Here is a 72,089-nt window from a genome sequence, read left to right as displayed (position 1 = left end):
GGAGTTTATGTTCTAGAGGGGTTGATACACTCAAGAATTAAGAGCTATTAAGAAAATAATATGAGGAAATGTGACAGAGAATGACTAAGGTTGGGAAGGCAAGGAAGGATTTTCTGAAGATGTGACTTTGGTCTAATCAAATAGCAAGATGTAGTCAGCAGTGGGAATATACAGGAGCTGAGCACTTGAGGCAGAGGGAACAGCAAGAAGAAAGGTCCTTAGGTGTAGGCAAGCGTGGCACTTCTAGGAAACAGCTTGTGTGCCAGTTTGTATTGGGATGACAGTGTTAGAAAATGAGGTTAGAATGATAGAAGGGGCTCAATAACAGAAGGTCTTGTGGGCCATGGTAAGGACTTTGGGTTTATTCTTATTATGATGGAGCCACCGGCTGCTTTTTAAAAGGAAAGGATAATATTATTAAAACCTACTTTATTAAAGCTTACTCTAAATGTTCTTTAGAGAAAAGACTGAAATAGAGCAACTGTATGATCAAGGAGACAAGTTTAGGAGAATACTGCAGACAGAGTGAGAGGTTACAGTCTTGTAGACCAGAGTCTTAGCAATGGAAGGGATGAGAAGGGGTTTGAAATGAGATATATCTTAGAAGTACATGTTATCTGTGAAGCCTCTGAAAAATCTGGTGGGGGTGGCATGTGGTTGGATGTATAAGTCAGGAGATCCTGAGAATATTCTTGCATGTGTGCGTACTCCATCACTCAGTTATGTCCGACTCTTTGTGACTTCATGGCCTGGAGCCCACCAGGCTCCTCTGTCCATGGGATCTCCCAGGTAAGAAAAGTGGAGTGGCTTGCCATTTCCTTCTTCACTGGGTCTTCCCAACACAGGGATCGAACTTGCATCTCCTGTGTCTCCTGCATTGGCAGGTGGATTCTTTACCACTGAGCCACCTGGGAAGCCCCTGAGAATATTCTTGGCAATGGCAAAAAACAAAATAAGCAAGCACACACAAAACCCAACTGCACAGCTTCACAGTCTAATTCAATCAGGAAACACATGTCGATTCCGTATATGAGCATGACACAACTCTAGATTCAGGAAGGGATACAAAAACATTAAAAACCAACATCACCATGGCTGATTCATGTTGCTATATGGCAGAAACCAACACAATATTGTAAAACAATTATCCTCCAATTAAAAAGAAATAAATTTAAAACAACCAACTTCACTGAGCTATAATTTATGTTTAGCATAATACATCCATTTGTTTTTGGTTGTGCTGCATGGCTAACAAGATCTTAGCTCCCTAGCCAGGGATTAAACCTAGGCTCCTGGCAGTGAGATCACCAAGTCCTAACCACTTGGCCACTAGGGAATTCCCAAATGCATCCACTTTAGGTGTATAATTCAATAAATTTAGATATGTGCATTCACATATATAACCACTGCAATCAACATATAGAACATTGATATGAAGGTTTTTGAGAGCTCTATCACTTTCTTCATGAAGCTCATCATGTTTTTAGAGAGAAGGAAATGCATACATGTAAGTTAGAGAAAGGTATAAAGAGGAAAAGGATAAATTTCAATTATTGAAACAGTTCTTAAAGGTTGTGGCTTTGGAGAGAATATCCACTGGGACATGTTTGGTTCTAATGCAAATATATTTGGGGCAAGAGGCTTACCATCAACACAGAAGGTCAAGGGAGAAGTCAGGCTAAGGTACCACATGACTTTCTTGTCCCAAAATAACTTGCCAAACTGAAATACCCATAATTATTCACTACTTTGGCTTAAAATATTTAGAATTATCTTTGGATTATGAGCAGTAAAATGCACATAAATTTCCCAAGAGAGATGTGTTTAGGATATGTAGAAAGCCAACACTCCACTAACATATGCACGTGAAGTCATTTATAGGATTTGCTGGCTACCACCTTATTAGAGGATAGTGATCTCTAGGACAAATAAGGAACTGCAAAACAAGTACAATAGTCTCTCATCTTCTCTAATTATATTTTTTTATCTTTCAAGAGAGAGCTTTCCTGCTTTTAGGATATCTTAAGTCACTTTGTGGTGGCAAGCCCCATTAGGAAGCATATGACACTTGTTTTTAATCCAGAGACAATGAAAATTTTGAGGGGGAGCATGAGTTAGTTCATCTAGGGATTGGAGGAAGCCCTAGAAACAGGTGTGTGTGGGGGGCATATACACAAAGTCCAAGGGCTAATTAAAGTCTAATAACTATGTTTATCCGTATTGATGAGAACACGTCCAAAGTGGCCATGGTGGGAACGATGGAGGCTATGCCCGGGCTTAACAGCCTGGGCCCTAACTTACCTAAGTAGATATAGCTTTGCTGTTGTTTGATGTCCAACCTTTCAATAATAGAAACTAACATTGAGGGTGTGGAGAAAAGGGAACCCTCTTACACTGTTGGTGGGAATGCAAACTAGTACAGCCGCTATGGAGAACAGTGTGGAGATTTCTTGAAAAACTGGAAATAGAACTGCCATATGACCTAGCAATCCCATTCCTGGGCATACACACTGAGGAAACCAGATCTGAAAGAGACAGGTGCACCCCAATGTTCATCGCAGCACTGTTTATCATAGCCAGGACATGGAAGCAACCTAGATGCCCATCAGCAGACGAATGGATAAGGAAGCTGTGGTACATATACACAATGGAATATTACTCAGCCATTAAAAAGAATTCATTTGAATCAGTTCTAATGAGATGGATGAAACTGGAGCCCATTATACAGAGTGAAGTAAGCCAGAAAGATAAAGAACATTACAGTATACTAACACATATATATGGAATTTAGAAAGATGGTAATGATAACCCTATATGCAAAACAGAAAAAGAGACACAGATGTACAGAACAGACTTTTGGACTCTGTAGGAGAAGGCGAGGGTTGGATGTTTCAAGAGAACAGCATCGAAACATGTATATTATCTAGGGTGAAACAGATCACCAGCCCAGGTTGGATGCATGAGACAAGTGCTTGGGCCTGGTGCACTGGGAAGACCCAGAGGGATCGGGTGGAGAGAGAGGTGGGGGGGGGATCGGGATGGGGAATACATGTAAATCCATGGCTAATTCAAGTCAATGTATGACAAAAACCACTACAATATTGTAAAGTAATTAGCCTCCAACTAATAAAAATAAATGAAAAAAAAAAAAAAAAAGAAACTAACATTGAGCCCCAAATATGGGGACTGTTTGAATAAATTGGGCCTTTTCACCTTGAAAAGAATATTGAGTCTTTTGAAAGAAAAATATCCATACTCTAGATGGTTGTTTACCTTCAAGGTCTCAGCCATCACCTCTGTCTGAGAGCATACAGAGTGTTAGATTCACTATCTGTCATGAGATTCCCAGAAAACATCATAACAGATGAGGAGACCCATTTTACAACAGCAATGCATGGAAATGAACCCATGAATAGGGAATCCACTAGTCATACAGCATTCTATACCATTCAGAAGCTTCTGCCTAACAGAGGCCTGCTGAAGGCCCAGAGTTCTTTTTGGAGGCAATAGTTTAGTAGCATTGGGAATCATCCCCTATGACTTGGTATACACCATGAATAAATGACTTTTGTATGATTCTGGTCCTCAAAAGGAATAATACATTGATCTGGGAAACAAGGGGTATATACTGCAGTGACCTCACTTGCCATCATTCCAATCGATTCTCATTGGAGAAATTTGGGCGCTTGGTTCCTAGAACTCTGGGCTATTGAATTATAACCTACAAATGCCACTTGTGCACTTTATTCTCTTTGTGTCTATAAGCCATAATGCAGAAAGAGGAGTCATCATTCTGGCAGAGGTAATTGATTCTGATCACAAGATAAAGATATTATTACACATTGAAGGCAGGGAGCAATATTCTTGGCTCCCAAGTGATCTGTTGAGTGCTTCTTGGTACTCCCCTGCCAAATTTTGACAGTAAAAAGAAAAAAAAGACAAAGGAGAAATTTAAGTGGCAAAAGAGTTAAGTGACCAGGGATGAGGGTTTGAGTAATGTCACTTGTAACCTATTAACATCATCAGAGGTAAGTTGAAGATGAAGGGAATCTAGAAAGTATAGTGGAAGAAGGAGATAAATATTAGTTGTGGCCACAAGACTAGCTACAGAGATATGGGCTGGCAGTTTTTTTTTTTTAATTTTTAAAATTTTATTTATTTAGTTTTGGCTGTGCTGGGTCTTCATTACTGCACGAGGGCTTTCTCTAGTTGTGGCAAGTGGTGAATACTCTCTAGTCGCAATGCATGGGCTTCTTATTGTGCTGGCTTCTCTTGTTGTGGAGGATGGGCTCTAGGACTGTATGCTTCAGCAATTGCAGTATATGGGCTCAGTAGTTGCGGTGCGTGGGTTTAGTTGCCCCATGGCATGTGGGATCTTCTCAGACCGGGGATCAAACCAGTGTCCCCTCCATTGCAAGGTGAATTCTCAACCACTGGACCACCAAGAAAGACCCTGGGCTGGTAATTATCGTCTCCTAAGCTTCCTTCAGTAATATAGATCCAGTGGGTCCCAGAGAAACTGCTCCCTGGATAAAAATGAAGAAATAGATCCAATCAGAGCAAAGGATAGATTGTGACGAACACAGAATCATGCTCCCTCTATTTCCTCTTAAAGGAAGGACTTGCCCATTTTGCTGGCTTTAACAACATCAGATAGCATTTGGCTGTCAGTGGTTTCAAGGATAACCTCTGCTGCAGAGAGCTGTCTTGCCCATGCATGCATGCATGCTAAGTTGCTTCAGTCATGTCCGACTCTTTGCCCATAGTCATGCCCTTACTATGGCATTCCCCACTGACTGAGGAAAAATATAAAGGCCCAGCCATTTAGGCCCAATGTTCGACAAATCTGGGAGAACATTTTAGCTCCACAACTCCATACAGGGTGGGCAAAAGCTATTACTGTGCCTGCATCATAGACTAATTTTTTCCTAGTCAATCCTACTTCCTCCTCCATTCTACAGTTGTTCATCCCTATAAGACTTTGCAATAAGCATCCAGAATACTAAACATAATCTCAGAGATTGCATTCTAGAGACCACCTTGGGACCTCCTCCAGCTCTTCTAAATGAGAACCTACATATTTGTCTGCTTTGTTCAATGCTATATTCCTAAGTATCTAGAAGAATGCCTAGAACAGAGTAGAACCTCAATGATTACTGGTTGAGTGGGAATATAAAATGGTACAAACACTTTGAAGAATAGTTTGGAAGTTTTTTAAAAGTTAAACTTAGACCTATCACTTAATCTATCCATTTTACTTCTAGATAATTACCCAAGATAAATGAAAACATATGCCTATCCAAAGACTTGTACTTCAGTTTCATAACAGCTATATTCATAATATCTCAAAACTAAGAAACAGCTGAAACATATACCAATTAAAGTGAAAGTTGCTCAGTCGTGTCCAGCTCTTTGCGACCCCATTCTCCAGGCCGGAATACTGGAGTGGGTAGCTTTTCCTTTCTCCAGGGGATCTTCCTAACCCAGGGATCGAACCCAGGTCTCCCACATTGCAGGCGGATGGATTCCTTACCAGCTGAGCCACAAGGGAAGCCCAAGAATACTGGAGTGGTTAGCCTATCCCTTCTCCAAGGGATCTTCCCAACCCTGGAATCGAACCGGGCTCTTCCTGCATTGCAGGCAATTCTTCGCCAACTGAGCTATTAGGGAAGCCCTATACCAATTAATGAATGGAAAAATAAATTGTGGAGTGCTACTCATCAGCAAAAGGAACAAAATATTGATCCATTTAACAACATGAATGAATCTCAAAACAGTTATGCAAAATCAAAGAATCTGAGAGAAAGTTGGGATGAACTATATTCTTCCATTTATATAAAACTCTAGAATATACAAACTAGTTGTCTGGGCATGGGGGATGGTGATGGGGATGAAGGAGGGAGTGAGGAGGAGTTAAAAAGAAGCATGAGAAATTGGGGGGTTAATTAATATGTTCATTATTTTTATAGTGGTTATAATATCATAGGTGCATGCATATGTCAAAACTTAAGTTGTAAAATTTAAATATATACAGTTGATCACATGTCAATTATATATTAGAAAATCTGTTAAAATAATTATCAGTTGGATAAAATAATGAATATATAACCCAGGACTGTTATTCCCCAGAAATCTACCTCAAATGCACATTCTCTGCTCCTTGTTTCACAATGCAGAAACTAGGCCTTTGACTCTCTGGGTCTTAGGAATGGGCTTAAGAAATATGGCTGCACCCTCTACCTTTATTTTTTGTGTGGAAAAACACAGCTCCACCCTAAACCTTAATAAAAATTGATGTGAAATAAAATGCTTTTTAGACAAGCAGCTCTTATCTTGCCAAGACCAGGAGGCAATGAACATACTTGATATTTCATGGACCAAAAAAAAGGGACTTGCTGGAATTGTTGGCTCAAGGCGAGAACCACAGCTGTATAATCTGTTGAAAAGAGACATTGTGGTCCATGACTGAAAATTCCTGTGATGAGGAGGAGCTATATTGGGAGTTATGAGAAGGAAATATAAAAATCAATATGAGAGTGAAAAAAACATTTATTATATAAAACTCTCCCATGTTTAAAAGAGGAGGGACATAAAGAAGAATCCTCTGTATGTTGAACAGGGTGATATATGTGAGGATTCCATCGTGAGAAACTGAGAAAGGTAAATGGCTCCACTCAGGACAGATTTGGAGAGAAGGAAATTATTCAAGAAGGGAGGAGCTAATGCTTGTTCATCTCATTAGGCTGTAGGGAAAGGAGGCAGGTTGTCAAAGAAGTTTGATGAGGTTTTGCCCTGAAAAACCTCCATGGAAAAATTGAACAACAACAGAATGTGACTGGATTTGAAGATAGGGCCTTTAAAGGGTGATTAAGTTAAATTAAGGCTGTGAAGGTATACATTAATCCAATCTGACCAGTGTCCTTATAAGAAGAGGAGTTTAGAACACAGAGAAACAGCAGAAGTGTATATACACAGAGAGACAACCATGGGAAAAGCAGCAAGAGGATGGTCATCTTCAAGCCAAGGAGAGAGGCCTTAGGGGAAAAACAAACCTATTCACACCTTGATCTTCTACTTCTAGCCTCCAGAACCTTGAGAAACAAATTTATGTTGTTAAGCTACTTAGTCTGTGGCATTTTTGTTGTGGCAGTCTTAACAGTCTAATACAGGCATTATGAACGTGTTTCAGCAGGCCATGAAACAGGTACAGTTGACTGTCAGAAAGGATAAAAATAAAATGATGATAAAAAAAAAAACAATGACTAGTAAACTGACCAATTAAACTGAAAGGTGGTTAATTTGTATTAATATTAGGCAAAATAGACATCAAGCAATTGCAATAAAGAAAGCTATTATCTAATCATAAAATAAAATGTATTAAAAAGATAAAAATTCTGAACTTATATTCACCTGATAACATATCTTCAAAAACATATAGCAGTAATTAATGAAGTTATAAGTTGTTGTTATTATTCAGTCACTAAATTGTGTCTAACTCATTGTGACCTCCTGGACTGCAGCACATTAGGCTTCCCTGTCCTTCGCTATCTTCCTGAGTTTGCTCAGATTCAAGTTCATTGAGTTGGTGACGCTATGTAACCATCTCATCCTCTGCTGCTCTCTTCTCCTTTTGCTTTCAATCTTTCCCAGCATCAGGGTCTTTTCCAATTAGTCAACTCTTCGCATCAGGTGGCCAAAGTATTGGAGTTTCAGCTTCAGCATCAGTCCTTCCAATGAATATTCAGGGTTGATTTCCTTTAGAATTGACTGGTTTGATCTCCTTGCAGTCCAAGGGACTCTCAAGAGTCTTCTCCAACACCACAATTCGAAGGCATCAATTCTTTGATGCCCAGTCTTTATGTTCCAACTTTCATATCCATACACAATTATTGGAAAAACCATAGCTTTGACTAGACAGACCTTTGTTCGCAAAGTGATGTCTTTGCTTTTTAATTATGCTGTCTAGGTTTATCATTGATAGGGCCCACATGGGGTCTCATTGATAAGATGGCTCATTATGTCGTCGACCGTCCCTTCAGAGAATTTTTCACTGGTGGGGTATAAGAAGGACTCCATCAGAAAGGGAGGACGCTGGTTCTCCTTAAGAGCCAGTCACCCTCTCTTTTCCCTTTAATAAATTTCCCTTTTCTTGCCTGACTGCCTGGCTTGATCTCTTTTTCTCTGCACTCGCCTTACATTCTGGTGCTGAAACCCAGGAGGGAAGATCCATCGCAAGTGGGTGGGCTCCTCTCACAAGCCCACCTCTGGTGGTCCCCTCCCTTGGACCTTGCTGAGAAACTGAGATGAGCTCCAGGACGGGACTCTCCACTTGCCTTGCTGCACTGACATCCACACACCAGTCCACATTTCATCGGTCAGTTACAATGGTGAGTGAAATCCCATTCTCTTGGATCCCCTCTCTTGCCTCATTTCCAAGTCCTAGCGCTAGGGCGAAGGATCCCCATACCCCTCGGCCCCCGGCCTTGCGCCCTATCTGACTTTAAAATAGGGGATGCCCATTTCAAAGCAGACTATTATTACTCTCTGAGAAAGTCTTGAGAATGGGGATGCCTTTTCTCTTGGACCTTTCTCCTCGCTTTCTCTCGCCCTTGTCTAACCTCCCTATTCAGCCACAGTGGGAAATTCTGGATCCCAGCCCTCAAAATCTATTCCTTTAGGATGCCTTCTCCAAAACCTAAATGCTTTGGGCTTCCAAGGGGAGATAAGACCAAAAAGACTTATTTACAATTCTAACACTGTCTGGCCGCAATACAGACTTGATAACAGCTCCTGATAGCCTGAAAAAGGAACTCTCGATTATAATACTCTACAGGACCTCGATAATTTATGCCGCCAAATGGCAAGCGGTTAGAAATCCCTTAAGTTCAGGTTTTCTTTGCTCTCTGCTCTTGACCCTCTGTCTGTGAATCCTGTTCTACTTCTCAAATACTCTTCTTAGCCCACTCTGGGCCACATCCTCCTAATACAATGTCTCCTGATCCCTGTTCAGACTTTTCTTCTTCCTTTGACCCTTCCTACCATAGCCTACCCCCTATCGCTCCCAATCCCTTTGCAGCCACTCCAGATACAGTTCCACAACCCTCACCTTACATCCCCTCCTCCCTCACTCCTTCTCAAGTACCAGCTGACTCCGAAGCTCCCAACCTCCCTCCCCAGCCAGTGCCGGAGATAAGCTCTGAAACCCCAGCTCCACCCTATACCCTGAGGGTCCCAAGGCTTTATCCTGACCTCGGTACATCCCCTCCCCATACCTGGTCCCAAACAAATTTAAAACAGGAAACTTCACCGCAGGACTCCACTTCCCCTGCTCCACTCCTCCCTTTAGGGGAAGTAGCTGGACCTGAAGGCACTGTTCGGGTTCCTGTTCCACTCTTCCTCACTGATCTATTTCAGATTGAAAAGCGTCTTGGCTTCTTCTCCTCAGACCCCGATAATTATCTAAAAGAATTCAAGTATATCACCCAGTCTTACGACTTAACCTGGCATGATATTTACATCATCCTTTCCTCCACGCTTCTCCTAGAAGAGAAGGAACGAGTATGGCAAGACTCAGGCGCATGCTGATGAGATACACAGGACAGATGACACTAAGCCCGTAGGGTCAATGGCTGTCCCCTGAGATGATCCCAACTGGGATTATCAGGCAGGGAGACCTGGATGAGCAGTCCGTAATCATACTATTGCTTGCCTCATTCTGGGCCTTCGAAAGGCAGGGCATAAAGCCATCACCTTTGATAAGCTCCGGGAAATAACTCAAAAACTAGACACAAACCCCAGCACAGTTTCTAGCCCTACAAAACAAAAGCCCTTCAAAAATATACAAAAGCCCTAACAGAATCCCTACAAAAATATACAAAATTAGACCCCACTTCAGCAGAGGGTACCCTTGTCTTTAAAATGCATTTTATCTCCCAGTCATTCCCAGATAGCTGAAAGAAACTAAAAAAGGCAGAAGGCGGCCCTCAAACCCCTCAATAAGACCTTTTAAATTTAACCTTTAAAATTTTCAAAAACCAGGAAGAACAGTCAAAACTAGAGAAGGCCCAATGAGATTAGGCCAAATACCACCTTTTAGCCACTGGCCTACATGGCTCCAAGCTTCCATCAACCAACAACGAAAGGAAGCCTCCTGGGCCCTGCTTCAAATGCAGCAAAGAAGGCCACTGGGCCCACTCATACCTAAAGCCAAGGCCCCCTCCAGGTCCATGTCCCAGCTGTGTCATAAAGGGACATTGGAAGGTTGACTGCCCAAATCCTGCTCTAGGGATCCAGACATCCCCTCCTGGTCCCGAGCAGGAGTCCTCCGACCCAGCTCTGCCCAGCCTCCTCAGACTGGCTGCTGAAGACTGAAGGTGCCCAGGGCCCCAGGTCCCGACTCTCATCACCTGTACAGAGCTCAGGATAACTCTTACAGTGGCAGGTAGGCAAATCTCCTTTCTCATTGACACGGCGACCATTTACTCTGCTATGTCTGCCTACTCCAAAAAAACCAAGGTCTCTCAGAGAGAGGGTTGACGGTTTTATATCTACACCACAAATAACTGAGTCTCTACCTTGCACATTTCAAGATACCCCATTTTCCCATTCTTTTCTCATACGATTTCTCCCAAAATGCCCCTCTACTATTCTTGGGACAGACCTTCTCTCAAAATTCAAAGCCTCTGTTACTATTCCAAGCCCATCCTCTGATCTAGCCTGGCTACTGCTCCTCAATGCCACCTCCTCTTCCCCCACCCCATTGCCCTCCTCATCCATAAACCCCATAGTTTGGGATACAGATAACCCATCTGTTACCTCTCACCATGCTCCAATTCATATCTGTCTCAAAGACCCCTCTAAATTCCCCAATCAACCAGAATACCCCATCTCCCAAAAACATCAACAAGGGTTAAAGCCTATCGTCACTAAACTCCTACGTCAGGGCCTCTTGCGTCCAACTCACTCTCCCTATAACACCCCTATCCTACCTGTCAATAAGCCAAATGGTTTCTATCACCTGGTCCAGGACCTGAGACTTATCATTGCAGCTGTTATCCCCAAACACTCATTAGTTCCAAATTCCCATACTCCTCTCTCTCATCCCCTCTTCCACTACCCACTTCACTGTTCTAGACCTCAGAGATGCCTTCTTTACTATTCTTTTACACCAGACTCTCAAGACCTCTTTGCTTTTACCTGGACTGATGCAGACAGTCATCACTCCCAACAGCTGACATGGCCAATCTTGCCACAAGTCTTTCATGATAGCCCTCATTTCTTTGGCCAAGCTCTACCATCAGACCTAACCTCTCTTGACCTTACTCCAAGTAGTGTCCTCCAGTATGTGGATGATCTCCTCCTTTGTAGTCCTTCACTTATACACTCTCAACAACACACTATACAGCTCCTCAGTTTTCTAGCTGATCGAGGCTATCAAGTATCTCCTACCAAGATTCAGCTCTCTCTTCCTAGAGTCACCTATCTTGGAGTCCTTTTAACACCAACAAAGAGATATATTACTACCAATAGAAAGTTCCTTATATCTACCCTACCACCCCCTACATCAAAAACAGAGATCCAGTCATTCTTGGGGTTAGCTAAATATCTACACCTCTGGATTCCTAATTTCACCCTCTTGGCACAACTCCTATATCAAGCTACCTGAGGAGATCTTTCAGAACCCCTAGAGCTAAAATCAAATACCCGTTCAGGCTTTAACACCCTTAAGCCATTCTTAGCCCCATTCTCAGCCCCAGCTCTAACACTTTCTGATCTTTCTCGCCCCTTTATACTCTACGCTATTGAGAGATACAAAATTGCCCTAGGAGTTTTGAGACAAAATCAGGACCCCTCCTTCACCCCTGTCATTTATCTATCAACAATTAGATACCACAATTCAAGGATGGCCAGCCTGCCTATGTTCTCTGGCAGCAGCTGCACTCCTCACTCAGGAAAGTAAAAAACTTACTTTTGGAGCACCCACTGTCATTTGTTCACCACATGACTTTAAGGACTTACTTTCTCACAAATCTATGACCCTTCTATCTCCATGCATTCAACTAATTCATGTCACCCTTCTCGAATCTACTGAGTTCTCCTTTGAATGCTGTTCTACTCTCAACCCTGCCACACTTATCCCTAATTCTTCTGATCCCCCCATCCATACTTGCAAAGAGGCATTCAAAGACCTGATTCCCCATTTCTCCCACATTTCCTCAACCCCTTTAAATAATCCTGACTTTACTTGGTATATTGATGGCAGCTCCTCTACGACATCAGAAGGGGAAAATGTAGCTGGATATGCAGTTGTCTCTGACACCAAAATTATTGAATCCCAGCCTCTCCCCTCAGGAACCTCTTCCCAAAAGGCAGAATTTGTTGCACTAACTAGAGCCCTTACCCTCACAGCTAACAAGAGAGCAAATACATACACTGATTCTAAACATACTTTCCACATCATACACACACATGCTGCCATCTGGAAGGAACGAGGGCTCCTATCTACTAAAGGCTCTCTCATAACTAACACCCCACTTGTACTCCAACTTTTAAAAGCAGCTAACATGCCAACTGAAGTAGGCATCATACATTGCCAAGGTCACCAAGTGGCCTCAGACCCCATTTCATGGGGCAATGATGCCACAGACAGAGAAGCAAAACAAGCCTCACTCCAATCACCAGTTCAACAACTTATAGTAATCCCCAACATAAAGCCACTTTATGCCTCTAAAGAAAAAACACGATTATTACAAGAGGAAGCACAACCACAATGAAACTGGTTACAAAAACAGGGCCGCTATGTCCTTCCCCAATCTCAGGCCACACAGATTCTTACAGACATTCATCAGGTCCTACACTTAGGCACTAAACCTCTTTATCATCTCTTGGTGGTGGTGGTTTAGTCGCTAAGTCATGTCCGATTCTTGCGACCCCATGGGCTATAGCCCGCCAGGCTCCTCTGTCCTTGGGATTTTCCAGGCATTGGAAATGGATTGCCATTTCCTTCTCCAGGGGATCTTCCTGACCCAGGAATTAAACCGGGGTTTTCGGCATTGCAGGCATATTCTTTACCGACCGAGCTACGAGGGAAGCCCAATCATCTCTTAAGACCTCTTATCACCTATCTTAACCTTCTTTCACTCCTACAACAAATCACTCACTCTTGCATTATCTGTTCCTCAGTCTCACCACAGGGAGCCTTAAAGCCTATTCCCTCATTCCCAACACATCAGGCTTGAGGACATATTCCAGAAGAGGACTGGCAAATTGACTTCACTCACACGCCTCCAACATGAAAAATAAAACTCATGCTCACTCTAGTAGACACTTTTTCAGGGTGGGTTGAGGCTTTTCCTATGAGATCAGAAACTGCCTCAGAGGTAACACAGTTTCTCATACAAGAAATCATCCCTCGCTTTGGCCTTCCACTCTCTTTCCAATCCAATAATGGGCCAGCTTTTATCTCCCAAATCACTCAACAAGTAGCCCAATCCTGTTACAGAAACCAGTACTCAAGAAACCAAGCACCACACTTGGAGAGTTGGAGAACTCAGGTTTTTATGCCAGTGGGCCCAGAGGAATTAACACTACAAGCTCTGAGCCCTGAACAAAGGGATTACAGAGTCTCTATAGACAGACTGTAGTGGGCAACACTAGCTGTTAATAGGCTGGTTTAAACTAAGGGGTTTCACAAACGTGGGAACAGCAGTCAGGATGGGGAGGGGGATGCCTGGCCCGGACAGGCATGATTAAGCAGGTTTGCAGGGGCTGGGCAATTGCAAAGAGCAGGACAAGGGTGAGTGTTCCACCCTGTGACTACGTGACCTACATGATCTATACTTTGCAAGGGGCAAGCTGAGTTACAGAGGCAGAAGGAGAAGGAGATTATGTAAAATTTGAACTTTTCCTCTTCAATCCCTTGGCATAACCTGGAAACTACCCTTATTTCTAACCTTCTACTTAGCCTTATTCTAACTTTCAGTCCATGTTTAATGCATCTTTTTTCAAATTTCTTCAGGATTGCTTACAACCCCTCACCAACCAAACTATCCAGGAGCTACTTCTAACTCACTCAGATTATCAAAAACTTCAACTCCACACAAAATCCCCTTGACCCACATTCCAGCCTTCTCTTATCTCACCCCCACAACACCGTTGTCCTGCAGGAAGAAGTTACAGAAGATTAACCTTCAACCATTATCCTAAATCAAAAAAGGCTGGAATGATAGGGGCCACATGGAGTCTCATTGATAAGATCATGTCAACCTCACAAAGAATAGAATCACAATGATTCTTGAGACTGACCAAATTGCCCAAATGATACCCTTTTTTCTCACTGGTACCTATCTTCTCAAAGCTGCGAGACCACCAGATTCAAGACCTCCAGCTACGTGATCATCCCTTCAGAGAATTTTTCATTGGTGGGGTATAAGAAGGACTCTGTCAGAAAGGGAGGATGCTGGTTCTCCTTAAGAGCCAGTCACCCTCTCTTTTCCCTCTAATAAATTTCCCTTTTCTTGCCTGACTGCCTGGCTTGATCTCTTTTTCTCTGTACTTGCCTTGCAAGTTTCCTTTAAGGTTCCTCTCTGTTACATATCTCTCCCAAGGTGTTGGGCTTGTCCTGATGCCTTTAAAATATTTTTCTGTCCTTCCTGGTTATATAGAGATATTTCTTGCAGCTTTGGTTGTGTAGATCTTCCGCCAGTTTCCAATTGTTTTTTTTTGTGAGAACTGCCTCACATGTAGGTGCATTTTTAATGTGTTTGTAGGGGGAAGTGAGTCCCATGTACTCCTACTCCACCATCTTGATTCCCACCCCCCATTAAAGAGATTTTTAATTGTATAAAATTGTTAGGTAGTGAGAATAGGGAAAAGGAGTCCAAAATGGTGGTGGCTAAAAGACCTGGAAGGGAAAGCCCGTGAAAATAGAACAAAGGAAGGTCCGAGGACCTGAGTGAGAACCTCAGGTAAAATAAACAACACTCCTGGCTGGCCCAATCTACATAAGACAGGCCCAGGGACAGAGAAACATATAAAAAGAGGAGCCAAAGCTCACTCGCGCTCTCTCTCTCTCTCTCTCTCTCTCTCTCTCTCTCTTGCATGATGGGGTGCTCTTCTCTTCCCATCTTTGAATCAACGTGCCCTCATGCCTTGAAGATGGATTTTCCTGCTATTTTCTAAATAAATAGAGCTGTAACACTGAGCTGTAACACTGATTTATTTAAGAGCTGTAACACAGTCTGTCCTCCGAGAGCTGTGACCCGCCAAGGGGCTTTAACGTCCGTCACTCCAAATTTTTGTTGTGACCAAAGAACTGAGGAGCATACACTCGCGTGACAAAATTATCCCATATAAAAACAGATACTCTAGACTAAATTAAAATTTCAGACTCCAGTTATAGTCAACTATTGCAAGTACCTGTTAGATTTTAGAAAGCACAGGATATGCCACATTTTTCTAGATTTTGTGGGGAAAAAAGGTAGAGCATCTTGCACATTTTCGATTATAATTGAACCAAAACAGGCTACATGAAGTAGATAATTAACAAATCATCTGGTGATTTTATGGAAATACAAAGTTCACTGATATAATTTAGTCTTCAAACCTAACTTCATTCTAAAGAAAGCTGGCAAAGGTCACTCTTTTACATCATATGTGAACATATCCACCAGCATCAAATGAAAGTGTGACATTATAATAAAACAATGTGGCTGTTTATGTAAAAACTGGTCTCATAATATTTCCAAAGACAATAGTTGGAATTATTTTGGGGGTGGAAAAAATAGTTACAATGAGTAGATAACAAGAGTCAAGCTAAGGCCACTTAAATTCTTCATTTCTAACAATTTTTAAAGTCTTGAACCACACGTTTATTTTTTAATGGTCTTCATGTGGATGGGATTTTCAAACTGTGAATCATACCATCACAAATGGCATAGTTTATGAACAAAAACCCTGTAAGGAATCCCAGCCTTCACACTTTTTCCTATCCACTGACCACAAAAGAAATTTTCATTGTGGATGTGATTTCTTATTTCCATAATGGGGAGTCCCCAAGAATGAGCTCATCACCTAGAGCTGTTAAATTTTACATTGTGTTGGGAGAAGGGAGCATATGGAGTACTTTGACAGGGAGCACTATCTACAATTGATTCTCTTCTTTCCCATTGTTTGATAGTAAAGTCACTTCTAGTTAATTAATGAATTTCTTAAAGGAACAAAGAAAACATATTTTGATTACAAATCCCATAAAGGTACAGCCATATCTGATCAATTCTTTTGAATATTATTACCAGATTAAGTCAATTTTACTTTCTTAAAGTAAATTCACTCAGGATTTCTTCTTTTGTTGTACACATTTGTGTTTGGACCAAAAGCATTTGAGTATTTGTGTGTAGTTTTGGCAGTATCACAACTGTCTGTTATTCCCCTTTCCCATTTATCTGTGTTAAATAAAGCATGATAGGAGGTGTTGAGGCAAGGAAAATGACTTTATTCGAAAGCAGCTGACCAAGAAGATGGCAGGCTAGCACCTCAAAATAACCATTTTTTCGGGGTCTGGATGCCAGGTTCTCTTTTAGATCAGAGATGGGAGAGGTGAGGAAGCAAAGTAAAAAGGCCATTAATCTTGCAAACATTTCTAGAATGGCAAGCCTCAGGCAGGGGATGTGTTAATTTCTTCCTTCCTGACATCTATAGGTGGACAGGGTTCTGAACAAAGGCACTTTAGTTTAACAGTCTGTCAGAGGGGCAGGGTCCTTCTAAGCAAGCCATTATGTATGATTATAATAACAAAAATAATGAATAGCATGTCAAAAAACAGTTCCAACAGGGAGTCAGAATTAATTTGCTTCTTTGCAACACTAGCACTGACCTCCAAAATGTCCACCACAAAACAGAAATATAAAAGAAGTAAATGTTTCCAGTAAATCTTGCCAAATAGTATTTAAGAAGAATGGCTTACCAACCTCCTGCCTCATCTAAATAGTAACAACATCTGGTAAAGGCAATGTCTAAACAGCTTAGCTCATATAAGCTGTATTCATGTAGGTGTTTATCCATAGGCTTAGCTTCCCTTCCACAATGTATATTAGAAAGAGCTGACAGGCACCCATCAGTGTAACTAAATATATTTTTTAATCTCCAAAAAAAAAAAAAAAAAAGAAACCACCTGGTAATCATCTCAGAGAAAAAATAAATGATATGACCATTAGTTCTGACAGGAGACTATCTGACCCTTCCCAAGAAAGTTATAATTATAACTCCAGGGTTTGTTTTTTGGTGAGAGAAGTTGACCTCAGTAGCCATTAGTGGATTTGTCCATCCATAGGTAATTACAGAAGGGGCTTCCCTGGTAGCTCAGTCGGTAAAAAATCTGCTTGCAATGCAGGAGACCCAGATTCAACCCCTGGGTCGGGAAGATCCCCTGGAGAATTAAATGGCAACCTCCTCCAGTATCCTTGCCTGGAAAATCCCATGGACAGAGGAACCTGGCAGGCTACAGTCCATGTGGTCACGAGAGTTGGACATGACTTAGCAAATAAACCACCACACCACCAGGTGATTACAGAAACTAGAGTTGGGACAGACATCAGCTCATGATGATTCCATCCTGTGATTGTATACAGGTGCTTCCTACATCCATCTCAAAGTTTCACAGTAGGTTCTATTGTAAATATGTGGCTTCATTTTCATACTCTGCATTTACACGTGTCCCATAAATAATCCAAAATTATCTAAGAAACACCAAGTTGCCCAAATATAGTCACTCCAAGAAGTCATGACTCCCTTCAAAAGTCTTAGAACTACAAACACACAGTCTGCTGTCTTTACTAGTATATTCAGATTTAACCATGGTGCAAAATTTGTTCTGTAGTATTTTCTTCAGATTATTTATATAGCCATGCCACATTGCAGGGTGCTAGCAAAATAATCCCATTGCTTGTACAGCATTAAGTTTGCCTAAGCCAGCAAGCCAGAAAGACCACTTCAAATTTATTTTGGATATACAGACAAAGCTTCATTTTTCCACACTAATCAGCAAAAACAGTGTCTGTAAAACAGCAACTAAAAATAAATATGTATATATATAGCATATGTCCTTCCCCCTTTCTCTGTTCTTTCTAGGAAGGTGCAAACTAAATGTAAATTCAGATTCCACTCATTTTTAACTTTTGGAATTCTACCAAGAGCTATAAAGACTGTCATATTTCTCTTGTAGTCTTTAAAAATAAAAGAAGGAGGTTTCCCTGGTGTCTCAGTGGCCAATGCAGGAAACACAGGTTCGATTCCTGATCTGGGAAGATTCCACATGTCGAAGAGCAACTAAGCCTGGAAACCACAACTACTGAGACCGTGGGCCACAACTATAAAAGCCCGAGCACCCTAGAGCCCATGCTTCACAACAAGAGAAGGCCAACACAATGAGAGGCCTGTGCACCACAACTAGAATAGCCCCCGCTCACCACAACTAGAGAAAAGCCCATGCAGCAGTGAAGATCCAGCACAGCCAAAAATAAATAAATAAAATTATTTTAAAAAATAAAAGAAGGAAATGTTTTAACCTAGCATCTAGCATGTTGTATCACCTTTTATATACACAAATACTTCATGTATTAAGGATAAGTTTATATTAAAATGAATTAAATGAATATACATTAAAATGAATCTGAAGGATTTAATTGGCTTCAACTTTGATTAGCTCTAATAATAATAATGGTAGTACTTGAAATTATTTAAATGGTATTTTAAAGAGGTCCTCTATGATCTCAACTTTTCGGTAACTGAGGATGGTTTTCCAGTTAGTAGAATAAGGAAGATTGAGTCATTCTTAATTTCCTTTGGAAAATCTTGTGGGTGATCAAAACACAAAGTCTGGAGCCAGAGTGTCTAGGGGTAACCCCTAACTTGGCACCTATAAATTCAGTTACTTTTTAGGCGAATGACTTCACACATCTGTGCTTCACCTTTCTCATCTGTGAAAACTGGAATAATAATAGTTCCAGGGACTGGAACTTCCCAACCCAGGGATTGAACCCAGATCTCTCACATTGCAGGCAGATTCTTTACCAGCTGAGCCACAAGGGAAGCCCAAGAATACTGGAGTGGGTGAAAAGAAAGTGAAGGTGAAGTAACTCAGTCAGGTCCGACTCTTTGCGATCCCATGGACTGTAGCCTACCAGGCCTCAGTCCATGGAATTTTCCAGGCAAGAGTACTGGAGTGAGTAGCCTATCCTTTCTCCAGGGGATTTTGCAGACCCAGGAATTGAACCCTGTTCTCCTGCATTACAGGCAAATTCTTTACTAACTGAGCTGTCTGGGAAGCTGTTTATAGAATTACCACTATTAAATGAGTTAACATAATGTTTTAAAGTGCTTGACACACACATACACAAATAAAGTGCTTGACACATTGAAATCATTTATACACATTTTGTTTTTCTTTTTTTTTTTTTTTTTGACCATAGAGTGTTCATTTTATTTTCCAAGTTTTTCAGCCGTTACAGTAAAGCTCAAAGCAGTAAGGAAAACAAAAAGAAGTGGAACAAATGGACTCCCTTCTGGTCAATAAAATTCAGTTTCAGCAGTTTCTCCAACCTATCATCATCGGTGGTCGCTGGATAATTATAAAAATCTGCGCAGGCTCAGTCGGCCCGGCTCCTGAAGACCCTGCGGCGGTCCCCGGCGGAGCTCTCCAGACTTCCCCGAGCTGGACGAGTTGCAGGACAGACGTGCTTACGTCCACCGCCCGCCTCTGCTGCCGACTGGAAGACGGAGCGTAGGGCTGTCGGCGTCATTTCCGGGAGTCATCTACACATTTTGTTTTTCAAATTAACAACTGAAATTCACTTACTGGGTTTGCTTTAATTTCTCTTAGACTTGCATGAAATTAAGTCAACAAAGCTTACCTATACCCACCACTTAGGTTTTTTAAGTAGTCCTTACAATACGGCAACAGTTCTGGTTTTAAGGAGGACTGTGTAAAAGAGTAAGACATGACTCAGCAACCGAGCACGCAGCATGCACAGTTCATTATTATGCATTAATTTATGTATTAAATTTCGTGTATTATTAGGAAAAACAAAATTAGCACATTAAAGAAATTTACTAGCACATTAAAGGGATTGGATTAGCCAAGGCTTGTGTGCTCAAGAAGATCACCCATAGATACCACCGTCAACGGGAAAACCAGGAATGTGAGCGATCTCGGATCTTCAGGTCTCAAAAGAAGAACGGTTTCCTGAAACACGCAGCCACGAGAACTCTACTGTCACCGTCACTCAGGAAGCTGATCCAGCTTGTGATTATCCTGGGTACCTAAGGCTGTGGTCACTTGGATGCTGCCATCTCGTGGACACTACAGATGCATGGCAGGCCCAGACCTGCAGATCATGTCAGCATCACGAGATCTTAAATCCTGAGCTCACCAAGTCTCTCTGGACTGATTGCCATTATGATCATGTCAGAGGTCCAGCTTTTCTTTCTTTTTTTTTTTTTTAAGTGAATTATAACATTTATTTTTATTTATTTATTTTATTATTTTATTTTTTTGGGTTTTGTCATACATTGATATGAATCAGCCATAGAGTTACACGTATTCCCCATCCCGATCCCCCCTCCCACCTCCCTCTCCACCCGATTCCTCTGGGTCTTCCCAGTGCACCAGGCCCGAGCAGAGGTTCAGCTTTTCAAATCACTAGAGTACAGCGGACTCCTAAATCTTGCACATCGTGTGGATTCATCCTGTCACGTGGCCTATACTAGCTAATAGCATGTGGAAACCTCAGCCCTCCAAGTCACAAAGATGACCTGTTTCTTAGAATCATATGGATGCTATGGTCCCCCTTGGTCACATAAGAGGCTCAGCTATCTCTATCTTGTAAATATTGTTGGCTACCCAATCAAGATCCCTGCATCAACAGTGACATGGCTCCTACCATCACATGGTGAGAGCAAACTGCTTGCAGTCATATGAACAACTGCACCTATCCAGTGGCTCTTGGTTGTGTATATTCATTCTATGGTCCATGTGACATGCTGTGGTCACTTGATGGTCAGTTTTCAGTTTCATGAGGATTGAGAGCTCCTGATCCCAGAGGTGACTTCGATCTTTTTATTAGGTGGTCCATGCCCGTCAAACTCCTGGAAGTTCTGAGCGGGGCGGGTGGGGGGGGGGGGCGGTGCGCCACATGGTGGCGCACTACGTGAATCTCGCAGTCACGTGACCCTCTATGTTCGCGCGAGAGGGAGCGCTGTTAAAGCGTGTGGAGAGCCGCTGAATGGCGCTCGGTAGCTCAGCTTAGTCCTCTGAGGAGTCGGACCAGTCAGTGAGGAAAACCTTTAGATTTAAGGTATGTGTCCTGACTCGGGAAACTTTGAGGAGACTGTGGCTCAGATCCCAAGTTTTCCACTAACTTTTATATCCAGCTGCCGGAGGTTTTAGTCGGGTAGGATGGACGCCCACCAGTACCAGGTTTACTCAGAATTGGTGGAACAGCAGGCGGCTCGGAGACAGGGGTTGAGGGACTTCTCTCAGCATCCCTTGGGAAAAGACAAGGACTTTTCTCAAACCCGAGGGACTTCTCAGGCTTGGGAAACTGGGTTGACTCCCCCGCTTCTCTTTCCCCTTCCCCACCCCCATATTAAAGCCACACCTTTTGCTTATCTCCACTCGGTATTCACTTTCTGCCACGTGGTGGCGTCCATTGCGCTCCGCTGACCACATGTTTATCGATACCCGAGAACTCCTAGATGACAATTTTATATAGATAATTTCAGGTCTGATCTTAATTTCTGTCTCTTAATTGGTCCCGTATATCGAGAGGAGACTATTTTTTAAGAATTTTATATTTTTTCAGTAAAGTGTGAAACTAGCCATTACATGAAGATTCAGAATTTGTTTTTTGTTATTTGCTTTGCCGATCAGTAGTTTTTCAAAGTGTGTGGGGGATGGAGGAGCCTGGCAGGCTTCCATCAGTCTGTAGGGTCTCGAAGAGTCAGACACAACTGAAGCAACTTAGCATGTACTCATGGGGGATGGGATGCCATAGTCCTTTTTTGCTTGGAATCTCTAAATGGGTTAGTCTAACCAGACACTGCTAGCTTCTGATTCTCCTCACCATTACTTATTCGACTTCTTGAAAACTACCCCATTCCTTCATGTGTAAAAAACAGTGAATTTATTTAAGAAAAACATATTAAGTAAAATTATAGGTGATGCATTTCATAAAAATCACGTAGATGGTACTTAAGGAGTAAAATTCAGCAAATAAGAGATCGTGTTTACATTTGTGAGGGATTTAAATATTGTTTGAGAGATGTTTATGGGGTGGTATTTTTATTATATAATAGCTGTTTTTTCTCTTATTTCAGCACTTTGAGATTTTTTTCTACAAAACACTATGTCTGAGAGACAATACCAACAAAAAAATACTCATCCATCAGAGAACAATGGGACATACAAAAATGAAGGTAAAAGGATTTCTATATTGTCTTACTTTAAAGATAACATGCTAGTATGCAACTTGAATATCAGAGAAAGGGGTAGTGACTTACTTTGTTCAGTCTGCTATAGTAGAACACTGTGGACTGGGTGGCTTATAAACAACAGAAATTTATTTTTCACAGTTCTGGAATTTCTGAAGTCCAAAATCAAGACACCAGCAGGTTCAGTGTCTGGTGAGATCTGCTTCCTGCTTCATAAAGGGCTTTCTTCATGCTGTATTTTCACAGGGCAGAAGAGCAAGTGAGCTCTCTGGGTTCTTTATAAGGGCACAAATCCCATTCATGAGGGAACCTCACTCATGACCTAATCACCTTTCAAAGACTCTACCTCCAAATACTGTCACCTTGGAGATTAGGTTGGAACATAAACATTCAGTCTGTAGCAGTTGATTTCCTCAATTTCTGTGGGAATGGAACATTTTCCCACAGACCATTTGAAGTACCAGTGTTCCATAGAAAACATTTTGGGAGAACCTGTTCAAACTAAATCTCTTCTTACGTATTAATGCCTTGTACCTTTGTTTACTAAGAACAATGTATGTTTACTGATAATTATAATCTGTTCTCATTAAGAAACTACTTATTGCTTACTCATTTTGTCTTATTTCATTAGTCATTCTTTTGCTTAGCCTTTCCATTTTTTTCATTTTTTATATATAACCTCAATTTATGTTTCTGATATCATGATGGCAAGAAATAAGTGCATAAGTGCTAGTCATTAGGAAATCTTATAAGCAAAATAAAATGCCCCACTCTGGAGAATATGATACAACTTACTTGTAAGGGTGAACTGTCTCACATTTTATACCAATTTCCACACTTTTTCAAAACTAATTAGTTATTATTTAATAATTAGAGCTGCTATTTTTTGAATTCCTATTATATGTCAAAACATTGTGATAACCTTGTCATACAAGTTTTCTCATTTAATCCTCAGGAAAATCCTGAAAGGATGTTATTTTAATTTACAGATAAGATAGAAGAATCAGGATAGGCTAGATTGCATGCTTGATAAGTCACTTCTGTTGTGTCCAAGTCTGTGTGACCCGCTCCTCTGTCCATGAGATTCTCCAGGCAAAAATACTGGAGTGGGTTGCTATGCCCTCCTGTAGGGGATCTTCCTGACCCAAGGATCAAACCCACATCCTTTATGTCTCCTGCATTGGCAGGCAGGTTCTTTACCACTAGCACCACCTGGGAAGCCCATAGGCTAAATTATACTATAATAATAGATGATCCCCATATCTCAGTGGCTTACTCCTCACTCCTACTACATGTCTATGGCAGGTGCATGCCCATCACAGGATGGTAGACCTTGGAGACCCAAACTGACAGAGCAGCCATCATCTAAGCTTATTCTTGACAAAGACTGCGTGAGAATGCAAAATTACTGCTCAATCTTAATTGGTTATAAAAATGTAAAAAAGCAGAAATAAGATAATGACAAACTTAATCCAGCAATAGCTAAAACAGATAATATAGTTGGGCAAAGTTGTGTTTATACCAAATTTGCATTGTTGGTTTAACATTAGGAGATCCATAATGTAATTCGACACATTAATAAGGAAAAGGAGCTAGAAAAGAATGATTATCACAAAGATTCCAGAAAAAAATGCATGCAACAAAATTCAATAACCAATCAAGATTAAACAACAACAAAAATAACTCTCAGCTAACTGGGAATAGAAAGATATTTCTTTAAAATGATAGTGGGTATTTAAGAAAAACTATAACAAACAACATACATAATACTGATACATTAAAACCACTGCATTTTAAATCAGAAGAGGCAAAGATGATTCACATAATCACTGCTATTCAACATCTTACTGAGTCTCTGAGGCATTGCAGTAAGTCAAAATATGTACATACATACATTAACACTTGTAAAACTGAAAATAAACAAACCTGTCAGTATAATTGTCTTCATATAAAACTCAAGAGAAGCTATGGAAAATTATCCCTGGTGGCTCAGATGGTAAAGAACCTGCCTGCAATGCAGGACACCTGGGTTCAATCCCTGGGTCAGGATGATCCCCTGAAGAAGGGAATGTCTACCCACTCCAGTATTCTTGCCTGGAAAATTCCGTTGACATGGGAGCCTGGTGGGCTACAGTCCATGGGGTCTCAAAGAATTGGACACAACTGAGGAACTAATACTTTCACTTTTTTTTCACTTTCCAACCAGCTTATTATATGTGAGACTAATATATGCAAAATAATTGCACCAAATAGGAAATAATATTTTCACTGTGAATATATCATTTACAATAGAAAAAAAAAAAAACCAGATCCTGTGGAATATACCACAAATTGGTCACTTGGCAACTATTCCAACACTCATAAACACTCTTTATTAAATGTTTTCCTGTACTATAGAGATTAAGGGCTTCCCTTGTGGCTCAGCTGGTAAAGAATCTGCCTGCAATGTGGGAGACCTGGGTTTGATCCCTGGGTTGGGAAGATCCCCTGGAGAAGGGAAAGGCTACCCACTCCAGTATTCTGGCCTAGAGAGTTCCATGGACTGCATAGTCCATGGGGTTGCAAAGAGTCGGACACGAATGAGCGACTTTCACTTCCACTATAGAGACTAGAAAGCTAAGAACAAGAATAGAGACCTATATTAGTGTGGGTGTATATGTTTTCTAGACATGCCCTACTTGTGTCTAGGGTGCCAAACAAGATCTCTATGTATCAAATATATGCACCATAGTAAAGCTTGGAGGTATAACTGAGTAATGTGGGAGCCACATGTAGGATCAGCTATGTATGGTGGGAGAGGTGTTTGGTTTTTATAGGTAGCCACAGCAGAGTGCTTGAATGCATGAATGTCAGTTAGCCTGCTGGCAGCCGTGGTTTTCAGCTATAACAGTGAGGGGGATTTCCCCTGGATGTGCAGCATCCAAGCATGCTTTTCTGGCCCTCACAGAATTTTTGTAAGCTATGTCATATGTTTTATTAAAGGTGTCTTACTTTTATAAAATAGCTAGAATGAATATCTAGCATAGGTAAGTGGGAACGTTGTTTAACAGACTACTTGACACCGAAATAGTTTGCAAGCAAAGAGCCCTGAAGGAAGTGGGGATAGGTTATCTGGCCTAGGTGAATCTGAAGATAGTAAGGATACAGTTGATAATAGAAGATGAAATATTTGTATTCCATAGCACACAATGGTGAAAGAGTTGCAAGAGTGTTACTGAATAGAATTTGTTTGCCTGCCACACAGCAAAGCCAATCTACTGACATTGGGTTGTTGGTGAAGGAAAATACAGTGTTTATTTTCAGGGTGCCAGGTAAGGAGAACTGACTGCTTGTGTTCAAAAGACTTGAATTCCCTGCTTGCCTTTCAGAGAACAGTTTTAAAGGCAACATCTGGGGTGAGGGCCACAGTATACATGATGTTCTTCTGATTGATTGGTGGTGAGGTCACAGGGTTGTGTTTCAGGAATCTTAATCATCAACATTCTAGTTCCAACCAGTCTGGGAACTGTGTGCTTGTGGTCAGCATGTAGTCACCATTCTCCACCTGGGCAGGGGGTCTTAGTTTCTGTATAACAGCTCAAAAATATCTAGCAAATTGTTGTCCCTTGAGGAGGAACTCAAAACTATAGATTGCTTTGGGTAATATACTCATTTTCACTTTATTGATTCTTCCAATCCAAGAACATGGCATATTTCTCCATTTATTTGTGTCATCTTTGATTTCCTTCATCAGTGTTTTATAGTTCTCTGTATACAGGTATTTTCTGTTTTTTCTCTTTTTGTTGCAATGGTGAATGGGATTGTTTCCTTAATTTCTCTTTCTGATTTTCCATTGTTAGTGTATAGGAATGCAAGATATTTCTGTGTATTACTTTTGTATCCTGCAGCTTTACTATTTTCACTGATTATCTCTAGTAATTTTCTGGTGGCATCTTTAGCATTTTCTATGTAGAGGATCATGTCATGGGCAAACAGTGTTTGTTTTACTTCTTCTTTTCCAATCTGGATTCTTTTTATTTCTTTTTATTCTCTGACTGCTGTCTCTAGGACTTCCAAAACTATGTTGAATAGTAGTGGTGAGAGTGGGCACCCTTGTCTTGTTCCTGATTTTAGAGGCAATCCTTTTGCTATTGAGGATAATGTTTGTTGCGGGTTGTCATATATGGCTTTCATTATGTTGAGGTATGTTCCTTCTATGCCTACTTTCTGGAGACTTTTTATCATAAATTGGTTTTGAATTTTGTCAAAGACTTCCCTGCATCTATTGAGATAATCATATGGTTTTTATCTTTCAATTTGTTACTATGGTGTATCACATTGATTTGCAAATATTGAAGAATCCTTGCATCCCTGGAATAAAGTCCCTTGATCATGATGTATGATCTTTTTAATATATTGTTGGATTCTGTTTGCTAGAATTTTGTTGAGGATTTTTGTGTCTATATTCATCAGTGATATTGGCCTGTAGTTTTCTTTTTTGTGGCATCTTTGTCTGGTTTTGATATCAGGGTGATGGTGGCCTCATAGAATGAGTTTGGGAGTTTTCCTTCCTCTGCAGTTTTCTGGAAGAGCTTAGTAGGATAGGTGTTAGCTATTCTCTAAATTTTTTGTATCAATCACCTGTGAAGCCATCTGGTCCTGGGCTATTGTTTGTTGGAAGATTTTTGACTATAGTTTCAATTTTCGTGCTTGTGATTGGTCTGTTCAAATTTTCTATTTCTTCCTGGTTCAGTTTTGGAAGGTTATACTTTTCTAAGAATTTGTTCATTTTTCCCAAGTTGTCCATTTTATTGGTATATATTTGCTTATAGTAGTTTCTTATGATCATTTGTATTTCTGTGTTGTCTGTTGCAGTTTCTGCATTTTCATTTCTAATTTTTTCATTTATTTATTCTCTGATTTTTATGATTTATTTTCTTCTGCTAACTTTGGGATTTTTTTTTGTTCTTTTTCTAGCTGCTTTAGTTGTAAAGCTATGTTGTTTATTTGATGTTTCTCTTGTTTCTTGAGGGCTTCCCTGGTAGATCAGGTGGTAAAGAATCTACCTGCAGTGTGGGAGGCCTGGGTTCAATCCCTGGGTTGGGAAGATCCCTGGAGAATGGAATGGCTATCCACTCCAGTATTCTGGCCTGGAGAATTCCATGGACTGTATAGTCCATGGGGTCACAAAGAGTTGGACATGATTGAGCAACTTTCATTTTCATTTTTTTGTTTCTTGAGATAGGTTTGTAGTGTTATGAACTTCCCTCTTAGCACTGCTTTTACTGAATCCCATAGGTTTTGGGTTGTCATGTTTTCGCTATTATTTGTTTCTATGTGTATTTTGATTTCCTTTTTTATTTCTTCAGTGATGTGTTGGTTACTCAGAAGTGTATTGCTTAGTCTCCATATGTTTGGGTTTTTAATAGCTTTCTTCCAGTAGTTGATATCTAATCTTACAGCATTATGATCAGAAAAAATGTTTGAAATTATTTCAGTTTCTTTAAATTTACCAAGGCTAGATTTGTGGCACAGGATGTGATCTATCCTGGAGAATGTTCCATGTACACTTGAGAAAAAGGTGAAATCCATTGTTTTTGGGTTAAATGTCCTATAGCTATAAATTAGGGATAACTGGTCCATTTTATTGCTTAAAGCTTGTGTTACCTTGCTATTTTTCGGTCTGGATGATCTGTCCATTAGTATGAGTGGGGTATTAAAGTCCCCCACTATTATTGTGCTGTTAACTTCCCCTTTCATACATGTTAGCATTTATCTTATGTATTGAGGTGCTCCTATATTAGGTGCATATGTTTTTATAATTGTTATATCTTATTAGATTGATCCTTGATCTTTAGGTAGTATACTTGTCTCTTATAATGGCCTTTATTTTATTTTTTAAAATTAATTTACTTATTTTAACTGGAGGTTAATTACTTTACAATATTGTAGTGTTTTTTGCCATACATTGACACGAATCAGCCATGGGTGTACATGTGTCCCCATCCTGAACCGCCCTCCTACCTCACTCCACATATGTTATATGTGAATGTGTGTACACATGTGCCTTTTAAAAATAATTTGAGATCGTACTATGAAAATTATTCTGCACACTATTTTTCATCTTAGATACCATGTACAACATTTTATCAGCTGTAATAAAATTCTGTAGTGTGAATTTACTAAAATTCAACCGATCTATTACAGCCCAAAAGTCTGTTCTTTACATCTGTGTTTCTTTTGCTGTCTCACATATAGGGTCATTGTTACCATCTTTCTAAATTCCATATATATATATATATGGAATATATATACTGTATTGGTGTTTTTCTTTCTGACTTACTTCACTCTGTATAATAGGCTCCAGTTTCACCCACTTCATTAGAACTGATTCAAATGTATTCTTTTTAATAGCTGAGTAATATTTCATTGTGTATATGTACCACAGCTTTCTTATCCATTCATCTGCCGATGGACATCTTGGTTGCTTCCATGTCCTGGCTATTGTAAACAGTGCTGCAATGAACATTGGAGTACATGTGTCTCTTTCAGTTCTGGTTTCCTCGGTGTGTATGCCCAGCAGTAGAATGGCTGGGTCATATGGCAGTTCTATGTCCAGGTTTTTAAGGAATCTCCACACTGTTCTCCATAGTGGCTGTATTAGTTTGCATTCCCACCAACAGTGTAAGAGGGTTCCTTTTTCTCTGCACCCTCTCCAGCATTTATCCTTTGTAGACTTATTGATAGCAGCCATTCTGACAGGCATAAGATGGTACCTCATTGTGGTTTTTCTTTTTTTTTAATTTTATTTATTTATTTATTTTTACTTTTTTTTTTCTTTTTCTTTTTTTTCATTTATTTTTATTAGTTGGAGGCTAATTACTTTACAATATTGTAGCGGTTTTTGCCATACATTGACATGAACCAGCCATGAATTTACATGTGTTCCCCATCCCGATCCCCCCTCCCGCCTCCCTCCCCATCCCATCCCTCTGGGTCTTCCCAGTGCACCAGCCCTGAGCACTTGTCTCATGCATCCAACCTGGGCTGGTGATCTGTTTCACCCTTGATAGTATACTTGTTTCAATGCTATTCTCTCAGAACATCCCACCCTTGCCTTCTCCCACAGAGTCCAAAAGTCTGTTCTGTACATCTGTGTCTCTTTTTCTGTTTTGCATATAGGGTTATCATTACCGTCTTTTTAAATTCCATATATATGTATTAGTATACTGTATTGGTCTTTATATTTCTGGCTTACTTCACTCTGTATAATGGGCTCCAGTTTCATCCATCTCATTAGGACTGATTCAAATGAATTCTTTTTAATGGCTGAGTAATATTCCATTGTGTGTATGTACCACAGCTTCCTTATCCATTCATCTGCGGATGGGCATCTAGGTTGCTTCCATGTCCTGGCAATTATAAACAGTGCTGTGATGAACATTGGGGTGCACATGTCTCTTTCAGATCGAGTTTCCTCGGTGTGTATGCCCAGGAATGGGATTGCTGGGAAATATGGCAGTACTATTTCCAGTTTTTTAAGAAATCTACTAGTTTGCATTCCTACCAACAGTGTAAGAGGGTTCCCTTTTCTCCACACCCTCTCCAGCATTTATTGCTTGTAGACTTTTGGATAGCAGCCATCCTGACTGGTGTGTAATGGTACCTCATTGTGGTTTTGATTTGCATTTCTCTGATAATGAGTGATGTTGAGCATCTTTTCATGTGTTTGTTAGCCATCTGTATGTCTTCTTTGGAGAAATGTCTGTTTAGTTCTTTGGCCCATGTTTTGATTGGGTCATTTGTTTTTCTGGAATTGAGCTGCAGGAGATGCTTGTATATTTTTGAGATTAATCCTTTGTCTGTTGCTTCATTTGCTATCATTTTCTCCCCTTCTGAAGGCTGTCTTTTCACCTTGCTTATAGTTTCCTTTGTTGTGCAAAAGCTTTTAAGTTTAATTAGGTTCCATTTGTTTATTTTTGCTTTTATTTCCAATATTCTGGGAGGTGGGTCATAGAGGATCCTGCTGTGATTTATGTCGGAGAGTGTTTTGCCTATGTTCTCCTCTAGGAGTTTTATAGTTTCTGGTCTTACATTTAGATCTTTAATCTATTTTGAGTTTATTTTTGTGTGTGGTGTGAAAAGGTGTTCTAGTTTCATTCTTTTACAAGTGGTTGACCAGTTTTCTCAGCACCACTTGTTAAAGAGGTTGTCTTTTTTCCATTGTATATCCTTGCCTCCTTTGTCGAAGATAAGTTGTCCATAGGTTCATGGATTTATCTCTGGGCTTTCTATTCTGTTCCATTGATCTATATTTCTGTCTTTGTGCCAGTGCCATACTGTCTTGATGACTGTGGCTTTGTAGTAGAGCCTGAAGTCAGGCAGGTTGATTCCTCCAGATCCATTCTTCTTTCTCAAGTTTGCTTTGGCTATTTGAGGTTTTTTGTATTTCCATACAAATTGTGAAATATTTGTTCTAGTTCTCTGAAAAATGCCGTTGGTAGCCTGATAGGGATTGCATTGAATCGATAGATTGCTTTGGGTAGTATAGTCATTTTCACAATATTGATTCTTCCAATCCATGAACACGGTGTATTTCTCCATCTATTTGTGTCCTCTTTGATTTCTTTCATCAGTGTTTTATAGTTTTCTCTGTATAGGTCTTCTGTTTCTTTAGGTAGATACACTCCTAAGTATTTTATTCTTTTTGTTGCAATGGTGAATGGTATTGTTTCCTTAATTTCTCTTTGTTAGCCTATAGGAATGCAAGGGATCTCTGTGTGTTAATTTTATATCCTGCAACATTACTGTATTCATTGATTAGCTGTAGTGATTTTCTGGTAGAGTCTTTAGGGTTTTCTATGTAGAGGATCATGTCGTCTGCAAACAGTGAGAGTTTTAATTCTTCTTTTCCTATCTGGATTACTTTTATTTCTTTTTCTGCTCTGATTGCTGTGGCCAACACTTCCAAAACTATGTTAAATAGTACTGGTGAGAGTGGGCACCCTTATCTTGTTCCTGACTTTAAGGGAAATGCTTTCAATTTTTCACCATTGAGGATAATGTTGGCTCTGGGTCAAAGGCTTTTTCTGCATCTATTGAGATAATCATATGGTTTTTATCTTTCAATTTGTTAATGTGGTGTATTACACTGATTGATTTGCAGATATTAAAGAATCCTTGCATTCCTGAGATAAAGCCCACTTGGTCATGATGTATGATCTTTTTAATATGTTGTTGGATTCTGTTTGCTAAATTTTGTTAAGGATTTTTGCATCTATGTTCATCAGTGATATTGGCCTATAGTTTTCTTTTTGTGGCATCCTTGTCTGGTTTTGGTATTAGGGTGATGGTGGCCTCATAGAATGAGTTTTGAAGTTTGCCTTCTTCTGCAATTTTCTGGAAGAGTTTGAGTAAGATAGGTGTTAGCTCGTCTCTAAATTTTTGGTAGAATTCAGCTGTGAAGCCATCTGGTCCTGGGCTTTAGTTTGCTGGAAGATTTCTGATTACAGTTTCGATTTCCGTGCTTGTGATGGGTCCGTTAAGATTTTCTATTTCTTCCTGGTTCAGTTTTGGAAAGTTATCCTTTTCTAAGAATTTGTCCATTTCTTCCAAGTTGTCCATTTTATTGGCATAGAGCTGCTGGTAGTCTCTTATGATCTTTTGTATTTCAGAGTTGTCTGTTGTGATCTCTCCATTTTCATTTCTAATTTTGTTGATTTGGTTCTTCTCCCTTTGTTTCTTGATGAGTCTGGCTAACGGCTTGTCAGTTTTATTTACCTTTTTAAAAAACCAACTTTTAGCTTTGTTGACTTTTGCTATGGTCTCTTGTTTCTTTTGCATTTATTTCTGCCCTAATTTTTAAGATTTCTTTCTTTCTACTAACCTTGGGGTTCTTCATTTCTTCCTTCTCTGGTTGCTTTAGGTGTAGAGTTAGGTCATTTATTTGACTTTTTTCTTGTTTCTTGAGGTAAGTCTGTAATGCCATGAACCTTCCCCTTAGTACTGCTTTTACAGTATCCCATAGGTTTGGGGTTGTTGTGTTTTCATTTTCATTCGTTTCTATGCATATTTTGATTTCTTTTTTGATTTCTTCTATGATTTGTTGGTTATTCAGAAGCGTGTTATTTAGCCTCCATATGTTGGGATTTTTAATACTTTTTTCCTGTAATTGAGATGTAATCTTACTGCATTGTGGTCAGAAAAGATGACTGGAATGATTTCATTTTTTTTGAATTTACCAAGGATAGATTTATGGCCTAGGATGTGATCTATTCTGGAGAAGGTTCCATGTGCACTTGAGAAAAAGGTGAAATTGATTGTTTTAGGGTGAAATGTCCTATAGATATCAATTAGGTCTAGCTGGACCATTGTGTCATTTAAAGTTTGTGTTGCCTTGTTAATTTTCTGTTTAGTTCTGTCCATAGGTGGGAGTGGGGTATTTAAGTCTCCCACTATTATTGTGTTATTGCATTATTGTTAATTTCCCCCTTCATTCTTGTTAGCATTTGCCTTACATATTGTGGTGCTCCTATGTTGGGAACATATATATTTATAATTGTTATATCTTCTTCTTGGATTGATCCTTTGATCATTATGTAGTGTCCTTCTTTGTCTCTTTTCACAGCCTTTATTTTGAAGTCTATTTTATCTGATATAAGTATTGTGACTCCTGCTTTCTTTTTGTCTCCATTTGCATGAAATATTTTTTTCCAGCCATTCACTTTCAGTCTGTATGTGTCCCTTGCTTTGAGGTGGGTCTCTTGTAGACAGCATATATAGGGGTCTTGCTTTTGTATCCATTCAGCCAGTCTTTGTCTTTTGGTTTGGGCATTCAACCCATCTACATTTAAGGTAATTATTGATAAGAATGGTCCTGTTGCCATTTGGTTTGTTGTTTTGGGTTCACGTTCATACAACCTTTCTGTGTTTCCTGTCTAGAGAAGATCCTTTAGCATTTGTTGAAGAGCTGGTTTGGTGGTGCTGAATTCTCTCAGCTTTTGCTTGTCTGTAAAGCTTTTAAATTCTCCTTCATATCTGAATGAGATCCTTGCTGGGTACAGTAATTTGGGTTGTATGTTATTCTCTTTCATATTTTAAGTATGTCCTGCCATTCCCTTCTGGCCTGAAGTGTTTCTATTGAAAGGTCAGCTGTTATCCTTATGGGAATCCCCTTGTGTGTTATATGTTGTTTCTCCCTTGCTGCTTTTAATATTTATTCTTTGTGTTTGATCTTCGTCAATTTGACTAATATGTGTCTTGGGGTGTTTTGCCTTGGGTTTATCTTGTTTGGGACTCCCTGGGTTTCTTGGACTTCAGTGGCTATTTCCTTCCCCATTTTAGGGAAGTTTTCAGCTATTATCTCCTCGAGTATCTTCTCATGGCCTTTCTTTTTGTTGTCTTCTTCTGGGACCCTATGATTCAAATGTTTGGGCGTTTCACATTGTCCCAGAGGTCCCTGAGGTTGTCCTCATTTCTTTTGATTCTTTTTTCTTTTTTCCTCTCTGCTTCATTTATTTCCACCATTTTATCTTCTACCTCACTTATCCTATATTCTGCCTCCGTTATTCTACTGTTGGTTCCCTCCAGAGTGTTTTTGATCTCATTTATTACATTATTCATTTTTAATTGACTCTTTTTTATTTCTTCTAGGTCCTTGTTAAACATTTCTTGCATCTTCTCAATCGTTGTCTCCAGGTTATTTATCTGTAACTCCATTTTGTTTTCAAGATTTTGGATAATTTTTTTTTTTAATTTTTTTTTTGGATCATTTTTATTATCATTATTCTAAATTCTTTTTCAGGTAGATTCCCTATCTCCTCCTCTTTTGTTTGGCTTGGTGGGCATTTTTCATATTCCTTTACCTGCTGGGTATTTCTCTGCCTTTTCATCTTATTTAGATTGTTGGGTTTGGGGTGGCCTTTGTGTATTCTGGTAGTCTGTGGTTCCTTTTTATTGTGGAGGTTTCTCCCAGTGGGTGGGGCTGGATGTTTGGCTTGTCGAGGTTTGCTGGTTAGAGAAGCTTGTGTCGGTGTTCTGGTGGGTGGAGCTGGATTTCTTCTCTCTGGAGTGCAATGGAGTGTCCAGTAGTGAGTTTTGAGATGGGTCTGTGCGTTTGGTGTGACTTTGGGCAGCCTGTTTATTGACACTCAGGGCTATGTTCCTCCGTTGCTGGAGAATTTGCGTGGTATGTCTTGCTCTGGAACTTATTGCTGGTGCTGGTTGGTTTCAGTGTAGGTGTGGAGGCTTTTGGATGATGTCTTATTAATTAATGTTCCCTGTAGTCAGGAGTTCTCTGGTGTTCTCAGGTTTTGGGCTTAAGCCTCTTGCCTCTGGATTTCAGTCTTATTCTTTCAGTAGCCTCAAGACTTCTCCCTCCATACAGCACTGATAATAAAACTTCTAGGTTAATGGTGAAAGGATTATCCAGATTTGAGGGACACCCAGAGAGGTTCACAGAGTTACATGAAGAAGAGGAGAGGGAGGAAGGAGATAGAGGTGAGCAGGCGGAGAAAAAGGGGGATTCAAGAGAGGAGAGACAGATCTAGGTTGTACTCTGTTCCCTAAGTGTTCTCCACAGCCCAGAACACCCACAGAGATTCACAGAATTGGATTGAGAAGAGAAGGGGGAGGGAGGAAATAGAGGTGATCTGGGGGAGAAAAAGGAGGGTCAAAAGGGGGAGAGAATGATCAAACCAGTAATCACACTCCTGAGTAAAAATGAGTACTAAAGGTTGGATTCTTAAATGTCCAAAATTGATATCAAATACTGAAAAACAAAGATTAAAAATCTAGGGTAGAGGTTAGACTCTTAAAAATACGATATTAAAAAAACACAAAAACACAAAAAATTTAAGAAATATATGTGAAGTTCGCTTTAAAAATAGGGTCCTTTTTTTCTTTGCCAGGTTATAGTGGGTTATAAAAATGAAAATTAAGGAGTAATAGAGGACTTTAGAAAAAAAAGAGAAAAAAATTTTTTAATTAAAAAAAATAATAGTAAAAATATATCTAGAAATTTCTCTGGAGCTGTTGCGGGCAGTGTGGATTCAGTTCAGTTTCAGATAGCTCCTTGTTTGAGCTTACACTTCTCGATATCTATAGGCCCCTTCCAGTGTAGTCAGTGTTGACTACAGGGATTTTAACCTGTTGCACCTGTCACTTCTGAAGCAGTTCCCTTTGTTTATTTGGCTTCTGTTTGCAGGTCTCTTCAGTGTCTAATTTTTGCCCTGAGACAAGTGGGCGGAGGTGGTCTCTTGTTTAGGTTCACTTGTTCAGTCGTGCTGTGGGGAGCGAGGGGCGCTGCAGACAAATATCACTGGCGTGTGTGGGGAGGACCCACAGTGTTCCAGCCACACTGGGTTTGCCCCCATTCACAGGTGTGTGCTTTCCCCGTCTACACTGCTCAGGCTCCAGGCTGCTCTCCAGGGAGCGGGCCCTGAGTTGCATGCACTTCCCAGGCCTAAGCTGCTCAGATTCAGGTTTTCCCATACTCCACAAAGACGCAGACTTGGTTGGGCCTGCTTTTTGTGCCTTCCCCGCCCAGCAGCTCAGGCAGCCAGGAGCTTGATGGGCGCACTCTCCCCAGGTGCAGTGCGCCTTATCCCCTCCACGGTCCCGCTTCGGTTTCCAGGCGCACCGGTTGGGTGCGCCTTGTGTCTGTTCTGGGGAGCTGGACTCTAGCTGCGACCCTCCCGGCAGATATCCACCATGCAGAATCTCAGGAAGTCTTTGGTTAGAGACTGGAAGCCTGTTTGCAGTTTCGTAGGGGATGCCGTCTCTGGGGCCGAGTTTGCCCCTTTCTCCTCCTGACTGCCTCCTGCCTCTGGCGGGGGATGGGCCGGTCCGCAGCTGGCTAGCTCTTCTCTGGTAGTCGCTCAGTCCTTCATTCTGGGAACCGCGGGTAGTGCCTAAATTTAGGGCTTTTCCCAAGTTAATTCTCTCTTTCTTGTGATCCCACAGTTTAAGTTGCTATCTCACGTTAGCTCCCTCCGATTGCCCCCAGGGCTTTCAGGCCTGGCCCTTACCCTAAGCAATGCCGCCTGCTCTTCTCAGTTCTGCCCCCACTTGCTGGTGGAGGATGCGAGCGTCTGGGGTACTTTTCTGCTGGGAGTTGCTTTTAGGCATGTAATCTGTGGGTTTTATTTATTTTTTCCTCCCAGTTAGGTTGCCCTCCAAGTTTCAAAAACTTCCCCCAGACCTACCAGTGAGAGGGTTTCCTGGTGTTTGGAAACTTCCTTTATTAAGACTCCCTTCCTGGGACGGATCTCCGTCCCTAACTCTATTGTCTCTCTTTTTATCTTTTATATTTTGTCCTACCTCCTTTCGAAGACAATGGGCTGCTTTTCTGGGTGTCTGATGTCCTCTGCTAGTGATCAGAAGTTGTTTTGTGGAGTTTGCTCAGTGTTCAAATGATCTTTTGATGAATTTGTGGGGTAGAAAGTGGTCTCCCCATCCTATTCCTCTGCCATCTTAGTTCCCTCCTCCTCATTGTGGTTTTGATTTACATTTCTCTGATAATGAGTGATGTTGAGCATCTTTTCATGTGTTTGTTAGCCATCTGTATGTCTTCTTTGGAGAAATGTCTGTTTAGTTCTTTGGCCCATGTTTTGATTGGGTCGCTTATTTTTCTGGAATTGAGCTGCAGGAGTTGCTTGTATATTTTTGAGATTAATTCTTTGTCAGTTGCTTCATTTGCTATTATTTTCTCCCCTTCTGAAGGCTGTCTTTTCACCTTGCTTATAGTTTCCTTCATTGTGCAAAAGCTTTTAAGTTTCATTAGGTCCCATTTGTTTATTTTCGCTTTTATTTCCATTACTCTGGGATGTGGGTTATAGAGGATCCTGCTATGATTTACGTCAGAGAGTGTTTTGCCCATGTTCTCCTCTAGGAGTTTTATAGTTTCTGGTCTTACATTTAGATCTTCAATCCATTTGAGTTTATTTTTGTGTATGATGTTAGAAAGTGTTCTAGTTTCATTCTTTTACAAGTGGTTGACCAGTTTTCCCAGCAGCACTTGTTAAAGAGATTGTCTTTTCCCTATTGTATATTCTTGCCTCCTTTGTCAAAGATAAGGTGTCCATAGGCGTGTGGGTTTACCTCTGGCCTTTCTATTTTGTTCCATTGATCTATATTTCTGTCTTTGTACCAGGACCATTGTCTGTCTTGATGACTGTCTTGATGACTGTGGCTTTGTAGTATAGCCCGAAGTCAGGCAGGTTGATTCCTCCAGTTCCATTCTTCTTTCTCACGATTGCTTTGGCTATTTGAGGGTTTTTGTATTTCCATACAAATTGTGAAAGTATTTGTTCTAGTTCTGTGAAAAATACTGTTGGTAGCTTGATAGGGATTGCATTAAATCTATAGCTTGCTTTGGGTAGTATACTCATTTTCACTATATAGTGCTTCCGATCCATGAACATGGTATATTTCTCCATCTATTTGTGTCATCTTTGATTTCTTTCATCAGTGTTTTATACTTTCCTATATATATAGGTATTTTGTTTCTTTAGGTGGATTTATTCCTAAGTATTTTATTCTTTTCGTTGCAATGGTGAATGGAATTGTTTCCTTAATTTCTCTTTCTGTTTTCTTTTTGTTAGTGTATAGGAATGCAAGGGATTTCTGTGTGTTAATTTTATATGCAACATTACTATATTCATTGATTAGCTCTAGTAATTTTCTGGTGGAGTCTTTAGGCTTTTCTACATAGAGGGTCATGTCATCTGCAAACAGTGAGAGTTTTACTTCTTCTTTTTCAATCTGGATTCCGTTTATTTCTTTTTCTTCTCTGATTGCTGTGGCTAAAACTTCCAAAACTATGTTGAATAGTAGTGGTGAGAGTGAGCACCCATGTCTTGCTCCTGATGTTAGGGGAAATGCTTTCCATTTTTTACCATTGAGGATAATGTTTGCTGTGGGTTTATCATATATGGCTTTTATTATTTTTTTATTTTAAAAAAATTTATTTTTTTTTCAAGGAGGCTAATTACTTTACAGTATTGTAGTGGGTTTTACCATATGTTGACATGAATCAGCCATGGGTGTACATCTCTTCCCCATCCTGAACCTCCCTCCCCATCCCATCCCTCAGGGTCATTCCAGTGCACCAGCCATGAGTACCTTGTCTCATGCGTCAAACCTGGGCTGGTGATCTCTTTCACATATGATAATACACATGTTTCAATGCTGTTCTCTCAAATCATTTTATTATGTTGAGGTATGTTCCTTCCATGCCTGCTTTCTGGAGGGTTTTTATCACAAATGGATGTTGAATTTTGGCAAAGGCTTTCTCTGAATCTATTGAGAACATCATATGGTTTTTATCTCTTAATTTGTTAATGTCGTGTATCACATTGATTGATTTGCAAATATTAAAGAATCCTTGCATCCCTGGGATAAAACCCACTTGGTCATGATGCATGATCTTTTTAATATGTTGTTGGATTCTGTTTGCTAGAATTTTGTTAAGGCTTTTTGCATCTATGTTCATCAGTGATATTGGCCTATAGTTTTCTTTTTTTGTGGCATCTTTGTCTGGGCTTGGTATTAGGGTGATGGTGGCCTCATAGAATGAGTTTGGAAGTTTACCTTCTTCTGCAGTTTTCTGGAAGAGTTTGAGTAGGATAGGTGTTAGCTTTTTTCTAAATTTTTGGTAGAATTCGCCTGTGAAGCCATCTGGTCCTGGGCTATTGTTTGTTGGAAGATTTTTTCATTACAGTTTTGATTTCCATGCTTGTGATGAGTATGTTAAGATTTTCTGTGTCTTCCTGGTTCAGTTTTGGAAGGCTATACTTTTCTAAGAATTTGTCCATTTCTTCCAAGTTGTCCATTTTATTGGCATATTGTTGCTGATAGTAGTCTCTTATGATCCTTTGTATTTCTGTGTTGTCTGTTTTGATTTCTCCATTTTAATTTCTAATTTGATCCTTCTCCCTTTTTTCCTGATGAGTCTGGCTAATGGCTTGTCTATTTTATTTATCTTCTCAAAGAACTGGCTTTTAGTTTTGGTGATTTTTGCTATAGTCTCCTTTGTTTCTTTTTCATTTATTTATGCCCAATTTTTTATGATTTTTTTCCTTCTACTAACCCTGGGGTTCTTCATTTCTTCTTTTTCTAGTTGCTTTAGGTGTAAAGTTAGGTTATTTATTTGATTTTTCTCTCGTTTCTTGAGACAAGCTTGTATTGCTATGAACCTTCTCCTTAGCACTGCTTTTACTGAATCCCATAGGTTTTGGGTTGTCGTGTTTTCATTTGTTTATATGCATATTTTGATTTCTTTTTATTTCTTCTGCGATTTGTTGATTATTCAGAAGCGTGTTGTTTAGCCTCATATGTTGGAATTTTTAATAGTTTTTTTTTTTCCTGTCGTCAACATCTAATCTTACTGCATTGTGATCAGAAAAGATGCTTGGAATGATTTCAAGTTTTTTGAATTTACCAAGGCTAGATTTATGGCCCAGGATGTGATCTATCCTGGAGAAGGTTCCATGTGCACTTGAGAAAAAGGTGAAACTCATCAAGTTGGTGATACCATCCAACCATCTCATCCTCTGTCATCCCCTTCTGCCTTCAGTCTTTCCCAGAATCAGGGTCTTTTCCAGTGAGTCAGTTCTTTGCATCACGTGGTCAAAGTATTGGAGCTTCAGCTTCAGCATCCATCCTTCCAGTGAATATTCAGGACTGATTTCCTTTAGGATTGACTGGTTTGATCTCCTTGCAGTCCAAGGGACTCTCAAGAGTCTTCTCCAATACCACAGTTCAAAAGCATCAATTCTTAGGCGCTCAACCTTCTTCATTGTCCAGCTCTCACATCTGTACATGACTGCTGGAAAAACCATAGCTTTGACTATATGGACCTTTGTTGGCAAAGTAATGTCTCTGCTTTTTAATACACTGTCTAGGTTTGTCAGAGCTTTTCTTCCAAGGAGAAGAGCTGCCTTGGTGGTGGTGAATTCCCTCAGCTTTTGCTTGTCTGTAAAGCTTTGCTTTCTCCTTCAAATCTTAATGAGATCCTTATTGGCTAGAGTAATCCAGGTTGTAGGTTTTACCCTTTCATCACTTTAAGTATATCCTGCCATTCCCTTCTGGCCTGCAGAGTTACTTTTGAAAGATCAGCTGTTATCCTTATAGGGATCCTCTTGTATGTTCTTTCTTTCTTTTCCCTTGCTGCTTTTAATATTTGCTCTTTGTGTTTAGTTTTTGTTAGTTTGATTAATATGTGTCTTGGTGTGTTTCACCATGAGTTTATCCTGTATAGGACTTTCTGGGCTTCTTGGACTTGGGTGGTTATTTCCTTCCCCATTTTAGGGAAGTTTTCAGCTATTATCTCCTCAAATATTTTCTCATGCCCTTTCCTTTTGTTTCCTTCTTCTGGGACACCTGTGTTCAAATGTTGGAGTATTTCACATTGTCCCAGAAATCTCTGAGGCTGTCCTCCTTTCTTTTTATTCTTTTTTCCACTCTGCTTCATTTATTTCCACCATTCTATCTTCTAGCTCACTTATTCTCTCTTCTGCCTCAGTTCCTCTACTGTTGGTTTGCTCCAGAGTGTTTTTAATCTCACGTATTGCATTGTTATTTACTAATTAACTATTTATTTCTTCTAGTTCCTTCTTAAACACTTCTTGCATTTTCTCAATCTGTGTCTCTAATCTATATATCCATAACTGTTTTGTTTTCAAGATTTTGGATCATCTTTCCCATCACTATTCTGAATTCTTTTTTCAGGTAGACTCCCTATCACCTCGTCTTTTGTTTGGTTTGGTGGGTTTTTATCATATTCCTTCACCTGCTGGATATTTCTTTGCCTTTTCATTTTGTTTAGTTTGCTGTGCTTGGTGTCTGCTTTCTGCAGGCTGGAGGATCATAGTTCCTCTTAACTGTGAAGTCTGTTCCCTGTGGGTGGGGTTGGATCAGTGCCTTGTGAGGGTTTCTTGGTTGGGGGGACTTGTGTCTGTGCTCTGGTGGCTGGAGATGGCTCTCATCTCTCTGGAGGGTAATGCGGTGTCCAGTAGTGAGTTTTGAGGTGTCTATGGGTTTGGTATGACTTCAGGCATCCTGTTTTTAATGTTCAAGATTGTGTTCCTATTTTGTTGGAGGATTAGCACGGGGTGTCTTGCAGTGGAACTTGTTGGCTCTTGCATGGAGCTTGGTTTCAGTATAGATATGAAGGCTTCTGGGTGGGCTTTTGTGTGTTAATTTTCCCTGGGGCTAGGAGTTCTATGATTGTCCAGAGTTCTGAAGGTGAGCCTTCTGCCTCAGGTATTTTGTCCCCCTTTTAGAGTAACATCAAGACTCATTTCGAAGAGATTGGTTTGCCTTTCTGGGTATCTGAGGTCTTCCACCAGCATTTAGAAGTTGTCGTGTGGAAGTTGCTCCACATGCAGGTTATCTTTTGATGTATTTGAGGGGGAGAAAGTGGTCTTCCCATCCTATTCCTCTGCCATCTTGGGACTGACCTGCACTATTGTTTCTTGACTGCTTTCCCTTTGTTTCTGCATTCCCTCACCTCCCTAATTAGTAACTGCTTGAGTCTGTTCTTTGGAACTCAGGGAAAACTGAGGGGCCCAAAGCCTTTTTCTCCAAACAAGAATCAGGGAAGACAGAGGGGCTTTTGTACTCAGGAGGGCCCTGCAGGTTTCTATTCAGTTTCAAACCCGCCTTTTCTTGGGTACTCCTCAGTCCTGAGGAGATCATGAGTGGGACAAGAGAGGGAATGAAGTTTTGGATAGAGAAGTTAGTCATAAACTTGACAAGTGAACTTGGTTTTAGAGGGACTCAGTTTCAAGAGTTAGCACTTGCAGTCACTTGAATTGAAATACCTTTGAAGTCAATGTTTCAGTGGACCAAGCACCTGCTGTTTGGAACTCAGAGGTCAATCCTTTCCCCATAGCATTGAGAACATATTAGTGAGGGAGGCATCTTCATCTTTGAAATGTTCTGAAGTGGCTGACTTGTGTAGGACACAGATGAGATGGGAGATCCTGCCATTGACATGGTCACCCTCATTTCAGTGGGTATGATGGGGTCCTGGAATTGTAGGCCCAGGAGGAGCACTTAACCGCCTGCCTCAAGATGAGTGCAGTTCATCTGATAAACAGCAAGACTGGAAGGGGAGTCACATTGGTTTGACCTCAAGATGGCTCAGTTGGTAAAGAATCCACCTACGATGCAGGAGACACCGATTCAATTCTTGGTTTGGGAAGATCCACTGGAGAAGAGATAGTCTACCAACTCCAGTATTCTTGGGCTTCCCGTGTGGCTCAGCTGGTAAAGAATCCGCCTGCAATGCGGGAGACCTGAGTTCGATCCCTGGGTTGGGAAGATCCACTAGAGAAGGGAAAGGCTACCAACTCCAGTATTCTGGCCTAGAGAATTCCATGGACTATACCCATGGGGTTGCATAGAGTCAGACATGACTGAGCGACTTTCACTTTCAGTCTCTGAATGTAGCTAAGTGATCAATAGATCCCTTGCATCTTGAAATATCTGAACATACCCTTAAGTTGCATTTGATCCATGTATAAATAAATAAAATTTGAATAAATATTTATTTATAAGATATAGAAGAACATAAAAATAAGTAAATCAAGCTCTAGACCTGGTGATTTGAGCTGTCTTGTTGGTGAATGGTAATTCCTTACTCAATTCTCACATTGACCCAGAACACCATGAATAAGTGGACTGCTGAGGAAGGACCCTACAGTGAAGCCACAAGGAATTATAGTAAATCTTCCCAGGCTTAGCCAAAGGGATGGTCAGCCATTTACCACAGTTATTGTGCATTTGCTCTAAAGACACTCGCTCTGAGCCAGAGCTCAGCAAACTTTTCCTGGTAAGGGCCAGATCACAAATATTTGAGGCTTTATGGACCATTTTATCTGTTTTGTAACTACTCAACTCTGCTGTTGTAGGGTGGAAGCCTCCAGAGACAAGTATGGCTATGTTCCAATAAAACCTTGTATATGGACACTGATGTGTGGATTTCAAATAATTTTCACATGTCAAGAAATATTACTTTTTTAAACCATTCAAATATGTTAAAACCATTCTTAGCTTGCAGGCCCTAGAAAAACAGGCCACAGATCAGGTTTGGCCCATGGGTTATGGTTTCTCAATGTCCGATTTAAGCTAATGGAATCACCAGGTCCCTAAAACAACAAAGTGGAAAGCTAGCAAAATGAGGTGGCATCCATTTCTAGGATCTCTGGCAAACACGTTTTGTCCAACTCTTTGTGACCCCATAGACTGTAGCCCACCAGACTCCTCTGTCCATGGAATTTTCCAGACAAGCATACTGGAATTGGTTGCCAATGCCTTCTCCAGGGGATCTTCTTGACCCAGGGATTGAACCTTTGTCTCTGCATTGCATGCGGATTCTTTACAGTCTGAGCCACTAGGAAAGACCATAAACCCAAAGCTGATACTTTTAACACAGTGACTTTCAACTGTGGTTGTACACTGCAGTCACATGGAGAATTTAGAAAATGTGGATGCCTTTAATTATTGTGAGTATAGCTTGGTGCTGATGATATTCTCAATCTCCCCAAGTACCTCTACTGTGTAAACAAGGTTGAGAGCTACAACCCATACAGTGGGATATTACACAGCAATGAAAAAGGCAAGAACATAACTGAATTTCAGAAACATTATGCTGAATTTTAAAAGCCAGATGGAAAGGTATACAGTATGTATGATTCCATTTACAAGAAGTTCTACTTCTTGGATCTCTGGCAAGCAAAACTACTATATAGAAACTGAGCAGATAAAGGTTTCTATGGACCTGGGAGATGAAAAGATTAACTGGGAACAATTTGGAGTGTGGTATATGCTTTTATCTTGATTGAGGTGGTGTTTAGCTTTAATCCCTGACTTTTGCATATTATTATAAGTAATTTGAGATCAGGAGAAGTTGGGTGAATTGTCCAAAGTGATGTAGTTTAATAATCAGAGAGAAGACAGGTGGATCTAATTATCAATAATTGTTTCTATTATGTTATGTAATGAGTCAATAGTAATAGTGCTTCCCCCCAAGCACCTGGTAAAACTCTGACCTAACTTTTTTATACAAGTAAAGCATGGACATGAAAGTATAACTATTGTGCATTCCAAACACCTGCTTTCCAAACACCTGCATTCCAAACCCCTCCTCTTCCTCATCCTGCTTCTCCTCAATTTCTCCAATGATAGTACCATCTCTCAGATAATGCTTCCCTGAGGGCTCAGCAGATAAAGAAACTGCCTGCAATGCAGGAGACACAGTTTGATCTCCGGGTCAGGAAGATCCACTGGAGGAGGAAATGGCATCCATTCCAGTATTCTTACCTGAGAAATCCCATGGACAGAGGAGCCTGGTGGGCTACTAGGTCACAAAGAGTCAGACAGGACTGAGGGACTGAGTAAGCATCTTGAACTGGCAGAAGAGTTTCCTTTTGGGGTGTGTGGGATTGAACCCTTAGGCCAGGTTGGCATTTTGCTTGCCTGTCGTCCTATTAGCCTAAGACATTGTACATGGTGAGTGGGCCACTGATGTGTGTTCAAACTTGTATTTTTGTTCTGCTTTTCAGAATACAGAGGTGATAGTTCACCTGAAGGAAGAAATGAAGGTTGGAGTTCTTTCCAAGATAATTTTGACAAGAGGAGCCCTCATTATGAAGATAATGGATATGAGACTCAGCCTTCACACCACCGTGATAATGATAGAAGTGTGGTGATGAGGGGTGTCCAGGAGGACCGCAAAGGAAGACAGTAAGTGACCAGGCAGCAGGGTTTGCACACAGCAGCCCCTGGGACAGTGCAGCTCTCCCTGTGGGCTTCTTTTCCTTCTCTCACTATAAAACTGAAGTATGCTAGAAGTGGAATAATGGTTGTGCAACCCTAATTGTGGAGTTTTCCCTGGTGATCAGTGGTAAAGAATCCACCTGCCAATGCAGGAGATGAGGGTTAAATCACTGGGTCAGGAAGATCCCCTGGAGAAGGAAATGGCAACCCACTCCGTTATTCTTCCCTGGGAAATCCCATGAACAGAGGAGCCTGGTGGGCTACAGTCCATGGGGTTGCAAAGAGTCAGACACAACTTAGTGACTAAATAACAACAATCCAAACTGTAGTGCTGGTGTCAAAGAGACGAGTGTGTACGGAAGACTTTCTTAGCACTTATGGCCACTCACCCTTCTTCTCTCCATGTCAGCTCTCCCTATCCCTTCCGAGGCAGCGGGAGGAGAGTGAGATGGCGCAGAGAAGGCAATATCCATGTTACTGTGTCAGGAAATGGAAAACCTGTGATGAGAGAAATGAAGAACACACAAGATGGTTCCCAAGGGAGCTGGTTTAAGGTCACAGTGAGTATCCTGAAAAAAGTATGAACTGTGAAAGAGAGAAAAGTCAGGAGTTATGTTGGTCTCATGTGGAGATGCTAGTTTATTTTGCTGGGGACAGTTTGTAATCTGACCATTTTATTTCTAGGAGTTAACAGTCTTGTTCATCTAAGGGCAAATTCAGAGAAGCAATATAAAGGGAACAGACCGACTGTAAGGAGAACGTTGGAGACTATCTCAAGGCAAAGACATGAACTACTGACTAGGATATGGAGCAGCTGTGCACTAGAGGTCTCAGTTTGGCTATCTGAGTGTGGGACATGGGGTGCTGAGTCTCTGGAGACCTTGTCTGAGGGGCAAGCAGTATCTGCGCTAGGTAGGATCTCCTGGAACTTTATTAAAGAAAGATCATCTCTAACACCTTGATTATTTGGTAGAGAGCTTTGACTGGAGAGGAGTATTTTGGAAATCCATATTATGCACAAACATAAGAAATCATACCAGTGGTTCCTTCTTTAGATGCCCTTTCAAGCTCAGTAGAAGACTGGAAAAGAACAGGAAAAGGTTTGTTCTCCAGGCTCAATTCCCTGTCATCTGTCCTCTGTCCCAACCCCTCTTTTCATCCTTAGATTCCTCATGGGATAAAGTATGACAAGATATGGCTAATGAACTCAATCCAGAGCCTTTGCAGTGTCTGCTTTACTCCAGTGGATGTAAGACAGGATGCCAAAGCCAGATGAGTGGGCATAGGGAAGGGGGAGAGATCTGGTATAGCAGGGTCTGTTGGCCTCTGATACTATTTCTGTTGCATTCGATCCCTGTAGTTCCACTATGTGAAAAATGGGGCTCGATTCTTTGTCCAGGAAGCTAGCACTGCCTCTGCCTTGATGGATGTCAGCTACAAGATCTATGATGAGGAGAACCAAAAGGTGTGTGTCTGGGTCATTGCCTATAGTGCATCCTGGGACAGGAGGACAGGCCTGGGGCTAGTCGTCTTCTTTGGAACTAGAGTTGCTGCCCACCCCACCTCTTCTTCCTGCAGATACCTATCTTTGTCAACCCCTCTGCTGTTCCCTACTCTGTGCGTAATAAGTTGGAACCAGAAGAAATGGAGAAGCTAAAGGTAATGCCAACTCAAGGCATGCTGTATGCCAACACTCACCTCTACCTGTTCTTCCCCCACCCCCCTATCCCTCTCACCCCCGATTTCCCTGCCATCACCACAGTCTCAGAGCTGCTCTCTCCCTCTCTCTGTCTCTGCAGCTGGCCTTTAACAAACGATTTGATGTCTCCCAGCAATCTCTTGACCTCCGGAAGCTCCGCTTTGACCCAAGTATGGCTGACAGTAGTAATTTGAGGGCGGGTGCAGGCAGAGGGAATCTTCCTAGAGGGAGACTTTGGGATGGTAATGTGGTGAGGGGCTGATTATGGGCCTGGACCCCACTTGGTGTTCTGAATCCCTCCCCTCTCCTTCCTGAAGACTTGGTGAGCCAAGATATTGAGATAATTCTGAATCGAAGAAACTGCATGGCTGCTGCCCTGCAGATCATCAAGAAGAACTTCCCTAAGGTGAGGCTGAAGGCCCAGCTCTGATATTATGGTAGGGGGTGGAATAGATGGGGTGGAGGGCAGATTTGTCTCCAAGATCCAGGATAGTAACCTTCACTCTAACTCTTCTTCACCCAAAGCTATTGTCCTTGAACCTGAGCTGCAACAAACTGTACCAGCTGGACGGCCTGTCTGACATTGTGCACATGGTCCCCACAATCAAGATACTGAACCTCTCCAAAAATGAGGTGAGAAGAGGGAGTCAGATCAAAGTTGTGATGAGAGTAGGGGAGGTGGTCGTGGTCATCAGAGTGATAATAGGAGACAGGTGAGGGTACCTGTGGTGGTGGGGGGGTGGAGGCTGGGCTGCAAGGGCCTGGTTGTTTCTCTTTCCCTGGGATTCGTTTTCCAATTTCCTCTCCATATTTCTCAGCTGAACTCTTTGTGGGAGTTGAACAAGATGAAAGGGCTGAAGCTTGAAGAGCTGTGGCTGCGAGGGAACCCACTGTGTGACAGCTTTCCAGACCAGTCCACCTACGTAAGGTCTGTGTGAGACCATCCTGTCACTCTTCGTAGTGACCTTTACCCATGGGGGCCTAAACTATTTCTGACAGTACCTCTTTGCCAAAGGTGGCAGCCCTGGTATTCTGGGAGGATCAAGGGCTCTGCCTTCTCTTTTCTGTGTCCCTTCAGTTCAATTCAGTCACTCAGTTGTCTCTGACTCTTTGCAACCCCATGAACTGCAGCACACCAGGCCTCCCTGTCCATCACCAACTCCCAGAGTTTACTCAAACTCATGTCCATTGAGTCGGTGATGCCATCCAACCATCTCATCCTCTGTCGTCCCCTTCTCCTCTCGCCTTCAATCCCTCCCAGCATCAGGGACTTTTCCAATGAGTCAGCTCTTCACATCAGGTGGCCAAAGAAGTGGAGTTTCAGCTTCAGCATCAGTCCTTCCAATGAACACCCAGGACTGATCTCCTTTAGGATGGACTGGTTGGATCTCCTTGCAGTCAAAGGGACTCTCAAGAGTCTTCTCCAACACCACAGTTCAAAAGCATCAATTCTTTGCTGCTCAGTTTTCTTTATAGTCCAACTCTCACATCCATACATGACTATTGGAAAAACCATAGCCTTGACTAGATGGACCTTTGTTGGCAAAGTAATGTCTCTGCTTTTTAAAATGCTGTCTAGGTTGGTCATAACTTTTCTTTCAAGGAGTAAGCGTCTTTTTATTTCATGGCTGCAGTCACCATCTGTAGTGATTTTGGAGCCCCCCCAAAAATAAAGTCTGCCCCTGTTTCCACTGTTTCCCCATCTATTTGCCATGAAGTGATGGGACCAGATGCCATGATCTTAGTTTTCTGAATGTTGAGCTTTAAGCCAATTTTTTCACTCTCCTCTTTCACTTCCATCAAGAGGCTCTTTAGTTCTTCACTTTCTGCCATAAGGGTAGTGTCATCTGCATATCTGAGCTGATTGTGTCTCTTACCTGTGAGGAATTTCCTTCCTCTGACCTGCTTACCTCTTCAGGTCTCAGAAGTCTGCTTCTGGTTCTCTGCCCCCAGCATTCTCCACCAGGGCCTCCCAAGAGCATGGTTCAGGAGTCAAGGCTCCTCTCCCTCACTGAGACCAGGAGTGACCAGACTTGACCCTAATGCTGGGCCCTTGACTGAGAAGGGTCCTCCAGGTTCGGACCTCATGCTGAGACCGGCCTTCCTTCTCCATGCTGAGACGGGGCTTCCCTCCTCCATTCAGACAGGGTCCTTCTCCCCCTACCTCCAAAAGGGTTCCCCTCCTCTTCTATGTTGACACAGGGGCTTTCTTGCCCAGTGCTGGGGGCTGAGGTCCTGGGTGGCTGCTGTCATGACATCCGTTCCCCTGGCCCAAAGCCAGGGACTGGATCCTTCTTAGGAAAAAAGCAGGGTTCCTTGAGTCAAGGGGCCAGAAGTTGGCCACCGTCAGTGAGCAGAGAGCTTCCTTAGGCAGGAGAGGAAGGCAAGGGGCAGAGGAGTTACAGGAGACTGCAGGACAGGCCTCTCAGGGGACACCACCTGTCCCTCCCTGTACACGTCACATCACCCTGCCTGTCCTCCAGAGGAACCCCCTGTAGCCTGAGACACATGTGATTCCTCAGAGAAAGATCCAATTCAGATAGGCGCAGAGGCCATCAGGAGAGAAAGTGGTGATCATAAGGGCGGGGTAAAGACCCTCAGCTCTACACTGAGCTGGGACCTGGCCCTTTATTCCTTCTGGGGAAGATCTACCCCCATGACTACTCCGTTTTCCCATGCCCAGGTCTGACTGAGCTCACACAGGTGACAAAGCTTCAACCAACATCCAGTGGCTGGCCCCCAGCCCAACATGTGCCTAGTTTCCATTCCTACCTGGGGTGCCTGGGCTGTTCCAGGGCAGGGGAAGGAAAGGGCTGCAGCAGGGGCACTACTTCCTCTTTCTTCTGTCTTCTCCCTTGACCCCCACAATGGTAGAGCTTCCTTCCCTTCTCTTCCCTTTGCTTTCTCTCTCTCCCTTATCTCTGAGCCCCTATATCTCCCTTGTTTCTCCCCTCCTCCCTCCACTCTCTTTCTGTCTTCATCCCTCTCCCTCCCTGCTGAGCCCCACCTCACTCACCTCCCTTCCACAGCATCCTGAGCCATCCCTGAGGAGTGACCTGACTTGGCAGAGTGCTGGATGCCCAGTGAGGTAGCAAAGCCCCAGGCTCCCATTCTTCCATTCCCTCTTCTCTCCACAGCCTTCACTGGGCCCTGGAGGAAGGAAGGCAGGGAGGAGAGGAAGGCCTGCAGACTGGATTTGAAATGTTGGTCCTTGTGGCACAGGAGAAGGGAGTCATGACAGTCTAGGTGGGAGCTACCCAGGGGAAAGGAGAGGGAGAGGAGAGGAGGAAGGAATATTAAACTTAAGGTACTGAGAGAGATGGTGCCTTTCAATCAGATGAGAGATACTCAGCGTTCAACAGGGAAGTCAACCCAAAACCCTCAAAATCAAAAGTTGAGGTGGGTACAACGGGCTGCTGAATGGGCAAGAACACCCCAATCTCTGTTTATCATGTTAATGTTTTAACTCAAATTAGGCATTACAACCTTGAACTATCAACCACCTCTTCTCTATTTTTGGTTTTGGACAGTGCCATCATAGAATGTTTCCCAAAGTTACTACGCCTGGTAAGTTCCTATGTAAATCATTGTTATCTTACTAACATTTCTGACCTCCTACACTCAAGCCCTTTGGTTCTTGCCTAGATTATGTGTTGGCATCAGACCCTTGACCACTTTAGGGGATACGGAGTCCTGATAATGCCATGGATATGCTCACTGGAAAAATATCCATAAACACACACACACAGACACATAAAAGTTGCATATAATACTAGAGACCTCTAGGACTTCATGATGAAGACACCCACTGTAAGCTTGCCTATGCACTTTCTAGGACCCTTTTACAACTTACCTCCTATCCTCCACAACCTGGGATCATCCTTTTCCCTGATCATCCAGGGTCACCCCCCTGGTCTCCACTCCTGACTTCCCCTTCCATTCTCCAGGATGGCCAGGAGTTACCCTCACCAGTTGTGATTGACAGTGACACTCCCTGTGCAATAAAGCCCAGCAAGGTGAGGAAGAGGATCAAACAATATTTGGGGCTATTGCAGGTGAGGGTTTATCCACTACATAGTCCAAAATGCCTTTTGATTCCAGGAAAACTATGAAGGATCTGACACACTGAAGAATATGATCCTTCAATTCCTGAAGCAGTAAGTTCACTTGGGACCATGAGGAATAGAGAGGGCTGAGACTGGGTCAGGCCACCAAACCGCAGGTCTCCTTGCAGAGACTTTCAAGTCTCCTTTGGGGCTCGGATCACTGACAGCCTGTCCTCATTGCTGTTCCACAGGTATTACTTGATCTATGACTCTGGAAACCGATATGATCTCCTCAGTACTTACCACCACAAGGCCTGCTTCTCCCTGACCATTCCATTCCACTCTGAGGATCCAGCCCTGTGAGTATCACTGCCAAAACTCCTCCCTCAGGCTGTGTGGTTCCCCAGCAGACACAGGCCAGCTCTTGCTAACATCCCTGCTGGTTGGACCACCACCCATTGTTCCTCTGTTTTCTAGAAGCAGCTTATGCGCTTACTTCAAGGACAGCAGGAATATGAAGACGGTTAAGGACCCCAGTGAGTGTGTGGTGGCAAGACTGGGCAGAAAGGGTGGTGAGGGAGCCAATCATAGGGTCCAGGCCATGGCAACCCTGACTTTTGCTTTCATTCCCTCCTCTACAGACCTGCGTATCCAGCAGTTGAAGCACACAAATGGTGACATTGTGCGTGCCCTCTGTGTGTTGCCCAAAACTCAGCATGACCTCAACTCCTTCATGGTGGACATGTGGTTCCGGACAGTGAGTGACTGCTTCTTCCCTTGGTGGGGCGGCAGTGGTGGGGGGATGCCCTGTAGGGGGATAGTCAGGCAGGAAGCCACAGGTGGGGAAGAGGTTGAGGGGGTGACATTACCTGGGCTCTTCCTTTTCAGAGTACGATGGTCTGCTTCTCTGTCAGTGGGGTGTTCAAGGAAGGTGAGTGTGTGTAGCCCTCTTCTCCCAGATGCCCTACTGCTCCCTCCTCTGGCTAGGCTCCCCCCTCAAGAGTCCTTCCAGCTTCTCTCCACTCCCCTCCCCTTCCCTTTCATTCTGTCCCCTCCCCTGGACTCCCCTCCCTTTCACTCACCTTCCTTTCCCTCCCCTCCCTGTTTTTTCCCTCCCTTCCCCTCCCTTCCCTCTGTGTCCTCCAGCCCTCAGTCTTCCCACAGACAACCCAGATCTGAACTGCGTCCATGTCTGCCCTGCCTGCCTTGGACATTACGGACATAGGCTGTGGAGTTTGGTGGCTCCCATCTCAGATCCTTACACTGAGAACTTGGGCCATTACTTAACCTCACAGTTTCCTCATTTGCAAAATGGGGTCATAATATCCACCTCTTGGGCAGCTATGAAGAATGCATCCCATGAACTTGTAAAGTGGTTGCCATGGGGACATGTCACTGGGAGCAGACAGCTCCTACAGTTGCCCTCCCCATTCCCAACACCCTGGTTCCCCAAGTGAAGAGCTGTCCCCTCAGCATGACTGGGGTCCACCATGGGAGCCTGTAAACATGTAGGTCTCTAAGAGCTATTATTTGTTGTTTGTTGAAGTGGAAGGAGGGTCTCAGGACTGTGTGCGTGCCTTCACCCGGACCTTCATCACTACCCCTGCCAGCTCTTCCAGGTGAGAGCCGTGTTGTGGGCGGAATGACCCATCCAGTGTGATTTCGGGGTCCTGGACATGTGGTGGTGCAGACCTTATGTTTACTCAGTATTGTGGAAAGCCAGCAGGGAGCTCCAAGGAACAGTCTAGCCTAGTGGTTAGGAAGAGCATGGCCTCTGGAATCAGCACATGGGTTCTCTCCCTGACCCAACACTCTCTGTGTGACCTTGGTCAAGTCACATGACCTCTCCATGACTCAGTGTCTTCTGAAAATGGGGATTAGACTGTACACTCCTGTACTGTAGTGTACTGGGCTGCTGTTCAGGGTAGATATGAAGTTGTCCCTGGGTTGGGGGTCAACCTATCCATTGAGTGAAGCTGGTAGACAATCTCTCTGAAGGTGGGCTCTGTGTGAGGGGCAGAGGAACCAGTCAAGGAGTCTGGGGACAGACACAGGAGGGGGATGGAAGGAATCTGGTTGCTGAGTGGTGGTGGCAGCAGTCAGGATTGGGGGTGCTGGTTGTCCATCCATTAGTTATCTAAATGCGCATTTTTCCTCCAGTCTTTGTATAGTGAATGACGAGCTGTTTGTGATGGAAGCCAGCCCTAAAACCACCCAGAGTGCATTCTCCATCCCAGTGCCCACACCATCCACCAGCTCCGTGGCCACTTTCTCCAAGGAACAGCAGCAAATGGTACAAGCCTTCTCCACTCAGTCTGGGATGAACTGTCAGTGGTCTCAGAAGTGAGTATTGCGTGTGCATGAAGATAAGAGGGAGCTGGGAGAATGATGGAATTAATAATGGGAACACACAAGCAATTTGGAAAAATAAGTATTTGGATATTTTGCTTCCAAAAAAAGTAAGCTTGTGAAAAAGATAAACAAATTTTATGATTATATATGTAAATCATTTTTAAAACAGTATCATGCTTATTTGACATGATATTTTATATGGAAAATGATAAGAAATTCACTAAGACACTGTAAGAATACATAAACAAGTTCAATAAAATTTCAGGATATATGATCAGCATACAAAAGTCATTTATATTTCTATGCACTTAAAATGAAAAAATCCTAGATTGAAATTAAGAAAACAATTTGATTTATAGTAGGATCAGAAAGGATAAATGTTTAGAGCAAAATGTAACTAAAGAAGTAAAAAAATTGTACTTTAAAATCTTCAAAACATTGTTGGAGTAAATTAAAGAAAATCTTAAAAAAAGAAGGATATTCTGTGTTCATGTTGAAAGACTTAATATTGTTAAGATTGTAGGTGCTATTCAAAGTGATCTACAGAGTCTAAACCATAGCAAAAATCCCTTTTGGCTCCTTTCCAGAAATTGATTAAATGATCCTCAATTTTCACATGGAAGTGCATGGACTCAGAATAGTCCAAACAATATTGAAAGGGGATAATGTTGAGGACTCACAAATCCTGGTCCTCACAATTTCTAAACTTACTACAAAGATACTATAATCAAGGCTGCATGGCACTGACATTTGATAGATGAGTGCAATAGATTTGAGAGTCCTGATATAAACCCTGACATTTATAGCTAATTAATTTTTAGTGGATGCCAAATTAATTAATGGAGAAAAAAAATAGTCTTTTTGACAGATGGTGCTGGGACACATGGGTATTCACATGCCAAAAAAAAAAAGAATTTTGTCTCCTATCACAGACCATATACAAATATTGACTCAAAATGGATCAAAGACCTAATATAAAATCTACAAGTGTAAAAACTCTTACTGACTTTCACTTAGTATGACAATCTCTAGGTCTATCCATGTTGCTGCAAATGGTATTATTTCATTCTCTTTTATGACTGAGTAATATTCCATTGTTTATATATACTGTATCTTCTTTACCCATTTCTCTGACAGTGGACATTTATGTTGCTTCCATGGCTTGTCTAATGTAAATAGTGCTGCTATGAACATTGGGATGTGTGTATCTCTTTGAATTATGGTTTTCCCTGGATATATGCCCAGGAATAGGGTTGCTGAATCATATGATGGTTCTATATTTAGTTCTCTAAGGCACCTTCGTGAAAAGTGAAAGTGTCCAACTCTTTGCGACCCCATGGACTATACAGTCCCTGGAATTTTCTAGGCCAGAATACTGGAGTGAGTAGCCTTTCCCTTCTCCAGGGGATCTTCCCAACCCAGGGATCGAACCTAGGTCTCCTGCATTACACGCAGATTCTTTACCAGCTGAGCCACAAGGGAAGGCTATACTATTGTCCATATTGGTTGTACCAATTTACATTTCCACCAACAGTGTAGGAGGGTTCCCTTTTCTCCACACCCTTTCTAGTATTTATTGTTCATAGATTTTGTAATGCTAGCCATTCTGGCTGGTGTGAGTTGATACCTCATTGTCATTTTGATTTGCAATTCTCTAATAATTAGTGATGTTGAGCATCTTTTCATGCGTTTTTTGGCTTTCTGTATATAATCTTTGGGGAAATGTCTATTTAGATCTTCTTCCCATATTTTGGTTGGGTGAGTAAAGTAAGTCAGACAGAGAAAGACAAATATAATATGATACCACATGTGATGTCTAATAAAAATGATACAAATGAACTTATTTACAAAACAGAAATAGACACAGATCTTGAAATAAATTTATGGTTACCAAAGGGAAAGTGTGGGGAGAAGTGATAAATTAGGATATTGGGATTAATATCTACACACTGCTATATACAAAATAGATAACTAATAAAGACCTACTATATAGCACAGGGAACTCTACTCAATGTTCTGTAATAACCTATGTGGGAAAATAACCTGAAAAAGAATATATATATATATATGAATATGTATGTATGTATATGTATATACTCAGTTTGTTAAATACCTGAAACTAACATAACATTGTAAGTCAGTTATACTCCAATAAAAATTTTAAAAAGCACTTAGAAAAAAACATAGGTGTATATCTTCATGACCTTGAATCAGTCACCAGTTTCTTATATGTGACACCAAAAACACAAGCAGCCAAAGAAGCAAATAAATTGCACTTCATCAAAAGTAAAAACTTTTGTGCATCAAAGGACACTATCAAGAAAGTGAACATACCACCCACAAAATGGGAGATTTGCAAATCTCATATCTGATAAGGTTCGCTGTCTAGAATATTGAAGGATTTTACAAGTCAACAATCAAAACATAAATACTAATTTAAAAATGGAGAAAAGATTTGAATAGATATTTCTCTAAATATGGTGTACAAATGACCGGCAAGCACATGAAAACATGCTCAACATCATTAATCATTAGGAAAATACAAATCAAAACAACCACTCACTTCACATACACTAAGATGGCTTTAATCAATGAAACAAAAGATAAGCATAGGTGAAGGCGTGGAGAAGTTAGAATGCTCATGTATTAGAGGTATATGGAATACTCACTTTGGAAAAACATTTGGAAGTTCCTCAAAATGTTAAAATGGAGTTACCATATCACCCGGTAATCCCACTCCTAAGTATCTCCCAGGAGAAATGAAAGCATTTGTTCACTCTAAAACTTATTCAGGAATAGCATTATTCATAATAGTCAAAATATGGAAAAAACAGATGAATGGATGAATAAAACTGGTATAGCCATATAGTAGAATATTATTCAGTCATAAAAAAAGAATGCAGTTCTGATATATGTCATGACATGGATGGACCTTGAAAACATGATGCTAAGTGAAAGAAGCCAGTCACAAGAAGTCAGATATTGTAGGAAATGTCCATAATTGGCAAATCCACAGGGACCAAAATCATATTAGTGGTTGCCAGGGGAAGGGGAGGAATAGAGAGGGATCATTAATGGTTAAGGAGTTTCTTTTTGAGGTGTTAAAATGATTCTGGAATTAGATAGATGTAATAGGTGCACAATCTTTTGACTAATAAAAAGCACTGATTTGTATACTTTAAAATGATGTGTGCATTATATCTCAATAAAAGACAGTTCGAAACTAGTACTTTATAATTTTTCATTTGTCATTTTCTTGAATGTCTTTCTTGATCAGTATATATTGAATTCCCTTGTTCTTATGCACAGCTCTATTTTTCTGTTTTGAATTCCAGTGGGCATGAATGCTAGTGACAGATGATTTGGTTTTCACTGGTCTTTCTTCATCATTACACATACTGTTCACACTGGTCCATGTGTCCCAGCAAGAAAAGTGGCATGAATTTAGTGGTGGCATTGCAGTGTCAACATGTCTGTATTGTGGTACTAATGGAGAGCACCTGTTCTTCTCCTACTACAGGTGCCTTCAGGACAATGGATGGAACTACACCAGAGCTGGTCAAGTCTTCTGTATGCTCAAGGTGAGGTCTGGGAATCAAGTAGGTTAAAGATGAACATTTCTGGGCCTTCGGGGAGGCCAAGAAAGTGGAGGCTGGTGACCTGGGAATGGAACTTGGGGACTGGCTTTTTTTTTTTTTTTTTTTTGGGACTGGCTTTTTAACATCCCAACTCCTTCCCTCCAGACCGAGGGCAAGATCCCAGAGGAAGCCTTCAAAGAAATCCCCTGAAAGGAGCCCTTGGATGTCGTCTTTGGCTTCATCCACATCGTCTTTTTCTCTCTAGCCTCAGGCCACACCCGTGACTGGGGTTGGAGACTGACCAAGAAGCCAAAGTTACATTATAGGCCAGTTAACATATCCTGAGGGTCAGTTGTTCTGCATATTTCCCTCACTCATTATTGCTGTGTTTGTTTTCATAATAAAGAGTGATGTTGCATGTTATATGTTATGTGTCCTGCATTGCTCTTCCTTGCCCCAATCATGAGCCAGTGGGTCCAGGCCTGAAAAGTCCTGCCCTCCTCCCCGACCCACATTCTCCTTGGTAGTCCCTGGCAGATACATCAGGCTTGATGCCAATAAATTATGATGAGAGGAGACATGATATGCTTCCAGGGATTGGTTTTTGGAGGTGGTGTGACCCAGATGCTCTTCCTAGACATTCTCAGAAGCAGGCATGTGACCTGGAACAACAGAGGCTTTGCAAGGGATGCCGACTGGCTAGTGAGGGCAGTGGAAAGAAGGAAAGATGAGGACGTACATGTTTTACTTCTTATTCCTAATTACTTCCAAAGACCATACTGTGAACGTTTCATGATTTTCATACAGATGAATGAGAAATCCTAGAGAAGGGCATGGCAACCTACTCCAGTATTCTTCTTGGAGAATCCCATGGACAGAGGAACCTGGTAGGCTACAGTCCAAAGGGTCACACAGAGTCAGACACAACTGAAGTGATGTGAGCATGCATGCATGAGTGAGAAATGGGCCTTTTCACACCTCTCACCATGCTTCTATAGGGAATCTCATTCATCCCCTGTACTACCCCTTTCTGAAGGTGCATTGTAGGAGGGATCTCACTTCAGTACCTTAGAGTAGGGGAGAGTCAGCCTGTCTACCCATGCATCTCTCAGGAGAGCTGACATTGGGTGCTTGAGGGGGTTGAGCCATTTCATTTCACTTCGAAACAAACAACATGAAATCTCACATTATGGTCAAGTCTGTGTGACCTTTCTCACTGACACAATTAGCAGTACAGAATTGCAAGCAAGAATTGAAAGGGACACAACTTATTTTCTGCACTTCTGTAATGTATACCCTTCAGACAACAAGCAGGCATGATTTTTGAAATGAGAATAATAGTGGTGTCACATTTTAAGCTATGATCATATACATGATGATACAGGTGTGGTACCACCAGTTTACAAATTATGCCTCCATTTTGGTGTCTTACATAAGTTATTTTCTACCACATGCAACTTTTCAGTTCTTTATGTATATTTACATGAAGGATTCATATATTGGCTTGTGAACTCTTTAAAAATATGAACTAAGGAGATGATTGCCATTACATTAGGAATTTTGCTGTTCAGTTGCTAAGTTGTGTACAACTCTTTGCAGCCCCATGGACTGCAGCACACCAGACTTCCCTTCCTTCGCTGTCTCCAAGAGTGTGCTCAGATTAATGTCCATTGAGTCAGTGATCCTATCTAACCATTTCATCCCCTGCCACCCTCTTCTGCCGTCATTCTTTCACAGTATCAGGGTCTTTTCCAGTGAGTCAACTCTTCGCAAGAGGTGGCCAAAGTATTGGAGTTTCAGCTTCAGCATCAGTCCTTTCAATGAACACCCGGGACTGATCTCCTTTAGGATGGACTGGTTGGACCCACTTGCAGTCCAAGCTACTCTCAAAAGAGTCTTCTCCAACACCACAGTTCAAAAGCATCAATTCTTCGGCACTCAGCCTTCTTTATGGTCCAACTCTCACATTTATTACTACATGACTACAGGAAAAACCATAACTTTGACTATACGGACCTTTGTCATCAAAGTGATGTCTATGCTTTTTAATACACAATCTAGGCTTGCCATAGCTTTCATTCCAAGGAGCAAGTGTTTTTTTAATTTCATGGCTGCAGTCACCATCTGCAGTGATTTTGGAGCCCAGGAAAATAAAATCTGTCACTGCTTCCACTTTTTCCCCTTTTATTTGCCATGAAGACATGGGACCAGAGGCCATGATCTTAGTTTTTTAAATGTTGAGTTTTAAGCCAGCTTTTTCACTGTCCTCATTCACCCTCATCAAGAGGCTCTTTAATCCCTCTTCAATTCATTCAGTTCAGTCACTCAGTCATGTCCTATTCTTTGCAACCCCATGAACTGTAGCACGCCAGGCCTCCCTGTCCATCACCAACTCCCGGAGTCCACCCAAACCATGTCCACTGAGTCGGTGATGCCATCCAACCATCTCATCCTCTGTTGTCCCCTTCTCCTCCTGGCTTCAATCTTTCCCAGCATCAGGGTCTTTTCAAGTGAGGCAGCTCTTCGCATCAGGTGGCCAAAGTATTGGAGTTTCAGCTTTAGCATCAGTCCTTCCAATGGATTTTCAGGACTGATTTCCTTTAGGATGAACTGGTTGGATCTCCTTGCTATCCAAGGGACTCTCAAGAGTCTTCTCCAACACCACAGTTTAAAAGCATCAATTCTTCGGTGCTCAGCTTCCTTTATAGTCCAACTCTCACATCCATACATGACTACTGGAAAAACCATAGCTTTGACTAGATGGACCTTTGTTGGCAAAGTAATGTCTCTGCTTTTTAATAAGCTGTCTACATTGGTCATAATTTTTCTTCCAAGGAGCAAGCAGCTTTTAATTTCATGGCTGCAGTCACCATCTGCAGTGATTGGAGCCCCCCAAAATAAAGTCTGCACTGTATCCATTGTTTCCCCATCTATTTGCCATGAAGTGATGGGACCGGATGCCATGATCTTAGTTTTCTGAATGTTGAGTTTTAAGCCAACTTTTTCACTCTCCTCTTTCACTTTAATCCAGAGGCTCTTTAGTTCTTCTTCGCTTTCTGCCATAGAGGTGGTGTCATCTGCATACCTGAGGGTGTTGTTATTTCTCCAAATCTTGATTCCAGCTTGTGCTTCATCCAGCCCAGAATTTCACATGATGTACTCTGCATACAAGTTAAATAAGCAGGATGACAATATACAGCCTTGACGTACTCCTTTCCCAATTTTGAACCAGTCACTTGTTCCATGTAACCTTCTAACTGTTGCTTCTTGACCTGCATACTGGTTTCTCAGGAGACAAGTAAGATGGTCTAGTATTCCCATCTTTTTAAGAATTTTCCACAGTTTGTTGTGATCCACTCAGTCAAAGGCTTTTGTGTAGTCAATGAAGCAGATGTTTTTCTGGAATTCCCTTGCTTTCTCTATGATCCAACGAATGTTGGCAATTAATGTCATTTCATGTAGTGCCTCAATTATCACAGACAAGACTTGACATTCTCAGCTAGAGAACAGAGATCACAGTGTACATTTCTCAGTCACATGTGAGGAATAGAGGCAGACTCCAGTGTAAACCAACAATTGCACTGTCTGGCTTAACTCAGGCTCTTTGAGATCCCTTGTGGACAGGGAACCTGGAACTCATTACATGGACCTTCTACATCCTCTCTCTACATCATCAGGCTTCCACATCCTTGACCTCCTTCTTTAGCCAGCTCAGATGTTACCTTGGTCTTCCATTCACTTGTTCTGCAGATTCTTTGCTTTCTGTTCCCTTGCTCTGATGATTCTGGGCAAATGTTAACTCTGAAGCCTGTCTCTCTGAATCTCTTTCTGACCTTCATCTCCAACTAACTTGTGTGCCTTCCCTCAGAATTGCTCTGGCTCCTGTGTGGTACTTTCTACTCCCAACACTTTGTCCCAGAACTTTTGTCTGAACTGATCCCTTACCCCAGGCATCTCCGCCTGTAGCCCCCATCCCCAGCCCTACTACTACTGCTTATGTTCCAAAATATGGATTCTATTTATCCTATTTACCTGCTCATAAGTTTGTTTTTATTGCTGACTTTCATTTTTTACTTAAATACAGTGATTTTTTAAAAGAGTAAACAAAAAAATTTTTACAGCAAACATTTCATATAAACATGCATGTCTTCAATTGGTCTTGTCGTCCAATCTACTGGTTAAGACCTGAGTTTCACCAATCCTACCTTCCTTGCCAAATGAAAACATTCGATTTGTCTGTACCTAATGTATATCAACATAACAGAAATTAACAGAGGAGGAGTCCATGACGGTGACATACCTACAGAGCCCCCGAGTAGGGCTGGATGAGGGGAGCTGACAAGGCACAAAGGCAGGAAGAACAAGTCCAGTTTGACTGGCAGGAGGGTACGTGTGAGAAGTAGTTTATGAGGGTGGATTATTCATTTCCATAAAGAAAAGATTCCTTACTCTGCTGGATAAAGCTGGAGGGCTTGCAGAGGGAACCGTCAAAGGCTTGCACAGAGAACAAAACAGGCTGTGCTAGCAGATGTTACAACCCTGCAGGGCCAGGCACAGTGGATGACAGGGAGATGCGTTGAGTTCAGAGAGCCTGACTCACCAAGCCCACTGACACCTATGTGTGCACATGCTAAGTTGCTTCAGCTGCATCCAGTTCTTTGAGACCCTATGGACTGTAGCCCACCAGGCTCCTCTGTTCATGGGATTCTCCAAGCAAGTATACTGGAGTGGGTTGCCCTTTCCTCCTCCAGGGGATCTTCCTGATCCAGGGATCAAACCCATGTCTCTTGAGTCTCCTGAATTAGCAGTGCGGTTCTTTACCACTAGTACCACCTGGAAAGCCCCAACTGACACCTGCCAGCACTTCCTATAGAAACAAACAGCTTGACCCAACAGGCCCCAAACCACGGTTCTGTCTACATATATCAAGACTTTGGGAAGAAAAAAAAAAGAGAGAGACAAATATTTTTAGTTCAAGTTCCTAGAACCTGCTCCAGTTTGAGCCAGTTAAGAGCAGTGAAATGATTCCCACATCCAGTAACAATTCAAGTCTCCCAACCATGACCTTCAGCTTCCCTGAGCTGTCATTACCAAAGAATTAAAAAGCAACAATCAATTCATTATAAATAAGTTTCTACCTGCCATGAAATCCACTGAAACCCCACAAAAGGCTGAGAACCCAGCGCAGGCCATTGGCGTGTACCCCTGAATGACACTGGTGGAGTGGCATGAACATGCTGTCAGGCCCCCTCTCCAGCTCACTTGGGTCAGTCACCATGTGGGTGGAGCAGGTGACTCAAATCAAAGCCCCCGACATGAATCATATAACTTCTTTCTAGGTCCAGACTGTTTCTTTCCACTAGCTGGAGAGGGAGAGGCCACCCCAAGGGAGAAAAATCAGTCTTCATGTTCTCAATACCACTGAGCTGAAGCAGACAGAAATTTCTGAGGAATTCAAGTCATTCAAATGACAGAAATGGGCGACTCCATACCCTGGTGGCTCAGACAGTGAAGAATCTGCCTGCGATGTAGGAAATCCGAATTTTATCCTGGGTTGGGAAGATTCCCCTGGAGCAAGGCATGGCAACCCACTCCAGTATTCTTGTCTGGAGAATCCAATGGACAGAGGAGCCTGGCAGGCTACAGTCCATGGGGTCACAAAGAGTTGGACATGACTGAGCGACCAACACACTATACTATTTATGAGATGACCTATCATACATCTGCTGCATAAGGAACATTTACTAGTGACCAGTTTCCCGCAATGGCAGATTCATCTGGAAACTGCACACTGCAGAAGGCAATCCCATGACTTTCTTCTAGCTGTACATACAAAATCTGAGTCAGTTTGGGAGTCAGGAACAAACAATGGTACAAAAGCATGAATAGAGGAACCTTACCAACACATGTTGGTTTCACACTGCACACCTCCTATCAAGATTCTGGTTTAGAAACTGGCTGCTGGCTTATTTGCTCAGAGGCTTCTTCACCTCATGTCTCTTCCACTCCTAGACCCCACTGAAACCCACTGAAAGGAGCACACTTATTATGGATCTACATAGAACTAAAAGCCTCAATTTAATCAAATCACATGCATCAGCACAGTATCTGCTGATTTAATCTGTTCCCCCAGCATCATTAGGGACTGCTATATTCAGGGACTGTTTGGATCTAAACTGGGCTTCCCTCACAGCTCAGTCAGTTAAATAATCCACCTGCAATGCAGGAGACCCTGGTTCGATTCCTGGGTCGGAAAGATTCCCTGGAGAAGGGATAGACTACCCACTCCAGTATTCTTGGGCTTCCCTTGTGGCTCAGTGGGTAAAGAATCTGCTTGCAGTGTGGGAGTCCTGGGTTTGATCCTTGGGTTGGGAAGATTCCCTGGAGACGGGAAAGGCTACCCACTCCAGTATCCTGGCCCAGAGAATCCCATAACTGTATAGTCCATGGGGTCGCAAAGAGTCAGACACGACTGAGTGACTTTCACTCCTTTTTTAATCTAAATTGGAGCTAGAAGTACTTCTGTCTTTTGGAAGCTCTTCTAAAGCTCTCCTTCATCGGAAGCATCTATAGACCCCGGCTTAAAGTCATAGCGGATGCTGTGCAAGGAGGCCCGTGCTCCTTGCAGTCCAGCTGCAGGTTGGCAGTCCAGTTCAAGGCTGCGCATGGGCACCTTGGTGTGCCTGTGGCCCGAACTCCAGCTCCAGAGTTCAGAGGAGCCATGCTCCTGGGTCAGCGCTCCGGGGGTGAGCCGGGAGCCAAGCCGGCACCCTCCCACAGCAGGAAACAAGTGTTCAAGGTTTTAATGGTACCATTCCCTTGATGAGCACAGAATTACCCTCCAGGCACTGTTCCTGCGGGGTGTGTGTGTGTGTGTGTGTGTGTGTGTGTGTGTGACTCAGTCATGTCCAACTCTCTGTGATCACATGGGCTGTAGTTCCCACCAGGCTCCTCTGGCCATGGTTTTCTTGAAGCAAGAATAATGGAGTGGGTTGCCATTCCCTTCCTATTCCCTTCCTCCAGGGGATCTTCCTGACCCAGAAATTGAACCTGGGTCTTTACAGTCTGAGCCACCAGGAAAGCCTCTTACAAGTCTTACCCTGTAACCCCTGTGCTGGAGAGACAGTAGTTAGATGTGAGCATTTCATTCCTTCAGTGGCCAATATCCAAGGGCAGAAACCTCAGACCCACGTCATGCAAGATTAGACATTGTACCTCACCCCCACCAAAATAATCTAAAGCAGGAAGAATTGGTGTTCAGCTGTTCTTAGCACCCTAACATGCATCAAAGAAAGGTGATGAAGTACTGGTAAGAGGGCAAACTTTCTGGGGGTTGAGGTGGGTGAGTGGTTGTGGCAGGGCCTGAAATTCTGCAGTTGTTACAGGATCCCAGGTGTGATGGTTAATTTTATGTGTCAATTTGTCCAGACTGTGGTACCCAGATATTTGGTCAAACATTATTATGGATATTTCCGTGAAGGCATTTTTGGGGATGATCTTAATATTTATTTATTTAAAATATTTATTTATTTATTTGGCTGCATAGAATCTTAGTTGCAACATGTGGGATCTTTCATGGCAGCACACTGGCTTCTCTCTAGTTGTGGCATGCAGGTTCTAGAGCACCCAGGTTCAGTAGTTGTGGCATGTGGGCTCTCTAGTCATGGCACACAGGCTTAGATTCCCTGTGGCATGTGGGATCTTAGTTCCCCAACCAGCGATTGAACCCTCATCCCCTGCATTGGAAAGTCAATTATTAACCACTGGATCACCAGGGAAGTCCTGAATTAATATTTCAATCAGTAGACTCTGAGTAAAGCATATGACTCTTTATAAAGTAGGTGGGCCTCATCTAATCAGTTGAAGATTTGAATAGAAAAATGACTGACTTCCCTAGAGAGAGAGAGGGAATTCTGCCAGCAGACTGCCTTCAGACTTTAACTATAGCTCTTCCTTAGGTCTCTAGCCTGCTAGCCTACCCTGCAGACTTTAGACTTGCCAGGTTCCACAGTTGCATGAGCCAATGCTTTTTAAAAAAATTAATAACTAGATACCAACAAATTGGACAACCTACAAGAAATGAGAAATTCTTAAAAACATACAACCTACGAAGATTCAATCAAGAGGAATAGAAAATCTGAATAGACTAATCACTAGTAAGGAGATTGAATTAGTCACCAAAAATCTCTCAATGAAAAAAGCTGAAGACCAGATGGCTTCACTGGAGAATTTCACCAAACATTTAAAGAATTAATGCCAATCCTTCTCAAATTCTTCCAAATAATTGAAGAAGAGGGGACATTCCCAAACCATTTGATGAAGTCAGCATTATTACCCTGATACCAAAACCAGAAAAGGACACTACAAGAAAAGAAAACTATAGGCCAGTATCCCTGATGCTAAAACTCTCAACAAAATACCACCAAACTGAATTCAACAACATGTTTAAATGATCATTCTTGGGTCCAGAGGTGGGCCCCCAACTCAGCCCTCCCATCCTCCCATCTCCCCAGGGAATTCCATCTAGGCAAGGCTCTCCCTGCCTTGTAGACCAGCCCCCTCAACCCCAACCCCAACCCCAGTCCAACCTGTTCTGACAGCGGGGTGGCCCCCCAGCAGCAGGGCCCTCAGAACCAGGGCTTCTCCCATCTTCAGGATCGACCCACTCACTCCATGGGCCTTGTGGGGGTGGCAGTGAGTCCTGGTCAACTGCCTCTCCTAGGTTGCTCAGGAAGCCCCTTCCCCACTGGAAGTTAAGGTCCCCTAGCAGACCCAGCTGCCCAGGCCAGTCCCCCATATCCCAGGCCTTTGGCTTCAGCCTTCCAGCCTCAGCTTGCCCTCTGTGTCCCCCTTTGCACCCTAGGCCCCAAGGACACAGACCTGGGGTGGGAGACAGACCCTTCTGGTGAAAGACTGGCTATTGCTCAGCTCTTGGGAGTGCTGGCCAGGTACGGGTGTGCTCCTGCAGGCCTCGGCCCACCATGGACCTGGTGTCCCCAAGGGCTGTACTCCCCCCAAACCCTGTGCTACCTGCCTGCCTCTCCCAGGGAGCCTCCTCAGCTCCCTTTTTGGGCTCTGGGCAGTCCGTGCTGACAAAGGCAGCCCAGTTGGTGCCACTGGCTCCTGTTCCATCAGTCCTGGGCCCTGGCAGCTCCATCCCTGCCTCCACCCTCTGACTGAGCTCTGCATGTTCCACTAACCCAGGTAGGTGGTGGGTGAAGGTGCCCAGCTTCAGCTGCCTCCAAGGGCAGAACACTAATCTAACCATGGAGTACCTGCCATACTCATCCCAAAAAAAGCAACTCCATTCTTGTCTTTCTGACAAGTCATTCTGACAAGTGTGAGGTGCTATCTCATTGAGGGTTGGATTTGTATTTCCCTGATGACTAGTGATGCTGACCATCTTTTTTCATGTGCCTGTTGGTGAAGATGTGGAGAAAAGAGAGCCTTCATTCACTGTTGGTGGGGATGCAAATTAGTGTAGCCACTAGAGTATGGAGGTGCCTCAAAATGTTAAAAATAGAACTGCCAAATGATCCAGCAATTTCACTGGGTATTTAGCTTAAGAAAATGAAAACACTAATTCAAAAATCTACATGCACCTTAATGTTCATAGCAGCATTATTTTACAGTAACCAATTTATGGGAGCAACTTAAGTGCCCATCAACAAATAAATGGACAAAAACAGTGTGTTTTTGTCCACACACACATACATACACACACACACACACATACATACACACACACACACACACAATGGAATATTGCTCAGCAATAAAAAAGAACAAAATCTTCCATCTGTGACAATGTGGAATGTGGAGGTACTATGTCTAGTGAAATAAGCCAGACAAAGAAAGGCAAATACTGTATGTTTTCACTTATATGTGGAATCTAAAATACAGAAAAATGAGTAAATATAAAATAGAAGCTGACTCACAGATACAAAGAACAAACAAGTAGTTGCCAACGGGGAGAGAGATGGGGGATGGGCAAAGTAGGTAAAGGGATTTAAAAGATACAAACTACCAATTATAAAATAAATAAATTACAGGGATGTAATGTACAGCACAGTGAATATAGTCAATATTTTATAATAATTTTTTATGGTATGTAATCTATAAAATATTGAATCACTATATTGTACACCTAAAACATAATATTGTGAGTCAAATATACTTCAATAAAACATTCAAATAAAAATAAATAAAGGATCATTTGCTATGATTAAGTGTGATTTATCCCTGAGATACAAACATGGTTCAATATGTGCAGATCAATAAATGTGATTCATTTCACTAAAAGAATGAAAAAATATTACATAATCTCAATGGACACAGAAAAAAATGGCAAAATTCTACATCCATTTATTATTAAAAACTCTGAACAAATTAGGTGTAGAAAGAATGTATCTTAACATAATAAAGGCCATACATGACAAGCCCACAGCTAACATCATACTCAAATGGTGAAAGGTTGAGAGCTTTTTCTCAAAAGTTAGGAATAAAAGAGTGCCCACTCTCATCACTCTTATTCAACATAGTACTGGAAGTCCTTGCCAGAGCAATTAGGTGTTAAAAAGAAATAAAATGCATCAGAACTGGAAAGGAAGAAGTAAAATTGTCTTTATTTGCAGATGACAGGATTTTATATAAAGAAAATCCTAAAGACTGCCCAAAAACTGTTAGAGCTAGTCAATAAATTTAATGAAGTGTCAGAGCACAAAATTAACATACAAAAATCATTTGCATTTCTTTACACAACAATGAATTATCTGAAAAGGGAAATAAAGAAAATAATCCATTTACATTAGCATCAAAAACAATAAGTACTTAGAAATAAATTTAATTAAGGAGGTGAAATATATCTCTACACTGAAAACTACAAACATTGATGAAAGAAATCAAAAAAGACATAAATAATTAAACAGGTCTCTCATGTTCATGGATTAGAATAATTAATATTGTTAAAATGTGCACACTACATGAAGCTTTTTATAGATTCAGTGCAACCCCTATCAAACTTCTGATGACATTTTTTACAGAAGTACAAAAAATAATAAAATTTATATGGAACCACAAAAGACCCTGAATAATCAAAACAGTCCTGAGAGAGAAGAATAAAACAGGGGCATCACGCTTCCTGATTTCAAGCTATATGATAAAGCTATAGTAATTAAAACAGTATGGTACTTGCATAAAAACAAATACAAGACCAATGGAACAAAATAGAGAGGCCAGAAATAAACCCAAGCATATATGATCAACTAATATTTGGCAGAAGAATCAAGAATACTCAGTGAAAAACCATCTATTCAATAAGTGATACTGGGAAAATTGTATATACACATGTAAAAGAATAAAGCTAGACCCCTATCTTCCACCAGTAACAAAAATTAGCTTGAAACGGATTAAAGACTTAAATGTAAGACCAAGACAGCATATTAGAAAGCAGAGGCATCACTTTGCTGGCAAAGGTCCATCTAGTCAAAGCTATGATTTTTCCAGTAGTTATGTATGGTTATGAGAGCTGGATCATAAAGAAAGCTGAGTGCCAAAGAGTTGATGCTTTTGAACTGTGGTGCTGGAGAAGACTTTTGAGACTCCCTTGGATAGCAGGAGATCAAACCAGTCAATCCTAAAGGAAATCAGTCATGAATATTCATTGGAAAGACTGATGCTGAAGCTGAAGCTCCAATACTTCGATTATCTGATGTGAAGAGCTGACTCATTGGGAAAGACCCTGTTGCCGGGAAAGATTGAGGGTAGGAGGAGAAGGGGGTGACAGAGGATGAGATGGTTGTATGGCATCAACAACTCAATGGAGATGAGTTTGAGCAAACTCCAGGAGATGGTAAAGTACAGGGAAGCCTGGCGTGCTGCAGTCCATGGGGTTGCAAAGAGTCGGACACAACTGAGCAACTGAACAACAACAATAAACCATAAAACTCCTAGGAGAAAACATAGGGGGAAAAAAACTCCTAGAGATGAGTCTTGGCAATAATTTTTTGAATATGACAACTAAAGAACAAACAATAATATGAAAAAGAAGTGGAGCTACATCAAACTAAAAAGCGTCTTCACAGCAAAAGAAATTATCAACAAAATGAAAAGGCAGCCTATGGGATGGGGGAGATTTTTGCAAATCATATATGTAATAAGAGGTTAATATTAAAAATATAAAGAACTCATACAACTCAACAACAAAAAACAATCCAATTAAAAATATGCAGAGGACTTTATTTAGACTTTTTTCCAAAGAAGTCACAAACGGTCAAGAGGTACATGAAAAAAGGTATTCAACATCATTAATCATTTGGGAAATGCAAATCAAAACCACAATGAGGTATCACTTTATGCCTATTAGAATGGCTGTCATCAAAAAGACGAGATAAATGCTAGTGAGGATGTAGAGTAAAGGGAACCCCTGTACACTGTTGATGGGATTGTAAATTGACACAGTCACTGTGGAAAATAGTATGGAGGTTCTTCGAAATTAAAAATAGGACTACCATATGACCTAGCAATTCCACTTCTGAGAATATATCTATAGGAACCAAAATCATTATGTCAAAGGGATGCCTGCATCTCCATATTCCCTGCAGCATTATTTACAATAGCCAAGTTATGGAAACAACCCAAGTGTGTATCAGCAGGTGAATGAGAAAATGTATACAATGGAATAATATTCCGCCTTTAAAAAAAGAAGGAAACTCTGCTATTTGCTGTAACATGAATGTGCACTGAGGGCATTATGCTAAGTGAAATGAGTCAAACAGAGAAAGATAAATACAGTATGATATCTTTTATATGTGGAATCTAAGAAAACTAATAAAGAGGCCAGATTTGTGGTTACCAGACATGAGACTTGAGGGGTGAGGGGATTGGATGAAGGTGGTCAAAATATATGCACTTCCAGTTATAAGATTAATAAATATTGAGGATATCATGTACAACATGATGACTATAATTAAAACTGCTTTATGGTATATTGGAAAGTTATGAAGACAGATTTTAAAAGTTTTCACTGCAAGGGGAAAAAAACCTTTTTTCTTTTTTAACATCTATATGATATTATATGATATCACCACTTACTGTGGTGATCTTTTTGCAATATATGTAAATGGTCATTTCCAAATATATTGTGCATGCATGCATGCTCAGTCACTCAGTCCTGTCTGACTCTTTCAACCCGAACTGCAGCCCACCAGGCTGCTCTGTCCATGGGATTCTCCAGGCAAGAATACTGGAGTGGATTCCCATGCCCTCCTCCAGGGGATCTTCCCGACCCAAGGATCGAACCCATGTCTCTTATGTCTCCTGCATTGGCAGGCGGGTTCTTTACCACTAGCATCACCTGGGAAGTTCCCCCATCCCATTATCAACATCATGCTAGAGTTGTACATTTGTTACCGTTAATGAACCTACACTGGACATCATAATCATCCCCAAATCCACAGTTTACATTAGGGTTCATGCTTGGTGTTGTACATTCTATAAGTTTGGACAGATGAATAATGGCATGCATCCATCATTTTCACTTCAATTTTTATTGAATCTTTATAACTATACATATGCAATTTCTTAAGCCATGCATCTTAGTCCACACCCTTGGAAATGCCACACCAGTTTCATATTAAATAAGTATATATTCAGTCTTGTTCATGACTTTTCTACAGTTTTCCTTTAATCTGTTTGTCAATCAGTCTGCTCCCAATGGTGATGAAAGTACAGCACCACAGAATAATTATGTTTCCTGGTTATGCAAATCCCACTCACAAGACTGTCCTTTTGGTTGGCTGGAGGAGTAATGGTAATTACACTGTATACTGCAAACTTGTATTCAGCACTGTAGGTGCTGCACGTTGCTCTGAGGACTTTCAATGTAGTATTTCATTTAATCTTCACTGTAACCTTAGGGAGCAGATACTGCCTTGATTCCCACTTAACACCAGAGAAAAGTTGAGACTTAGAGAAAGGAAACTGTTACTACAGATCATGCATTTTGCAACTAAAGGCACTTAAGTTCAAACCCATGCCCTGATCCACTGTTTAAATACTGAGTATTTTTCTGTGTTAAAACTGAGGTCAGCACAGAGTAAGGAATTCAGTCAAGGTCGTGGTTTGACATGGGCACAGGCCTCCTGAACCCAGTCTCCTGTCCATCAGACCTTTCAATGTTTTTTCCCCATATGTTGCTCTTGTTCTTTAGTCACCATGTCATGTCTGACTTTTTGTGACCCCATGGACACAGGCAGCACGCCAGGCTTCCCTGTCCCTCACCATCTCCTGGAGTTTGCCCAAGTTCATGTCCCTTGAATCAGCGATGCCATCCAACTATCTCATCCTCTGTCACCCCCTTCTCCTTCTGCCTTCAATCTTTCCCAGCATCAGGGTCTTTTCCAATGAGTTGGCTCTTCACATCAGGTGGCCAAAATATTAGAGCTTCAGCTTCAGCATCAGTCCTTCCAATGAATATTTATGACTGATTTCCTTTAGGATTGACTGGTTTGATTTTCTTGCTGTCCAGGGGAATCTCAAGAGTCTTATCCAGCACCACAGTTTGAAAGCATCAATCTTCAGTGCTCAGCCTTCTTTATGGTCCAACTCTCACATCTATACATGACTACTGAAAAAACCATAGCTTTGACTACATGGACCTTTGTCAGCAAAGTGATGTCTTTGCTTTTTAATACACTGCCTAAGTTTGTCATAGCTTTTCTTCCAAGAAGCAATTGTCTTCTAATTTCATGACTGCAGTCACCATCTGCAGTGATTTTAGAGTTTAACAAGAGGAGAATCTGTCACTGCTTCCACCTTTCCCTTTTATTTGCCATGAAGTGATGGGACTGGATGCTATGATCTTAGTTGTTGTTGTTGTTGTTTTTAATATTGAGTTTTAAGCCAGCTTTTTCACTCTCCTCCTTCACCTTCATCAAGAGGCTCTTTAGCTCCTCTTCAGTTTCTGCCATTAGAGTGGTATCCTCCGCATATCTGAGGTTGTTGGTATTTCTCCCAGCAATCTTGATTCCAGCCTGTAACTCATCCAGCCCAGCATTTGCATGATGTGCTCTGTGTATAAGTTAAATGAAGAGGGTGACAATAAACAGTCTTGTTGTATTCCTTTTTCAATCCTGAACCAGACAGTTGTTCCATACAGAGTTCTGACTG

General features: G+C 41.6%; 1 protein-coding gene across 1 annotated transcript; it reads left to right on the top strand.

Annotated features, from left to right (window-relative positions):
• Positions 1–21,246: 21,246 nt before the first annotated feature.
• Positions 21,247–57,338, top strand: LOC122689793 (nuclear RNA export factor 2-like). Its single transcript, XM_043896526.1, has 22 exons — positions 21,247–21,350; positions 22,372–22,470; positions 45,033–45,213; positions 45,656–45,806; positions 46,412–46,495; positions 46,607–46,711; positions 46,825–46,905; positions 47,046–47,115; positions 47,263–47,351; positions 47,471–47,578; positions 47,764–47,873; positions 50,476–50,512; positions 50,893–50,961; positions 51,047–51,102; positions 51,243–51,350; positions 51,469–51,527; positions 51,633–51,748; positions 51,880–51,922; positions 52,538–52,610; positions 53,152–53,334; positions 56,864–56,924; positions 57,087–57,338. The coding sequence occupies exons 2-22, from the start codon at positions 22,401–22,403 to the stop codon at positions 57,129–57,131; spliced, it is 1,899 nt and encodes a 632-aa protein (XP_043752461.1). The 5' UTR covers positions 21,247–21,350; positions 22,372–22,400; the 3' UTR covers positions 57,132–57,338.
• The last annotated feature ends 14,751 nt before the right edge of the window (positions 57,339–72,089 follow it).

Source organism: Cervus elaphus, chromosome X, assembly GCF_910594005.1.
Source record: "Cervus elaphus chromosome X, mCerEla1.1, whole genome shotgun sequence".
NCBI classification, from domain to species: Eukaryota; Metazoa; Chordata; class Mammalia; order Artiodactyla; family Cervidae; genus Cervus; species Cervus elaphus.
Note: the sequence above shows the minus strand (reverse complement) of the source record. Positions and strands in the feature narration are given on the sequence as shown.

What these genes read in the sequence shown, in the direction of transcription:
- LOC122689793 (XM_043896526.1), top strand. Translation starts at nt 22,401, where the DNA reads ATGTCTGAGAGACAATACCAACAAAAAAATACTCATCCATCAGAGAAC. An exon ending in GAGGACCGCAAAGGAAGACA is followed by an intron (nt 45,214 to 45,655) that starts GTAAGTGACCAG and finishes TCTCCATGTCAG; the next exon opens with CTCTCCCTATCCCTTCCGAG. An exon ending in ATGATGAGGAGAACCAAAAG is followed by an intron (nt 46,712 to 46,824) that starts GTGTGTGTCTGG and finishes TTCTTCCTGCAG; the next exon opens with ATACCTATCTTTGTCAACCC.